A 69,092-nucleotide genomic window follows, 5' to 3' on the forward strand; every position below is an offset into this window, starting at 1 on the left:
GCACCGGGCCTCTAGTTTATTTATAAAATCTCAGAGGTAGAAGAAGTAATCTGTGGAAGGAATGGACTGAGGAAACAAGTTATGGGGCAAAGGAAGGGCCCTTGGAGCTTGGGAGTGAAGAAGATGATGGCAATGCGCCTGAGGGCCGGGGGAGGGGAAGGGGAAAGGGAAAGGTGCATGCGGGCTTGCTCCTGGAGGAGGAGCATGCTGGGCCCAGGGTTCAAAGGATGGAGATTTTTAGGGAGGTCCCAGGGGAAGATCTTAATAGACATCAGCTTTCCAGGTGTGTCCTTTTAGGGTCTAGGTGACCACTGATCGATTGGCCTACGCTAGAGCAGGGGTTCGTTGTCCAATGCAGCTGTGGCTGGCTTTGCTGCTTTTCTGGGCCTGGAGCTGAAATACAACTGAGGCCTAGAAGTTATCTCTAGGGAGGAAAGGTCAGGGGAGCCAAACCCAATGACCGGCGATCGGCTAGGGGAGGAAAGGTCACCCTGGGGGTGAGGTCCCACCCTACAACTGTCCTTTGCTGGACACCCAGGGCTTTCCACTCTGGTGACCTTCTCTATCTGGCCCATCGTTCTTGCTCTGCTCACGTCTGTCTAACTGCCTATCACACTTTGATGTCATCATGAGGAGGCAAAAAGGGCTAATTCCAATGTAGCCCTGATATTTGGGGCTAGTGATCTGAATCCAGGCTAGTAAGCTCAGTGTACATTCCTGATGACCTATAATTAAGTCACTACCTCTCTCCCAGACACTGGTCTTGCAGAACCGGTTACAAAGGCCACTGGAATGTGGACAGTGCACTGGCCAGAGGGAAGGCTCCTAACTCTGACACAGGCCAGACCACCAGATATGGCCTGGAGACCCCCAACACCTGGGGGCCTTCTTGCAAGGCCCGAGAAAAGGACCGGAAGCATGATCCATGCTTGTGGGACAAAGAGCACAGGGAGGGGGATATAAGGGAGGGCCCCATGCGTGTTCCTTCACTCAGATTTGGAAGGCTGTTCCCTGAGTCCGCTGGCGTTATTAAACAGTGTCCCTCCAACTTCCTCAGAAGCATCCTTGGTCTTCTTGGTCTTCTGCAACAATCACCCACTAAGAGAAGCTGGAAATGTTGGTTTTTATGATGTGATCTCCTGGTTTCTAAGTCCTGGCAGCTGAGTTTTTAAATTTAACACTTTGAAGGCCAAATAAAATATGCCCCATGGTTGGACCAGGCCCTGGGGCTGACTGGTTTGTTCCCCATCTTAGAGACTAGGCAAGCTGAGGGTGGAGATACCTCCACTTGGACGCCATTCCGGGACATGGCCCCTTGAAATGAACACCACTGCCACTCCGTCCCAGGCTGTTTCTATTCCTGGGACGCTCCAGGCACGTTTCTGCCTCTGGGCTTTTGCAGCAGGTGCTCCCCCTGTCCGGAGTCCTCTCTCCACATGTCACCAGGGGTTATTCCCTTATCGTCCTCAAGTCCTGACTCAAATGCCACCTTCTCACGTGGCCTCCCCTGATCACTGTGAGGAATGCTCACCTGTCCAAGTTCAGAGACAGAAGTATGGCGAAAACGAGACTTTGGAAACATTCTTACAAAAGCGGGTGTCCGGCTGGTTGAACAGGCACACACAGAGCAGCGATCACAGGCTCTTTATCCCTGGGGTGTGAGTCCCTCCTCCGGTTCCTCATTGGCTGAGTACTGTGGGGATAATAGTTTTCCACACACTTGGTCTAGGTCTGATGGACTCCAACTGGGCCATTAAAAAAAAGGGGGAGTGTGTGTGTGTGTGTGGGGGGGGGGGCTGATAGCCTGTGATCGCTGCTGTGTGTGTGCCTGTTCAACCAGACGGACACCCGCTCTTGCAAGAATGTTTCAAACGTCTCGTTTTCACCATACTTCTGTCTCTGAACTTGGACAGGTGAGCATTTCTCACAGTGATCAGGGGAGGCCACGTGAGAAGGTGGCATTTGAGTCAGGACTTGAAGAATATAAGGGAATAATAACCCCTGGTGACATTTGTCTAGTTGTCTCCACCCTCTAGTTGTCTTTTCTAGTTATCTCCAACCCCCCACATCCCCCACTCCAGCTGAGGCAGGTGTTTCATCCTGGGCGCCAGGTGAGTTCCCACCCAGGTGCTGGCTCCCGAACACAGTTCTTTGTTCCTATATTCCCTCCTCCCTACATCCTGTCTGCCCTGGGGAAATTCAGTTACCCTTTCCATGAAAAGTAGACTGTGTTGGAGATGGATCCCAGAGGCCTGTTTCCTACAATCACCCTATTTAAAACCATACCCACCCTCCGCCTTTTCCATTCCCTTATGACTTATCTATCTTTAAAGCATATTCGAGGAAACTTCTTTGCTTTTTTGATTTTCTGCTTCCCCTGCTGGCAAGTCGGCTCCTCCAGGAACAGCATGAAATGCTTCCTCTCTCTGATGGCCTGCGGGCCGTGCCTGCTGCTGCAGATTCGCTGACTGACGAGGAGAATTCCGCTGGAGGCTTGGGCAGCCCACGTCAGCAAAGGGGTGGGGAAAGATGCACCAAGTAATGACGGTGTTTCGTTCTCTTCTCTCTTCTTTCTTTTTTGTTTGGAAGCACGGCGAAACTAAATTTTAAGAGGCCCTGGATGTCATTAGTGAGGATAGCATCCGTTTATTACAAAAGAGACACGGAAATTATTCACGTGATGCAAGATTTCAGAACTTCAGTGGAATGGCATTCCATCTACATAACTTTCTAGACCAGGCATCCTCACACTACGGCCCGCGGGCCACAGGCGGGTGTTTTTGCCGTTTTGGTTTTTTTACTTCAAAATAAGATATGTGCAGTGTGCATAGGAATGTGTTCATAGTTGTGTTTTTTTAAACTATAGTCCGGCCCTCCAACGGTCTGAGGGACAGTGAACTGGCCCCCCGTTTAAAAAGTGTGAGGACCCCTGTTCTAGGATGTCACCATCTCCAAATAAGAAATCGTCCCTGCCGCCTACAACTACTCGGGTGCCTCGGATTCTGGAAGAAGAACTTGATCTCCAACTTCCACGCGGCCTTGTGGAACCGCTCCACCCTCTCCTCGGGAGCCCGATCCCACAGCGACGACTGACGCTTGCCACACTTGTCCTTGGGATTTTTCTGGAAGCGTCATGCCTCCTTCGGTTACAGTTCCCGCGGCACTCCTTCCCCCGAGTGCCCGGTCAGAGGGGAGGGACCTTCTACAGGCCTGTCCTGCCCCACTCCGCCCGCCGCTGCCTGGGCTCCGCCGACCCCGCGGCCCCAACGGGAGACCTGCAGCCGGGCGCTGCCCACGGGAACCCAGGGCCGCCCGCCGCTCAGGCGCCCGCTCCGCCGCCCCGCCCCGCCCCGCCCCGGTGCAGCCCATTTCCGTGGCGACCTGGAGGGAGGCGGAAGTAATGACTTTTTCAAAGCTTCACAGGAGTCTCCTTAAGCTTAAGAGGACTCTCTCTCTCTCTCTCTCTCTCTCTCTCTCTCTCTCTCTCTCGTGCGGGGGGGGGGGGGGGGGGAAGGGGGGGGGGTAAGAGGGAGATCAAAGGACCAAAGGGATTGAGGAATGTCTCACTATTCCTTGGATTCCTTTTGACACCTCCCTGTCTAACGGTGTAAGGCGAGCACCCACCCCTTGCCCCTGCCCTCCTCCCTTCCCTCAACAATAGAAGATGCCTGGAGTGCAGACTCTGAAGATGCATTGAAGAATCATTTCTCCTGTCCTCCTGAGCTAGGCCTTCTTGATCCATAAACCTTTCCTTGCTCCAAACTCTGACCTATTGAATATTGGCCTTTCTTTTTGAGGAGACTAGTGAGAAGCTAGGAAAATTCCTTGGCAAGTTTCGGAATGAGGAAAACTGAGACAGATGGTTTAAAAATGGCTGAACAGTTTACAGCCCGATAATACGTGGCAACATCTTTCCTAACCAGAGACACTTAGGAACAAATGGTTTACACATTCAAGACCATGTGGGGCAGACCTGCCTTGGTTCGGGTTCCTTTCCAGCGGCATTCTTTTTTTCTTTTTTCTTTTTTTTTAATATATTTTATTGATTTCTTACAGAGAGGAAGGGAGAAGGAGAGGGAGAGGGATAGAGTTAGAAACATCGATGAGAGAGAAACATCGATCAGCTGCCTCCTGCACACTCCCTACTGGGGATGTGCCCGCAACCAAGGTACATGCCCTTGACCAGAATCGAACCTGGGACCCTTCAGTCCACAGGCCGATGCTCTATCCACTAAGCCAAACCGGTTAGGGCTCCAGCGGCATTCTTTGAAGGTGAAAGTGACCAGAGAATGACCCTCATTTTTATTCATCAGTATATCAGAGGACACACCTAGAAAGCTGATGAGTATTCTGTTGAGACCCTTACCTAAAACCTGAAACCTCCCCTAAAATTCCTAAAATTAGAAAACAGAAAAAAAAAATAAAACTCTTAAGACAAAGGATGCCAGTGCTTGCTCCTCCTTGAGCCTCCCTCCCCATCCTTCCTCAGGGTGTATCTTTGTCTTCTTTCTCCTAAGCTCTAAGGGTGCCGATTAGAGTTGCAACAAGGGGAGCAGAGGGGCAGCAGCAGCTTGTCCCTGGCTGACTCTCTGATCCTATCTCCAAGGACCCTCCTGCCTAACCTTTTAGTGAGTCAAAAAGCAGCTCTGCCTGGGCTTACTCCGGTTGCTGTGTTCTTGCTTTCTCCATCCTAAGACCTTCCTTTATTTCACTGTCCCAGCTTTGATAAACATACTCTCAAAATCACCTGGACTCGTATCTTGAAATCTTTCCTGCACAAAGTCAAGAGCCCACACATTCTAGACTGTGCTGGGCAGACCTGTCTCAGTCCCAGTTCCTTTCCAGTGACATTTTGAAGCATTGGTTACACTGAGGAGATCGACAGAAGCTAGGTAGACAGGAACAGGGACCATGATGGGGAGGAAGTAAAACCGGAGAACCCAGCTGGCGGAATGTATGAATGTTGCTAAGACAGGCAGCTTGCAGTAACAGCTTCCAAGAATGTTACTAAGGCAGGATTCTTTGAAAGAACCAATCAGAAGCCAGCAAAAAAGCATGTGCTCCTCTCTCTTCTCTCTGACGTGAAGGGGTGGGGGGGGGGCGGGGTTGTGCTCCCCTGCACCCAGGTGGCTGATGGCCATATGGGGCTCCACACATGGACTAATAGGCTTTCATTCACATGGATGCTGAGCTACCCCCAGCTACAACATGGAACGGTAGCTCTGGACTCCGGCCTGAACCCCAGCTGCACCTTTTCTAGGACTGGCTTCTCTCAAGAAACTTTGGTTCTGCTGTTTTTGTCCACAACTTCGTTCTTCGATTTTGTGAGACAACCAACTCCGACTCCAACCCCACATTTTGCTTTAAACACGAACCTTAGGCCTGTGACACTCACAAGGAATTTCATCTAAATTATAGAACCATGCCTGGCACATAGTAGGTGTTCATGAAGTAGTTGTTGAATAGTGAAAGGGCTCTTATCCCTCCACGAACCACCCTGGAGGCCTTGCGGGAGCTGAGGTGGGGTGGTGAGGACAGGTGGGCATAGAGGACCAGATTTGCTGACAGGCCTGGACTAGTTTTGTCATCACTGAAGGAGGGATGGCGTGGAGTCTTGGGTATGAGTGGGAATTACAGGGAAGGAGGAGGGGGGAGGCTACATATCTGGGATGGGGGTCAAGGGGCAGACCCTGCAGCCGCCTTCCAGCCTGCCTCACTCACTAAGACAAGGATCTCAAACTAGTAGCTCCAGGGCCAAACCCAACTATTTTACATGTTTCCTTTAGTTCACAAAGTATTGGAAGTTAACGGTTGCGAACATTTAAACATTGGGATATTTCAACAAAACAGGCTGCATCCCCAGCTTCTCTTAGAAGACCTGTCCTAACTGGACCCCATTCCCCTTTGGGGGCAATTTTAGGAGGGGTAGGTCTGTCTCCCTGGGGTGACCAAGGCCGCATCTTGCCCTGGTTTGATGGGGCAAGATGGGGCCTTGGTCACCCCAGAGAGGAAGCGAGGAAGAGAGAGACTCACAGTGCCTATGACCTCCGGCCTGGTCGGTCATCTCCCATCTCAGACCCACCTTCCAACCATGTGGCCACCATTACAGCACAGACACTGCAGAGTTGATCAGGGTGGGGTCTGTGTAGGAAAGACTGTCATCAAGTCTGCCCTGGTCATGTTAGGGGAAGGAGGGAGAAATAGAATAGTCAGGACTAGCTATAGTTATAAGAAATATTAATCATGCTGTTAACTGTGATTGTTTTGTTCTGATTAAAGAAAGTGCATTCTGACTTTGCTGGGAGTTAACCTCAAAACGCCGTCCATTCTCCTTGTCTGAGAACTGCCTATCTTCATGGAAAGATTAACAACCTTGTTGCCAAAACAATGGAGTCCCCGAGGTGCCTGCCCTTTGCAACCCCCAGCCCACATCGCCTGTAACCATTTTACCTAAGTAACCTTTGTCCTTCTAACTAATATAAGCAGCTGGTTTATGGGGGTGGGTGGGTAGAGCAAATTTTTGTGGATGACCTGCTGCTCTCCCATGTTGCCTGCAATATCCTACCTAATAAAGAGTGAATATGCTAATTGACCCTCACACCATCACAAAGATGACGGCACCCACAGCCAATAAGGAAGGAATATGCTAATTAACTGCCCTGCCCTCAAAGATGGCAGCACCCACAGCCAATAAGGAGGGAATATGCTAATTGACTGCCACGCCACCAAAGATGGCGGCGCCCACAGCCACAAGATGGTGGCGCACAGTCCCCTCAGCCCCGCTGGGGTGGCAGAAATGTGGCAAGGCCGGGCCCATCCCCAAGTGGGCCCAGCCTTGATGCATGCCTGCCTCCGGAGTCCATCAGTCCCCTCAGCCCCCCAGCCGCCCAGGGCCGGCCCGAGGCACAGGCAAGCCTCGGATGGCGGCTGCCCAGCCACCTAGGGCCGCCCGAGACTCAGGTAACCAGAGCTGGCCGAGGCTTGCACTGCTGGCAGTGGCAGCAGCAGAGGTGTGATTGTGCATAGCCTTCCCCTGATCGCCGGGTGGCCTCCCGTCCCTGAGGGCTCCCAGACTGTGAGAGGGGGCAGGCCGGGCTGAGAGATCCCCCCTCCAGTGCATGAATTTTCATGCACCAGGCCTCTAGTTAGAAAATAAAATGCTCATATATGATTCAACCCTGTCTCTGCTTAATTGGTTCAAGTAGTGACAGGCAGCTCAGACCCATTCATTGTCTGGTTTCAGTCAGGGGAAAAGGCACAGTTAAGAAAAAGATTGGTCATGCTTTGTGACTCCCTCTGGAAAAGACTTTGACAGGCAGACAACAGAGAAGACTGTCTTTGGAAATGCCTGCGCAAAGAGGAGCAGGAGACTTCTGAGATGCAAGATTCAGAAAAGTAATAAACAGATAGAGATAGAGAGACAAAGCAAATGAGGCAAAACACGAAGAGCTGCTGAATCTCTGCACGGGGACTTGGGTTCATTGTGTACTGTTTATGCAACTTCTCTGTTGTTCAAAAAGTTTAAAAGGAAAGTTGGGAAAATCAATAATAAGCCACAAGATAAAAACGACAATAAAAGATTAGAGGAAAAGTAAATTTAGGATCGGGTAACTTAAAAGTTAAATAAAGAGCCCCGGCCAGTGTGGCTCAGTTGATTGGATGTCGTTCTGGGCACTAAAGAGTTGCTGATTTGATTCCTGGTCAGACCCCTGGTGGGGACATGCGGGGGGAGGGGGGGGGGAGTGGAGGAGGGCAGCCAATTGATCAATGTAGAGCTATATTTCACCTCTTTCTCCCTTTCTTTCATTCTAAAAATGAATAAATTATTATTTTAAAAGTTAAACAATTTCATTGAACTTAGGCAATGTGTTTATGCATATAGTATGTATTATATATTTTCTATTATATATATATTTGTCTGTTTGTTTTTCTTTTAGACAAAAGCCTGTGTTCTTGTTTGCCCTCCCAAAATGTCTTCCTTTTCCTCCTCTTGGATCAGTTGCCAGTCCCTGATCCCTCATGCATCTTCCTAGTGGTGGGTGCCTCCCTCTCCTGGCTGCCCAGCCCTGGCCTGAGGGCCCCCGGGCTCTGTGGCTGGCCCTAGAGTTGGCAGGCTCCTGCTTGGCTGCAGAGGCAGCGAGATGAGTCTGCAGTTTTGAGAGCTTGGCTCTGTGGCCATGGGAGGCACTGACCCAGCAGCCTGCTGGCAGCCAGACCCCTGACATCTTAGCATCCCCATCCCCCCTTCCCAGCACCTCCGTGTCCAAGAACGACGTGGTGCTGTGCCCAGTGAGAGCCAGCTCCACAGGCCTGCACATCCCTGAGTCATTTGCCTGCCGCTAACAGTCTCCCTCTCATTTTCAATGAACAATCCTGGTGGATGCAACTGCAGGACACACTGCCTGCCAGGCAGCAATTCTTCTCTCCGTGGAGGTAGCTGTGGCACATACGGATCAGTCACTTAGCCGCAGTCACACAGTTAATTAAGGGTCAAAGTTGAAATTCCAAGCTGCCTTCACATCGGGTATGTGGCGGGGGGGGGGGGGGGTGGCAAAGGACAACAGGGCCCCACATAACTTTGAAGAACAGACAGCAGGGTGGGAAGAGGGAATAAGATCCCAGAGAATATTTTCAGAACCAACCACTGCCACCCGCCTCCACTGCCCCACCCTGGCCCAGCCTCCATCCCCTGCCTCCTGGACATTACAGCCACCTCCTCCCTGGTCCCCTGCTCCTGTCTGCCCTACAATCTGCTCCCCACACACAGCCAGAGGCAGCCTGGGAACCGCTGGGTCAGGTCAGGGCCTTCCTGGGTCAGCTCTCTTCGCTGTGCCTCATTCCTGGTAAAAAGCCAAAGTCCTCACCACGACCCATAAGTCCCCTCCAGCTGGTTGCCTGTCACCTCCCTGGCCTCGTCTTCTCTCCCTCAGCCTCTCACTCACTTGCTCACTCAGCACCAGCCACACTGGCCTCTCTGCTACTCCTCCAACACCCCAGCTACCTTCCAGCCTCCAGAATCTGCTCCTGCCCCTCCTCTAGGGACTTACTCTTCCCACAGATGTACCCATGTCCCATCTCCTCTCCTTTCTTCAGGGCTTTGCTCAAACATCACTTTCCTCATGAAGCTTTCCTTGGTCACTCTATTTAACCATAGTTTCCACCTGTAATATACGCGCCCCCTCCCCCCCCATCCTGTTCTGTCCTTTATTTTTTTCATAGCACTGTCATCGATCACCTCCTGACATACTATACAATTATACACATACCGGTTATGTTTACTGTCTCTCTCTCCCCTTTGGGATGCCAGCTCAGTGAGCGTGGGACCTGGTCTGTTCTATTCCCTCTGTGCCCCCAGCACTGAGCACAGGGTCTGGACCATGGTCTGTGCTCAGGAAATACTTGTTGAGTGAATAAATGAAAACCATTCTTGAGAGCTACTATATCCCAGGCCCCATAACAGATGAACCTGGTACCCAACTCTCCTTAAGTAGATCACACTTTGAGAAAACACATGAGGTCCACAGATGGAGAGGGAAGGAAGTCAGAGCCAGAAAGCCTGGATTCACATCCTAGCTCTACCACTTTCTCACTATGTGATCTTGGGTAAGCAAGTCTCCCTCCCTGGCCTCAGTTTCCCCATCTGTGCCATGGGGATAAAAATAGCACTCACGCCACAGGCTGCCCTTTGTATTCAATAGGGCTGTGTGTGGAAAGCTGACAGCGTGACTAATTCTGAAAGCTGTCCCCTTCCGGGAAGGGGTGAGGTGGGAGGGGCACGGCTTGTGTATTCCAACAGTTAACAATGGAATGCTTGTAGGCAGGGGACCTCAGGCGTGGAAAATACATCCACCCCTGAGGATTCCAGACAGAAGCCTCAGGTCTCAGAGGACAGGTCTTCCTGGGCATTTACATTCTTTGCAAATAAATGTAAATTCGCAGGATTTCTGCAACAAGAAATACTGGTTGGGGAATCCTTGTCCTTGCCGTGAGCAGCCGTGTGGGTTGGGGGGGATCTCTCCCACCCGCAGCTTCCGGAGCTAACACTGGATTCCTCGAAGACAACCTCTGGGCCACAACACCGGCTCAGGGGGGTCCAATCAAAGTGAAGCACGGGGATCTTGTTCAGTAATTGGAAGAAAAGACTTGGGGTTTGCTTTGGACAATGGGGATTGCACATTGGAGACCTGGAAATTTCAGTACTTTGCCACCACGAGAAAGGCAGCCTGAAGACGGAGCTAAAGCTGTAGAGGCCACAGACCAGGAGAAAGCTGAGAAACAGAGTCAGCACCCCGTTCAAACCACGCTCGGTTTCACTGTGGAATTTTTAGTTATGGGATAAAGAAATCTGACCTGTTTGAGTGAGTTTTAATGTGTTTTTTTGTTATTTCTAACCAAGAAAAGCTAAACTGTTATACAAAGAAATTCCATGGGCCCAGAATCACGGCACTGGGATATGTGTCACGTGGTTTTACTTATCTTGAGCCAATGCATTTCCTTTAGCTTCAAACAGACCAAGAGTCTCTAGAGGCCAAAGAGTGCTTACCTCAGTCGGGTCACGGCTCTCTCTGCGGACAGTCTGGGTCCCGCTTGCCTGGATAGACGTCTTTGAAATGGACCTGTTCTCCTTCCCAACTTCCGCCTTGAAAAGGGCCAACGAGCCGAGGGAGTCAAGGACCGGGTAGAGACAGAAGCGTAAGTGACAGGCCAGCAGAGGACTGGGGCTCAGGCGGACTAGGAAGTCCTGAAGGAGAAGGGGGCCCCAGCCTCCTCTCGTGGAACAGCCTGCAGTCACCCTGTCCGGCTCAGCAGGAGGCAGCCGCACCGAGGGCGACACAGCAGGCCCCCGATAACAAGGCCGCCTACCACCCACAGCCCGAATCAGTTGAAGGACAACGAACTCCATCTAATCAGACCAGAGCACCTGCATCCCCCAGCCTCCGCCCCTTGCGGTTTTGACACATAAAGTTCAACCCCAAGGACAGCGGAGGCTGAGTCCTAACCTCCCCGGTGGTGGCGCCATCCCCCCATTCCCTCTAACAAACTCCCCCTCTTACTTGCTCGCTGCGTCTGCCTAATTCCTTGAGCGACTCCGATCTTACAATAAGTGCCTGGGACTTCAACAGTCTTCCCATCAAAGGTGGTGATGTGTGAGTGCCCAGGTGCCAGGGAAAAGTGGGTGGCACTTGAAGATGCCCCTTAGGGTCCTACACTTCTGCCCAGGTCCTCGGGAGGAGGGGATGTAGTGCTCCAGCTACACGGGGGCACCATTCCAACCTCTGGGCCTTTACACTGGCTGTTCCCTCTGCCTGGATACTCTTCCCGCCAGTGTCTACATGACTCCCTTTCTCATCCCCTCAGGTCTCTGCCCCAGTCTTAAAGTGGAACACCCCCACTGCACTCTCTTACCTCCTTCCCTTCTTTATGTTTCTCCAGGGCAAACTGTATTACTAGAAGTTACATCTCATTATAATAATTATACTACCATATATTGGTTTATTGGCTTTCTCGAGGGATTTTTATCTATGTTTCAACGAAATAAACCAAGTCCTTGCCCTGGGGGAACTCCTGTTCTGTCAAGAGGAAGACAGACAGGAAATAAAGATGTGATCAACAGAAAAGATGATATACTTTAAAGGAAAGAAAATGGGGGTTATAATAGAGACTGGGAAGGGTGGCTCCTTTCTTGGGGGTAGTCAGGGGAGGCTTCTCAAAGGAGGTGACATTTGTACCGAGACTTCAAGGATCAGAGTGCATCACCTATGGGAGCATCTCAAGGAACAGCCTTCCAGCCGAAGTGACAGCGCTGCCAAGGTCCTGAATGGGGGTCCTGCCTGCAGTGTTGAAGGAGCAACAGAGAGGTCATCGTGGCTGGAGGAGCATGCATGGGGGCGAGTGGGAGGCGTTATGGGCAGAGGGGTGACAGAGGCTTTTCAGGCTGTTGAATCATACCTGAGCTGGCACCCACCTGCAGTAGCACCAGGCTCTGCTCCCGCCACACACGGGCCTCAGTGCCCAGCTGCACCAGGAGACCTACTACCCGGCCGTCCACCTGGGGGTGGGGGAGATCAGGGTCTGCCTTCTCCTGACATCTCCCACCCCTGCCCAGTGCCATCCTCACACCGCTTCGTGACCCCACAACAGGTATGTGGGGAGTGAGGGAGCACTAAGGGGCGCGTCCAATTCCACATGTCCAAACCTGAGCTCCAATCTTACCCCAACCCCATCCCCCGACCTTCCCATCTCAGGCACAGACAGGATGCAGAGACCAAAACCTAGGTCAATCTGGAACCCACCTCTCTCACCCCGCATCTGATCCCCCGCCCCTTACCACCCTCCCCTGATTCCAACCACACCAACACTTTCCTCCTGTGCCATTGAAACAGTCTACCTGCCCCCTTGGCCCCCAACAGTTTGTTTCCATACAAAGCCAGAGGGAACCTCATCCCATTTAAAATTATAACCCCCACCCCATACACACATGCACTTCCAAGCTTCCTTTCAAGTTTTATTTTCTGGGATTTATTACAATCTAATATATTAAATGTTAATTTTTTACTGTCTCTCTCACACTGTTATGGAAAAGGGTCCAGGGAGGAAGGGACCTGACTGTTTTGTTCTCTGCTATGTCCCCAAAGTCTAGAACAGGGCCTGACACAAAATCTATGTTCAGTAAAGTTTTGTTGAATGTACAGTTGATGGATGGATGATGAATGGATGGATGGATGGATGGATGGATGGATGGATGGATGGTTGATGGGTGGGTGATGGGTGGAAGGATGGAAGAATGAATGGATAGATGGAGGAATGGATGCAAGGATGGAGGGATCAATGGTGTGCTATACTGTTGCAGATGATTTAATGCAAGGGAGTGTCAATGAAGGGGTGGGTTGATGGAGGGGTAGATGAATTGAGGAGTAGAAGAATGGAGGGGTAGAGGAATGGATGGATCAATAAATGGATGGAAAAGTGAATAAATGGATTGAAAAATTAAGGGATAGATGAATAATTAAGTGGCAGGATGTTGTAAGGATTGATGGATAGGTGGATGGATGGATGAGGCATGGACTTAAATGGGTGAGGATAAGATGAGAGACTGACCTGTACAGGGCTGAGAGTTGGGCTTACCCTTCTGCCTTCTCACCTGAACTTATTGCCCTCTTTCCGGAAGCACACGGTCTTTAGTGCTGAGCTCCACCTCCATGTGGTACAAGAACGATGCATGCTGGCTGCAGAAATAACTGTTAGAAGTCCTGAGTGATGGGCACCAGCTCACAGGAATAGGCCAGGGGGTAGGTGCAGGTGCCTTGGACGTGAGCCACAGCCCCATCGAAGGTAAAATAAAGAGTGTCTCCAGTGGCCATGCAGGTGTCTAGGGGGTTCGGGCTGCCCGGCTGGCTACTCCACAGACCACAGACCTCCCCAACAGCCCTCGTCTGTCACAGCTGCAGCATCTGGGCATTGGTTCACCCAGCCAGGCCCCGCCACGGGAGACAGACCTGACCTGGTCACATGCCAGAGGCCTGGGGCAGGCCAAAGTATGGGCCTGGCAGCTGGACTAGAAAGAGCAGAGGCCAATGGGCTGACTCAGCATGAGGATGGGCATGAAGGTGACGCGGAGAGTCAACTACAGGGAGTGCCTGACGCTCTGTGGGGCTCAGAGGACAGCAAACTGTGACACCTGTTTCCCTCAGCAGAAAGCCCGACATGGACACAAAGTAAGTATCCAATACATTTTTTTAAAAATTATTATTAGCAATAGTAGTATTGGACCTGGCAAATGGTCAGGACTTAAATGTTGGACACTAAAATAACACTAACAACAGCAATAACACTAAAGCACAGTCAGGGCACATGCCGGGGTGGCAGGCTCGTTCCCCAGTGTGGGGCGTGCAGGAGGCAGCCAATCAGTGATTCTCTCTCATCATCAATGTTTCTATCTCTCTCTCCCCCTCTGAAATCAATAAAAATATATTTTTTTTAAAAAAGAAAGAAAGCACTTAGCACACAGTGCTGAGCACAGGGAATGAGCTTCGTAAAAATCATCAATACTACAGACATGAATTGTAGCACCTGGTAAATCCCCAGTCTGCCATCTACACCCGTTGAATATGGGTGTCCTGGATTGGGGACCTATTCCTGGCATGTTTGGGGGGTTCCTGATCTTCAAGATGCCTGGTCCCCTCATAGGAGCAAGACCCAGACCGCCACTCACCTAGTAGGAGTAGCTGCTGTGCTCACAGCTGAGGTGCTGGGGGCACACACACCTGTCTGGGAACCACAGGTGCACGTCGCGGCAGGCACAGCTATGAGAGTGGGCAGGGCCCCACGGGGCCGGGGCCGGTGCCACTGCGTGGAGATGCAGAGACCTGGGAAGTGGGGGGCCAGGCAGAGCAGGTGGCGGCTGTGCTTGGGGTAAGTGTGCTGTGCGCTGAGCAGGGTGAAGGAAACAGATAAGGAGGCCTAGGATCTGCACGCCCCATGTCCCTGCTCCCTGTCCCAGTGCTTCACATCCCAGCCTGCCTCTGACCTGTTGCTTCACCTCGCTAGGGCCCAGCACCCCCCTCCCTAACATGGGCTCTTTAGGACTGGCCTCAGACTTGTTTTGAGGAGTGTGCAAGTAAAATAAATTGTCTGTGGCAGTGCCTGGCACATCATGAGCCCCGGGTAAACGTGACCTATTGTTCTTCCAGAAACAGCCTCCAGTCCGGTACCTTTCCGGCTTCATGAGCACTGTCCCACTTCTCCCTTACTCCAAAGCTTTTGAGGGCTCCCTACTGCCTAGGGGTCAGATTCATAGTGACTCTAACATAGGGCAGGGCATGGTTTTAGGGGTGTCCTGACCCCCAGGATGGTCCCCTGGAGGCTTTCAGTGCCTGTGGGTTGGGCAAGGGAGTGGTGGCCCCCAGAGAATGTGTCTTGTTCCTATTGCAGCTCTAATTTTCAAACGTCTGATATCCAAGCTCTAGGGAGTCAGCAAAAGCTGTGCTGCAGGGAAGGAGAGCAGGATGTTTGGGGGACAATCAGAAAGGTCTGAATATGGACTAGGTTTTTCATGATATCAGGGAATAGTTATTTAATTTGTTAGGTGTGAACAAATCATGACCTTTTTTTTAATCCTAATTTATTGAAGGCTCATGCTGAAGTATTTACAGGTTTACACAATGTCTGGGATTTACTTTACAAACATAAATAAATAAGGTGAGGAGTGAGTGGATAAAACAAGATTAGCCACAACTTGGCCGTGGTTGGGCTGCCTGATGGATACAGGCGCATTTGTCATACTATTCTCTCTACTTTTGTTTATGTTGGAAAATTTCTAGACTTAGAATTAAAGTGAATAAAAAAGAAAGAATTGAAGGATGTTGTATAATAAAACTTCTTCCATCCTTGGAAAAAGAAAATCTTGCGTTTGAGTCTCACAATGTCCTTTATTAGCTGTGAACAAATGACTGACTACCTCTTCGAGCCTCAGTTTCCCCAACTGTAAGAGGAGAAAAACATAGTTGTCTCTCACTCACAAGGTGTTTCTGAGGAGGTGACAGCAACAAGCGTATGGAGCCCTCAGCCCCACGCTGGGACAGCGAGGATGCTCAGCAAGTATTAGCAGCTGTTGGATTATTATTTTGGCATCTCCGGGAATTAGAAAGGTGGGCCTCTCAGGTCAGGCTTTCTGAGAGTGGAAAAAAACACCCAATCACTTGACAGAAGGTGGGGAACAGCACAGGGTCACAGAGTAAGCCCAGGGGTTGTATTAAAATTCATAGCAATCGGTAGAGCACAGGCTCTGATGGAGGCTGGGGAGAGTCTGGAAGCTCCTGCCACCCCAGGCTTTGAAACGTGGGGAGTGGCTGAGAGCACGCAGGAGTTACAGAAGTGTTTTTGTCTGTGGAGCATATGGATGAGTGCCCATCCTGCTTAACCGTGACTCGGCGCAGGAGGAAGAATTCCGCCAGCGCCCAATAGTGACGTTTGCAGCCTGACAGACTGTGGCATACGTCTACAGGGCAAGCAGGGAATGCGGTCACCGTGCCCAGCCAGACACAGGTAGATCACTGACACAGCTGGATACATATGGATCTGGGTGGATTTCACTGTGGCAGAGGGCACAGGGCCCTGGGGTCCTGCAGGAGCCAGCATCGCCTCCTGGCTGACGGTCCGTCCCTCCTCACTATAGACCGGACACGCAGCCCCACAGTCATTCTCACAAACCTTGCTTGCCGGGGTCTTATCTGCATCTACTAGGGTTCAGGAATCTGGAGAAAGAGCTGTGACACAAATCAATAAAGAGACTAGACATGAAATACAAATTTGGGAGGCATTTTGGGGAGCCAGAGGAGGCTTAGTTCTGGTAACTAAGTCCTCGAATCTCCGGGCCCAAGGCTTTTTATTCCCACAGTTTGCCCTATAGCAAAGCAGATATACATATCAAAGGTAAAGTTTTGTAAACAGTAAAGTTTTATCAGGTTGGGGGAACTGCCTTCAGCTGTCTGGCAGCAGGCAATAATGCGTAGATCTTCAGCCCTGCTGAAGCCCCAAGGTCCATCAACCTTTTGATGAACTTCTTGCATCTATGACCTGGTGGAATTAGCCTCCAGCACTTGCTCTTCTTCTCCAAGGTAATGTGGGCCTCAGCATCACCCCTGGAGTCACTGTTGCCCTTGAAGGTGCCACAGAGCCCACCTGTGGCAGGCTGAGGATGAGGTTATAGGTGAGGTCTGTGCTGAGCCACAGGCCAAAGCCAGACTGTGGCCTGGAGGAGAGGCCTTCCAGCCCACGACAAGCCTGCAACCCATTCGAGCTTGCAGGAGCAGACAAAGAAAGACTCAAAACAGGACCATGTTGGTTTGTTTTTCCGTGTTGCTTAGCACACAGTAGGTGCTCAAATATATGTGAATTATTATTTTTTAAAAAATATATTTTATTGATTTTTCAAATACTTTAGTTGTAATTCCAGTTTGAGTGAGCTTCCACCTAATCCACTGCCCTCTTGGATCTCCCTCGTTAATTTTTGGCAATTTTAATATAATGTGCCATGGAGAAGGCTTTTTTTTTTTTTTAATATATTTTATTGATTTTTTTACAGAGAGGAAGAGAGAGGGATAGAGAGTTAGAAACATCTATCAGCTGCCTCTTGCACACCCCCTAATGGGGATGTGCCCGCAACCAAGGTACATGCCCTTGACCAGAATCGAACCTGGGACCCTTGAGTCCACAGGCCGACCCTCTAGCCACTGAGCCAAACCGGTTTCGGCGAGAAGGCTTTTTTGATTGAGATAATTAGGTGTTCTGTTTGCTTCCTAGATTTGAGGATCTAGCTTTTCTCTATAGTTTTGGGAAGTTTTGTCAACTATTTGCTTGAATAGGCTCTCTGTGCCAATCTCTCTCTCCTGTCCTTTGGTACACCCATTATTCTTATACTAGAGGCTCAATGCATAAAATTCATGCATGGGTAGGGTCCTTAGACCTGGCCAGCAATCAGGGCTGATCTGTGGGGCGACCAGCAGGGCGATCGGGGGGCCCCCACTGGCACCTGCCTTGGCCAACCTGGCACTGCACACTCGCTGGCCCCACCCCCTGCCACTGCTGCCAGTCACCTCCTTCTGCAGGGCAACTGGCGGGGCCAATGCCCCCTCCCCCCCACCCTCCCCCCACCTCTGCTGGCACCTGTCTTGGCTGGCCTGGGGCCTGCGGGCTGGGGGCAGCTCCTATGTTGAGTATCTGCCCCCTGGTGGTCAGTGCATATCTTAGTGACGGGTCGTTCCATCAGTCATTGCATATTAGTCTTTTATTACATAGGATTGCTCTTTCTGGTGGAGTCAGAGAGTTCTTATTGAATTATTTAATTTTTTTTACTCTCAAGGATTCCTTCTGTATCATTTTTAGATTTCTATCTTCAGTATCACTAATTCTTTCCTCCATCTGATCAGCTCTATTTCATAAGCTTGCTAGTTCATTCTTCATCTCTTCTATTGAGTTCTTCAGCTACAGAATTTCTTCTTTTTTTTTTTTTAAGTCTCAATCTCTTTGGTAAAGTATTCCCTTTGTTGATTTTATTTCTGAGTTCATTAAACTGCCTATCTGTGTTTTCTTATATCTCATTGAATATTTCCAGAACTGCAATCATCTTTTCTCTGTCATTTAAATCCCATCTTTCCATGTGTTTACATTTATTTTCTATAAATTAAAAGAAATAATTTCTTAGCTGCCTTGTTACTTTGGTTATTCATGGTATTTGATGAATTATTTCTCTGACTAAGCATTTATGGAAGGAAATCTGCTCTTTCTTTAATTCCAGAAGGAGGGGCTGAAGTGCAAATTTTTTCTTTTCTTTTCTTTTCTTTTTTTTTTTTTTCCCCACTGCTCTAGCCTCTCAGATCTCTGTAGGTTTGTGGAAAATACCCTGTATTCCATGGGGAGGTGGGCATCTTTGTGATCAGATTGCCTTGTCTCAGGGAACTACCCCTGTGGGGCAATGCAGTTGGTGTTGGAGTTCCAAGCCTGTGAAATCCCAGTGCTATCCCCTGCAACCAGATGATATGGGCAGTGTAACCACAATTGGTAGGGGCAGGATGAGGTGGGAGAGCCCAACTGGTGCATTTGTGGCTTTGTACTCCTACTAATGGTGACTGCCAGACCTCAGCTGCTTCCCCTCTGTATCTCCACCCCATGGCTGGGATGAGTTGCAGCATGCTACTGTCACTCAGGAAAAAATGCTTCTTTTTCTCCAGTTTTCAAGGTTGTAGATAATGTGCTTTGTAGCCTGACACACTTCTGCGGCTTCTTTGGGTGCCCACTGCTAGCTCTGGAAGGATGAGGGGAGGGAAGTGCTGGGAGTGTGAGGGAGGGCAGCCAAACTTGTTGGCTTTGTTTTCCTGCCTGGCAGTGGCAGTCACTGGACCACCACGGCTGCACCTCTGCACTTTGTCTCTCCCTAAGTCACTGGGTTTAGCCACAGCATCGACCAACCACACAGGCAGGAATACTCACTCTATCTCTTTGCTACTCTAGGCGGCAGGGAGTGCAGGCAGCATCTTGATTCCTCCCCTCTCCTGAGACTCACAGTGAGCTTTGGATCTCTGCTCTTTTTCCTTTCCTCCTCCCTTACTTGTTCTGACTCACCCACCTTAAGATGTTTCAATATGTGGATCCTCAGATGTGTCTGTGTGTTGAGCAGGGAATCCTTTGTTGAATTATAGCTGTTGAAATAGTAGTAACTTCAAGGAGAGAGACCAGGGTAACCTTTCACACTGCCATTCCTCTGACATCCTATCCTATATCTTTTGACTGGAGACTTAATCTATTTATATTTAAAGTGATTATTGATATTTACATAGTTATTGCCATTTTATTATTCATATTTATGTTCCTTTTTTTCATTCTTTTACTTTAAAAGGTCCTTTTAACATTTCTTGGTTTGGCAATGATTGAGTCCTTTAGCTTCTTCTTGTCTGGAAAGGTCTTTATCGCTGTCATTCGAATCTAAATTATAGCTTTGCTGGGGAGAGTAGAATTGATTATAGGTCATTTGAATATTTCATGCCAATCCCTTCTGGCCTGCAATGTTTCTGTTGAGAAATCAGCTGACAGTCTTATGAGAGCTCCTTTGTTGGTAACTAATTGCTTTTCTCTTGCTGCTTTTAAAATTCTCCCTCATTTTTTTTTTCTCCTAGCTGGTTTGGCTCAGTGAATAGAGTGTCAGCCAGCAGACTGAAGGATCCTGGGTTTGATTCTGGTCAAAGGTAAATGCCAGGGTTGTGGGCTCGAAACCCAGTAGGGGGCATGCAGGAGGCAGCCAATCAATGATTCTCTCTCATCACTGATGTTTCTATCTCTCTCCCCCTCTCCCTTCCTCTCTGAAGTGAATTAAAAATATATTTAAAAATAAATAAATAAAAATCTCTTTTTTTTCTTTAACCTTTGGCATTTTAATTATGATGTGATTTAGAGTGGGCCTCTTTGGGTTCATCTTGTTTGTGACTCTCTATGCTTCCTGAATTTGTATGTCTATTTTCTTTACCAGGTTAGGAAAGTTTCCAGCCATTATTTCTTTAAATAGGTTCTTAGTCCCTTGCTCTCTCTCTTCTCCTTCTGGTATCCCTATGATGGGCATGTTGATACACTTGGTGTTGTACCAGAGGCCCTTTAAACTATCCTCATTTAAAAATTTGTTTTTCCTTCTACCATTCTGATTAGGTGTTTTCTGTTAACTTGTATTCCAAATTGCTGATTTGTTCCTGTGCTTCATCTAATCTGCTTTTGATTCCATCCAATGTATCTTTCATTTCAGTTATTGTATTTTTTTTTTATTTCTGACTGGTTCTTTTTTATGTATTCTGCCTTCTTTTTTAATATTTCGTATCTCTTTGTTGAAGTTCTCACTGAGATCATCTATTCTTCCCCTAAGTTTATTGAGCATTCTTATAACCAGTGTTTTGAACTCTACATCTGGTAGATTGCTTGCCTCCATTTTGTATAGTTCCTTCCCTGGAGTGTTGTCTTGTTCTTTCATCTGGGACATGTTTCTTTGTCTCCTCATTTTGGCTGTTTCCCTGTGTTTGTTTCTACATATTAGGTAGATCTGCGACATCTCCTAGTTTTGGCAAGCGTCCTTGTGTAGTAGGTGTCCTGTGGGGCCCAGTGGTACCGTCTTCCTGTTTACCTGAGACAGGTGCCCCAGGGGTGTCCCTTGTGTGAGTTGTGTGTGGTCTCCTGTTGTGATGGAGCCTTGATGGCTATTGGCACGTCAGTGGGTGGGATTGGCACATCAGTGGGTGGGCTGACTGGTTGTGACTACAGAGGACAAGCTATTGTGTGGAGGCTGGCCCCTTGCTTTAGCAGGGCTCTGGTGCCTGCTGAGTCCACCCTTTAGGTGTGTTTTTTGTGTGTGTGGCACTAATTGGGTAGTGCTCAAGTGTGATCTGAAGCTGGCCACTGGGTATGGTGGTTCAGGAGCCTCTTGGGAGGGGCTCTGGTGCAGGTCAAGGTCAGCTGCTACCTGTATCTGACCTAGGGCCACCTGATAGGTGAAAGGTTTGCGACGCAGGAAACAAGACACAGAGTCCAGGCCATGGAAAGGGGGGGAGGTTTTAATCTTGCGCTCCCGGGCGAAACTCACCGGTCCGAGAGTGGGCCAGGGGAGTTCGCGCCAAAACAGGGGCTTAGGTACTTCCTTTATACAGCTGTTTGGTGAGGGGAGGGTGGAGAGCATGAGAGGTGTGGAATTCCTGCCTCGGGCAGGGGTCTGGGAAGGCTAGCAAGGGTCTGGGAAGGCGCCAGTTATCTTCGTCACCATCTACCTTGCGGGTGCTTGCATGGCTGTGGTCTTTCCCCCCTGCCTTGACCTAACAATAGGAGTTACAAAGAATCTGCAATTTGGTGGTAGTTGCCTGTGCTGGGCTTAAAGGTGCCTTAGGGCGGTTATGCTGTGAACGGAGATTAGTTGCACTAGTGCTGAGCTTGAGGCCATTTGGCAAGAGGTACAGGGTATCCTGAGGCCAGCTGCTGCTTGTTTGGGATTTGTGGACCTTTGAGAGATTTTAGGAAAGTCTGCAGTATGGGGCCAGGACAGCCATTTGTGTGGATTATCCTCAGAAAGATCTCTGGTGTGCACTTGAATTGGGTGGTATGGGGTCTCAGAGAATCACCAGGCGGGGCAAGAGCAGTGTTAGATTAATGGAGGCTCAGTTGTGGCACCTGTCTGCACCTGCAGGCTGAGTTGGGGAGATCTCCACAATGGAACAATGGTGCCTGATAACACTTCTGTCCCAGAACAGCTGCTCTTGCCCTGATGCCAGATAATTCAGTTTCTCCCCTGACGTCCCTGCAGCTCATCTAGCTGCTGTTACTTCTCTGGAGCTTAGGGTGAATGTTTGTGAGTAAGTGTGCGAATGCCTCACGTTGGGCTGCCAGTTGTGAGTGTACCCCCCACGTCCCGCATGGGGTTCAGGGTTCAGGTTCAGGGTTCGGGCTCTGGAGGAGGCTGCACACAAATGAAAGAGACAAGACAAGAAAATATTAATTTGGGAATCGGGGGCCAAGAGAGGACTACGTTTTGCTCTGGCCTTGCGATCCCTTTTATTAAGGTTTGGGATCCACCCATAGCCCTTAGGCAGGCAATTTCCAGTAACAGCTCGATGATAGCCCATCAGCAAGGATTTACATAAGACTAAAAGGTGGAAGTTGCTTTAGCTACCATTGTCTCAACCAGACAGTGGGTGTATGGCTCTGACCTTTCAGAGCTCAAGGTCTCCAGCCTTCCCGCTTCCTTGTCAACACCTCTGCTAGTGAAGACAATGGGCAGCTTCCAACATAAGTGGGTCTGTGCTTGGGACCTTTAAGATTGATAGTTGCAAATTAGCCATGGGGATGTAAAATGCAGCACAGGGAATGTTGTCAATAATGTTGTAATAACTATATCATGTCAGATGGGTGCAGGACTTACCAAGGGGATCACTTTGTAAGTTATATAAATGTACTATGCTGCACACCTGAAACTAATATAATATTGAATGTCAACTGTAATTAAAAAAATTTTTAAACTTAAAGAGATATGGCCAAAGCTGAATGAATATCACTATCTAAGAATGAATTACTAAGATATATAAACAAATCAGAAAATGTATTAGACATGTATTACTGTCAGAATTTTATTATCCACACTAGAGGCCTGATGCAAGAAATTCGTGCATGGGTAAGGTCCCTAGGCCTGGCAGGCAATCAGGGCCCATCTGCAGGGCGACCCATGGGGTGATTGGGGGGCGGCACCGGCCCACTTGCTAGCCAGACCCCCTCCCCCACCCCCCACCCCCGGTCACCCTGCCACCACTGGTCGCCTCCCTCTGTGGGGAAACTGGCAGGGCGATTGGGGGGCTCCCGCTGGCACCCACCTTGGCTGGCCTGGGGCCTGCGGGCTAGGGACAGCTCCTGTGTTGACGTTTGGCCCCTGGTGGTCAGTGCGTGTCATAGCAGCCGGTTGTTCCACCAGTGGTCCCGCCATTCGGTCGATTTGCATATTAGGCTTTTATTATATAGGACTATAGCAGGTGAATCGTCCAGGCTGAACACGTTAGTGATAATTTAGTGTAATTCCTCTTCTGTCAGCGGCCGACGTGCTTCCATAGTCAGTAGTTCCTGTAGCCAAAATTTTTTCAACAGATAAGAGAGTTGGGGTCTGTCTCTGTTTCCTCTCATTGGGTCTGGGCAGGTGTGTGACTGCTTCAACCCCAGAGTAAAGCAGAAGTGAGACTGGGTGCAAAAGGCAGCATTTGCTGGAATGTTCCCTCCGGAGCCCTGAACCATGCGAGAAATTCAAAAGTCCTGGGACAGCCATGCTGGCGGGATGCGCAAGCCACTTGGACAGACACTGAGTTGGAAGTCCGAACTGAGCCCAGCCTTTGAGCCTTCCAGCCCAGAAACCAGGCTCGTAAGGAAGCTCACAATCCAGTCCCTGCTCACTGAGCCACACTCTGCCCTTTAGGTCTCCTAGATGAGGACCTGGACATCACGAAGCAGAGACAAGCGGTCCCTGCTGCTCTCGGTCTGACTTTCTGAGCCACATAATCTTGAGCATAATAAATGGTTGCTATTTTACACCACTGAGTTTGGGGCGGTTTGTTATACAGCAGTAGAACTGGAACAGCTGCTCACTTAATAACTGCAGGATTTAAGTAGTATTCCTTTTCTGCAGAAACAAAAAATCCATTCCCTCCTTACACCACTATTTGAACATTCACAACAATTATTTCTGAATATAAAACGAATGCCCATCACAATCATCGTTAACCATGGTGCCATTTTACTTTCAGAGTAACTGTTGTGAAAGGATAATTGCACATTTCTCCTTGAATTTGACTGGAGAATGCCAATTTATAAACCGCATACGGAGCTTTCCATTCCAAGTTGCACCCAGGAGGCTTTTCTATATTTGAAAGTGAATATTCAGCTATAAACATAACAATGAGTGCAGAGCCTTGCTGCTGTTCCTGATGTGGTTACAGTAATTAGATGAGACGGGCCAAATACTCTGGCTCAGAGATGCACAGCAATGACATGGAAGTGAGAGTTTTGATAGGCAGTTATTCTGAAGATCAAAATTCCAGCACTACTTCAAAGCAACCCTGTGGTTATTATTATTTTTCTAATCTCTTTGGGACTTCTCGGGGGTGGGTGGCAGGTTGGTGGGAACAGGAGAAAGTGGGGCTCGCTGACCCCTAGCATACAAAGGAAACTGGTGAATGGCTGTTGAGTGAATGATAATCTCCCCACCCCACTTTCCCTCCAAGGCAGCAATGATGCTGGCAGAACCCACAGGGGCCCCGATTGACATTTTCCCAGACTTTTAATGCCCAAATTTCGGACAGATACCCTGGAATAGGGCTACATTCCTCAGCTGCCCCAGGGCAGGGCCGTGGCCCCTTCAGTCCCCACAGAGCAGCAGCCTCTCCTCCTAGACCCCTCCTTCCTGGCCAGGCTGAGCTGTGTCCTCTCAGACGCTCCAGGACGTGATCTGCTCAGAACCCGCAGGTGGGCCATATCCTCTGAGTCCCAGAACTTCATAAAACACATGTACAGTACAACTTCCGGCTGACAATTACAAAGGAAAGTGTATAGTCACAGCCCTGTAACTCAATGCATTTCTAACAAAGCCACGTGACTCAGGTCTTCGATTACACCTCACACTGGATGGCCAGGGCTGCCAGCCACAGGCGGGCGTCTGGGAAAACTGCGGGGAGCTCTGCCAACCAGATGTGAGTTGGCACCTGGGTGCTCTGATGGACTAAGCAGGGTGGGGATCAACCATGCCTAGTTGGGTGTGCAGGGAGTGATGCTTGGAGCATTCTCCAAGATAGTGAGTTATTCAGAGGTGCCTTCCTGTGTCTATTAATGTTATAGAAAATTGTTTGGGGGCTTGTAGTTGATGGGCAAAACACTATAATTGTCGCCGTTGAAAGTGATGGGAAACCTGCACTCGATTAGCATTGTCCTGCAGAGTTTTTCAGCAACAGTGGGCAAGACTAGCCAAAAAGGGCCTTGATTTCTCACAGTTTAGAGGCAGCAGCGCCCCCTGGTGGCCATTGGGCCCCCACAAGGGAGGCAGATGCTCTAGAAAACACAGTGGGTGTCCGAAGCTGGGACCCAACTTCCAGCCTGGATGAAGGAAGAGGTGGGGTCTCGGGCTGTGCTCACAGGGCTGGTGCTCCTGTCTCCGTCCCACGTAGGGCCTCCTCCTGTGTTGGCCAAAGGTGGATGTCTTTTTTTCTACATTCATTTTTTTCTGGAAATAGCAACCCAGTTTCCTTTGGGGGAACACCCCCACACTCATGTAGTTCTTGAGGGTCAAACCTCCCTCCCACCTCATGGGTCAGGTGCACAGTGATTTGATAAGGGATGAGCATGTGGCCCCAATCTGTCCAGTGAGAGCAGGCCTGGGGCTTTTTTGCTATGGCTGTTGGGAAAGAAGCATTCCCCTCCCTCTGGCACTAAGTGGTCCATGGTGTGTAAACCCAGAGGTGGTTTTTGGGTTTTTTTTGGTGGGGTGAGGGGGTGAGGCACCTCTGTCTCTGCTTGTAGGGGAGGCTGCTTGGATGTGAAGCTGACCCAGAGAAAAGCAGATTTGCGAGGAAAACACACAGTTTTATATGTGTGTGTGTGTGTGTGTGTGTGTGTGTGTGTGTGTGTGTGTGTATATATATATATATATATATATATATATATATATATATATATTTGAGCAGCTGGATCCAACAGTACCTGCAGCCAGATGCTTCAAGGCATCTCCAGTTATGAATCAATTCTCTTCTCCTCTAATTCCAGTGGGAATTAGAGGTCACAGTCCCTGCCTGGTTTATTCCAGGCCCAAATTCCTTGTTTCCTTCCCCAAAAAATATCCTCATTGCTTCTTACGTTTGCAAACTCAGAGGCCACATTAATCAAAACCAATTTTATTATTTAAAGAACAGCTTTTCATCAGGGATACCTAGATGGGGATCCCCAGATGGCAGAACAATATTTACATGCGGGTCAGGAAGGTGAGTCCCCGGTAGTCCCGGGGCTGAGTGGGCCCGCCACTGTGGAAGACAGGACCCTGGAGGGAGGGTATCCTCGGACTTGTGGGCTGGGCCCAAGAAGAAAAAAGTTCCATCCCAGGCCCAGGGTGGATCCCACCGTGTGGGGCTGAGGCCACCTAGATCAACGCGGGCCCCGGAGGCGTCTGCAGCCAGGAGGAGCGTCAGGTCAGAGCTGAGTCAGCATGCCGCTGGCTTCGGAGTGAATCTGGGGAGACAATTGGGGCCGTCTGAGGTCTGAGAGGCTTCCCCGAAAGTCCCACAACTAGCCTCCTCTTCCAAGAAGCCCTCTGAAATGCCTCTGTTCCACCGGGTGCCTCTTCCAGGTCTGAGCAAAGGTCTCCAGAAAACCCTGCCTCCCTTCCCCAACGAGAGTCCCAGATAGTCACATCCTCTGGCTCCACCTGGGCCCCACCTTCACCTTGATGGCCTGGAAGATCCACTCCCGGAAGTCACTGACTTTGGTGTAGACGCCTGGCTTCTGGGCCAGGGCACAGCCAGTGCCCCAGCTCACAATGCCACAGAGCCGCCAACGCGGGGTCCGAGAGATGCTGTCCTCACACACGAAGGGGCCACCACTGTCGCCCTGGTGGGGGAAGGGGAGGCAAGGCTGGAGGTGCTCTCGGACGGCCACGGGCTGCGGTCACAGAGTCCTCTGGCCCTGAGGTCGGGAGCCTGACCGCCCACTGCCCTGTGCCTCCATCTCTCGGGTGGCAGGGTCAGGGGCTGTCCCCCGCCATCCCTCACCTGGCAGGCATCGATGCCACCCTCCAGGTAGCCAGCACAGAACATCTTGGGCTTGATCTGGTTCCCGTAGAAGTCAGGACCGTTGCAGACATCGTTGCTGATTATGGGGACTCGGGCCTCCTGGAGTACCCCAGCCTGTTGGCCTGGGGGGGGGGGGGTGCGGGCAAGGCTGGGGAGAGCTGGTGAGCATGCACACCCCCCTCCCCTCCTGGTGCCCACCCCAGGCTCCTCGGTGTCCCTATGGCCCAGGGCCAAGAGGCACCAAACCTGCCAGACAGCTCTTCTCTGGCCCGGGTCAGTCTCCCGCATGGCGGCTTCCCAGGCAGAGGGTGGGACTCACCGTAGTACTGCGTGTTGCCCCAGCCAGTCACTGTACAAATCTTGCCATCCACCAGGGCCTGGCCGGCAGCTGGGAGGCACACGGGCTGGATGTACTCTGTGAGAGAGACCACGCTGGTCCAGCCCTACCTGGAGCCCACGTCTGTCCAGCTGCCTCCAGTGCCCCCGACACGCCCTGCCCTCTGTTCTTTAAAGCAGCGACAGCTGCAGTTGCTGTCTACTGAGCGCTCACTCGGTACCCGGCACCTTCCTGTGTCAGTTCCTTCCATCTCCATCCGCCCAGGGAGGAAGAGGACTATTAACCCCACTTCACAGAAGCGGGGACGAGGCCAAAGTCTCACGGTGAGTCAATGGCAAAGCCAGAATCTGAACCCAGATTGCCCAATTCCCAGGCCGTGTTCTTTTCTTTTTTTAAAAAAATATGTTTTTATTTATTTATTTGTTTTTAGAGAAAGAGGAAGGGAAAGAGATATAGAAACATCCATGATGATAGAGAAACATCGATTGGCTGCCTCTTGCACACCCCCTACTGCGGACCGGGCCTGCAACCCGGGGCATGTGCCCTGACTGGGAATCGAACCCGCAAACTTTGGTGCAAGGGACGCTCAACCAATTGAGCCACACTGGCCAGGACTCATATTCACCTTTTTAATCATGTCAATCACCCCAGGAAGTCCTTTTTACAGATGAGGGCAACTAGAGCACAGAAAGGAAAAGCCACGTGCCCCAGGTCACACAGCTGGCAAGGACCTGCGTCTGACGGTGAAGCTGTTACCCCTCAGCCGTGTTTTTTAAACCCCAGCCCCTCTAACCCCACCTGTCCCCCACCCCCGTGCCTCATGGACACTTCCTCACTTCAGTGCTGTTGACCCCTCACTCTTTTCACTAAAGAGGAGACTTGGTTTTGTTTTAAGGGGAAAAAAGAACATGCATCACCCCCTTAAATGGAAAAACCAGTATCATGAATCATTAAAAAGAAAATAACCATAAAAATAAGTATAATGCAAACCACAAAATGGTCCTGGCTTCCCTGGCACCCAGCCTACGGGTTGCAGGCCGATTCCAGTGCCAGGAGGCCTGGGCTCGAACCTCTGCCATTTGCCAGCCGTGGGAACCTGAGACATTATTTACCTCCTCTCTGTCGGGACCTCTCCCCAGGTGGAAAACAGGATGATAAAAGGGCCCGCCCTCCCAGGCTGCGGTGAGAACTAACTGAGCTTGTGCACGGGACCCTGGGAACAGGGCCTGACACAGAGCAGGCGCCGGGCAAGTGTTGGTGTTCACTCCTCCCATCGCTACATCACTTTATGGTGCTCTTTCACTATATCATCAGACGGGTGCCTGTCGGAGGCCCAGCGCCACCACCACGGTCTTTATTATTATTACACACGACAGCCTGCGGAGGGCTGCAGCCCGAGGCCTGCCCTCAGCCCGCCAGGCGGGCCTGGAGACGTGTCAGAGACACCCTGGCCCCGCGTGAGTCTTCCTCATTGGGAGCCAGGGAATGCCCCGGAGAGCTGCAAGGGGGGATGACTCTTAACTGCCCGATTCGTCCATATACTTAAAACACTGTCTTCATTTCATTTGATTGGGTTTTTGTGGTAAAAAAAAATGTTTTTGATATGTGATTCATATACCACACAATTCCCCCACTTAGGATGCACAAGTCAACGGTGTTCAGTGGGCTCACAGAGGTTGAGTAGCATGCGGAGCACCGGGAAGGTACATCCAGCACCGCAATCCATTTTTAGGACATTTGCATCACCCCCCCAAAGAAACCCTGTGCCCTTACCTGTCACCCCTAATCTCCCCATCCCCATCCCTGGCCACCACGAATCTGCTTTCTTTCTCCATAGACGTGCCTATTCCGACAGTCCCTGTAAACGGAACCACATAGCGACCTTTTGTGTCCGACTTCTTTCTTAGCAGAATGTTTTCAAGGGTTGGCCACTGCGTATCACAGAAATGGTTGTTCCTTTCTATGGCCAAATAGTATTCTATTGTGTGGATTGGCCACGTTTTTATCCGTCTGTCAGAGGACAGACAGGGTCGTTTCTACCTGTTGACCACGGCGAACAGTGCTGCTGTGAATGCTTGTGCACAGGCTCCTGTGTGGACACGTGTGTTCGTTTCTTTGGGGCGTCCCCCAGGAGTGGAATCGCTGGGTCGCATGGCAACTCCATGTTTCACTTTCTGAGGAACTGCCCGACTTTACAGAGCGGCCGCACTCATCATTCCCACTTGGTGGGCACCCACTTGCGTCCCTCAAGAGCATTTCCCTTATCCCCGTGGACTCCTAGGCCCCTGGTCCCTCCTCTGACCTCCCGGCCTCAGCGGTCCCCAGGCCAGGGCTCAGCCCCCAGACTTACCTGTAAGGGGCAGGGGGCTGGAGAGGTGGACCAGAGCGATATCATTACTGTTCTCCTCGCTGTTGGGATCCCGAAAGGGGAGATAGCCCCCGTGGTAGACTACTGCCTGAACCCCCATCTGCAGGCCGTGGGGTGAGGCCTGGGCAACAGCGCCGGCAAACACACGCCATCGTGACAGGACCCGGTTCCGCCTACCAGAGAACAGGAGGGGAGGGTGGCAGCCTGCCTGGAAGCAGCCTCCCCACCTGGCGGCCCCCGCTGCCCTCCTCAGTGCCGTGGGGGTCACTCACTCAGGGAAGCAGTGGGCGGCTGTCAGCACCCAGTCTCCGGAGAGCAGGGACCCGCCACAGAGGTGCGCTCCGTCATAGCGAAGACTGACTTGCCACGGCCACTTGCCCAGGCTGGTGTCCTGGCCTCCCACAATGCGGTCTACGGGCAGCTTCCTGCGGCCACAGTCTGTGGGAGAGGGGAGTCAGGGGGAGCGGGGGGGGGCGGGGGGCTGGGAGCCCTCAGGGCCAGCCCTGCCCCAGGGGGTCTGAGAGAACACGCCCCACTCCGGGAGTGTGAGGGGGGCTCCCCCTTGGGGGGGTCTGAGAGGACACGACCTGGTCCTTGGAGGACCTAAGAGGGTACGGCCTGCTTGGGGTTGTCCGATGGGACAAGGCCCTGCCCTGGGCGATCTGAAGGGGACAGGGACCCATCCTTGGGGGGCATGGCCCTACCCTGGTCTCCGAAAGAGGGCTCTGAGTGTCAGGGTCTCACCTTGGCAGATGGTAGCCAGGAACCGGCCCCTGGGACAGTCACTGCAAGAAAGACAGGGATGGGGCCAGAGAGAAACAGAAAGAGGCCAGTTCACACAGAGAAGGAGAATGAGGAAGAGCAGGTAGGGGCGCCTCGGGAGCTGCGGGGCCGGGGGGTGTGCCCCCACCTGCCCGCCGCCCTCCTCACCACACGGAGATGACCTCGAGCAGCCTCCGGGCGTAGGGCAGCCTCCCCTCGTCCACACAGAAGAAGCCTGACGTGCCGTTGGCACCCGCTGTCCGCACATCCAGCTCCGAGTGGGCCAGTGCCCTGGGCAGGGCAGGGGTCAGGCCTGCTCCTCCCACCCTCCCGCGGCCACCCCTCCAAGGGGCACCCCAGTACCTGAGGAAGCCCATCTCCTCACAGCTGAGCCCCGCCACCCTGGCATTGGAGCGCGAAGAGCACAGCAGCCGCCACGTCCCCTCCGTCTCGTCAAAGACTGTGAGCCGAGTGTCTGCCGGGCTGACCTGCACTGCAGGGGGACAGGACGGCCACACGCTCGCCTCCTGCCCAGCCCTCCTGGCTGTGCTCTGCCGTGTGTTCTGGTCTGAGTCCCCGCAGGGCTGATCAGAGCACCCCAGCACCCCCCCGCCCCGCCCCCGACTCCTGACTGTGTCCAGAAGGGCACGTGACAAATTGGACCAAGGAACAGCCGCCCAGGGACTCTGGCTGGCCCTGCTGGGGACGGGGACGTGCCTCTTTCCACAGGACTCCCTGAGCTGGCTGCTCACGGGCTCAGTCTGGGACTTTGCTGGGACACTTGGAAAGAGGGAAACTGCTTCAACCAGTCCCCCGGGGAACGGTGCGTGAGGGAGGCGGCATGTGCTGAGGCCGTCTTTGCCCACGTGAGGGGACAAATAAGCCAACACGGAGGAAAGCCGAGAGATTTCTGCTAATCGTTTCAAGCTCCTTGATGGAGCCAGGCTTGAAGAACCCCCTAGAAGTGGTTGAGCTAACCATTCCCTTCTTCATTTAGCCAGTTTATTTTTCTTTTCTTCCGTCTTTTGCCATCTGAGGACCCTTGACTAATACATCAGATTGCCAAAAATATTTAAAGAGACATCTTATAGTTTTAAATTTTAAAAAAAGAGGAAAGGATAGGTATCTTTCCCGTAGGACTTGCCAGAGCCTTGAGTATATTAAAGTGCGTGGTAATTCCCCAAGCAGATGATGTAGTCCTCATTCATTCACTCATTCATTCGCCAAACTAACTACGCTTTAACTAGACACAGACTTCAGGCTTAGTCCTATGAGGGGTGATGCTAGGTACACAAAGATGACGAAGACAGCCCTCACCAAGCCGCAGTCTGGGGTGAGGGAAATAACAATACACATCACCCAACAAGGCACACCCTCACACGGAGACGAGGCGGGGCCGGGACACACGGGAGGGCTGAACAGCGCCTGGGAGGGATTGATTCCTCCTGCCCGGCGCTGGTGGCGTTGAAAGCCGACGTCCTCTCAGCTCCTCACAGGCTGCTCCCCACACACGGCCAGAAGGCCCTTGTTCACCCCTGAGCCAGGCCACAGCCCTCAGGCACCGTTATTGGCCTTCCCCACTCAGTACATGGCGGCTCTAGTTTAGGCAGTGAACAAAGCAGGCAAAACCCCTGCTCTGCGGCATTCCAAGGCCAACAGGTGAGATGGATGAGGAAAGGTACAGATAAGGAAACTAGATCATGTGTCACCAAAGAAGGGGCCAGGGAGACAAATCAAGCTTTGACAGAGTCGGGGTGCTGGTGTGAGTGGTGAGGTTGGGGCGAGGCTGCGATTTTCAACAGCTGGGAAGGAAAGCTTCCCTGAGAAGCGGTGAGGGAACGAAGACCGGAAGGAAGTGAGAAGGAGAGTTGTGAAGCAAAGTGAGGGGACAGAAAACTAGGCCAAGGGAAGGAGGGAATGCAATTGCCAAGATCCTCGGGCTGGGGGTGGGGGCTGAGGAAGAGCAAGGAGGCTGGAGCAGAGTGAGCGAGGGGAAGGTGAGGCAGGAGACAGACTGGATCCACGCGAGGACTATGCTTTTAGCAGGAGTGAGGTGCTCCTGGGGAGGATCTGAGCCAGGAGGGCTCTGACCTGCCTAGGGTTCACAGGCTCCCCCTGGCTGTGTGTGGAGAACAGAGTGGGGGGTGGCGGGGGGCGGGTGAGGGAGGAGGGACTGGACGCAGGAGATAGAGGTGGCTGTATGTCCAGGAGGGAGAGGATGGAGGCTGGGCCAGGGTGGAGCACTGGAGGGGGAGAAGAGTTTAGATTTTGGACAGATTTTATAGGTGGAGCCCGCAGGGTTTGGGGACAATTGGATTAGGGAGAAAGAGAGGGGTCAAGGGCAATTCCAAGGTGTTTGGCCTGAGCCACTTGAAGGACTAAGCTGCCACGGACAGGGTTGGGGACAGCGGGAAGGTAGGTTTGGAGGAAGATCGGCTGTGAGCCTCTCCTTTTCTGAGAGCACGTTCTAGGACCCTGATTCTGGTGAAAGTCACTTTCGCATCCTCTCAGGGAAAACCCAGTGAGACCACATCAAGCAGAGCAGTCTTCCCCAAGCCCCACAGATCTGGGCAAGGACTTCCAGGGAGAACCCTGTCCTGCTGAGGACCTACTGTGCACCAGCGCTATGCTACATGCTCTCTGTCACTGTACCCCGAGGCCACAAAGGTCATCCCCATTTTCCAGATGGGTGAGTGGAAGCTTGGGGAGGTGGGGTGACTTGCCCTGCATCGCCAAACAAGGCAGAGAGAATAAGTACTCAGGCCCCAGTGACTCCAAACCCCAAGCTTTTAAAGTTGCCCCACACAGCCTCTTAGGCAACTTCCCCTCGTAAGGGTGAAACAATAACAGTGCAGAAATAATCATACTGACTACGTTTCCTGGGGATGTCCATGGGCTGGCCCCATGCTATGTGTCCTATTCTCTCCCATACCATCCCAGGAGGTAGAGACCATTTCTATGCCCATTTTACAGAGGAAGAAACTGAGCCTCTGAAAGCCTGGGGTGGGGGGCAGGGGCGGGCTAGAAGGGATTAATGGAAGGAAAAGGGGGACATATGTAATACTTTCAACAAAAAAAGATGTAAAAATCCTATATAATAAAGAGATATATATGCAAATTGACCATCACTCTAACACACAAGATGGCTGTCCCCATGTGGTCAAAGATGGCCACCCCCATGTAGACACAAGATGGCTGCCACAAGATGGTCAGCAGGGGAGGGCAGTTGGGAGGGACCAAGCCTGCAAGAGAGGGCAGTTGGGGGAGATCAGGCCTGCAGGGGAGGACAGTTGAGGGGGACCAGGCCTGCAAGGGAGGGCAGTTGGGGGAGATCAGGCCTGCAGGGGAGGGCAGTTGAGGGGAACCAGGCCTGCAGGGGAGGGCAGTTGGGGGGAACCAGGCCTGCAAGGGAGGGCCGTTGGGGAGGACCAGGCCTATAGGGGAGGGCAGTAAGGGGCAATCAGGTCGGCAGGGGAGCAGTTAGACATTGATCAGGCTGGCAGGGGAGTGGTTAGGGGTGATCAGGCTGGCAGGCAAGCAGTTAGGGGCAATCAGGCAGGCAGGCAGGTGAGCGATTGGGAGCCAGCAGTCCTGGATTGTGAGAGAGATGTCCGACTGCCCATTTAGGCCTGATTCCACTGGGATTGGGCCTAAATGAGCAGTCGGACATCCCTCGAGGGGTCCCAGATTGGAGAGGGTGCAGGCTGGGCTGAGGGACACCTGCCCCCCCCCCCGTGCACAAATTTCATGCACCGGGCCTCTAGTAATAAAAGTAAATAAATAATTTTTTTTAAAAAAAAGGAAAAGAAACAGCCTCAGAAAGGATGTATTTTTCCAGGGGCCTAAAAACTGGCAAAGCCAAGATGTGAAACCAGGCCTGCTGACCTGCATACCCCCTGCTCCTTCTGTGGGTCTAACAGAGACCCTTACTTGTCCCCATCCCAAATACACTCACCCACAGCCCAGCTAAGAGCTTCCTGGCTAATAAGAAAAGATGAAATACTGCCATTTGCAACAACATGAATGGATCTTGAGAATATCATGCTGACTGAAATAAGTCAGACAGAAAGAGTCAAGAACCATATGATTTCACTCATATGTGGGATATAAAACTGAAAGCAACAAATGAACAGACAAGATAAACAAACAAACAAAAACAGACACAGACAATACGGTGGTTACCAGAGGAAGGGGGTTTGGGGGTAAGTAAAGGGTAAAGGGGGTCAAATATATGGTGACAGGAGATGATTTGACTTTGGGTGATGAACACATGATGCAATATACAGATCATTTTTCATAGAAATGCACACTTGAAGTCTATAACCAATGTCATCCCCATATATTTAGTTTTAAAAAGGCGTTTCCTGGCTTGCTTTAATCATGGCCCCTTGCTCTGGGGTTGGGCAGGGGCTTCCTGGCACCTCTGCTGGGTGGTACCCACCACCCCCTGAGTTCCAAGACCAAGACTTGGATTTGAAATACCAAGTGGGGTGGAGCAAATTCTTATTTTGAAATAAGTGCTCCAGAAATGTGATTTCCAAAAAGCATGAGGTTTTAGGAAACCATGATCACTTTATGATTGCATTTTAGGGAAGGTGGAGGGGGAAGGAATATAAAATGCCTCCTTCAACTATTTTTAAAGCCTTGTTTTGTGCCACTGTTTCTCACTTTTAAACGCTTTATTCTCATTTGTATTATTTTAATCAATGCAAAGTGTGCTCTGGGTCACCTGGCTTGCTTACCAAATTGTCTGATATATTTAGAGGTGTGACAACCCCAGAAAAACGTGGCAAGGGTATATATAGTTTTATTTTTCTGTGTGGGGATTTTTTGTTTGTTTTTTGTTTTGTAATTTCCAAACGCTTTTTGAAGACCCCAAGTAGAGCTGAAGGGCAAGGGTGCTGGCACTGGCCTGAGCTGGTCAAAACTGTGGCCTGTCACCTTCCGTCCCGTGAAGTCCAGGACAAGTTAGTTCATCTCAGCGGTTTGTATTTGTGCTCATTCCTTAAGCAAAGAGTTCCTGCCCTAGCCAGTTTGGCTCAGTGGATAGAGTGCCGGACTGCAGACCAAAGGGTCCTGGGTTCGATTCTGGTCAAGGGCACGTGTCTAGGTTGCAGGTTTCTCCCTAGGTTGCAGGCTCCTCCCCAGCCCAGGCCCTGGTCGGGGCACGTGCAGGAGGCAAACTCTCCCTCTCTCTTCTACTCTCTCTAAAAATCAATGGAAAAATATCCTCAAGTAAGGATTAAAAATAAATAAATTCCTGAGCATCCACCAAGTTCAGGACACTGTCTGGGGCAGTAAAGGAAGAAAAAAAAAAATGCCCCCGCCCTCCTAAAATTCTTCAGGAGTAAATAATCCACGGTGAGTGCGAGGAGAGTTTTATCCGCGCAGCCGGATGGCCATGGGGTTGGGGGCCATGCCATCTGGGAGTGCCGGAAGGCCTGGCTCGGGGAAGTTAAAACCAATGTTTACCAAATTGGCTGACAGCCAAGCCCTGCCTGGATCATTATGTCCTCTAATTCTCACCCCGAGCTTACCGATGAGAACATGGAGACTCTGCCAGGGCCCCCACTTGGCAGTGACACCGCAGAACCCCGAAACCTGCCTCCAGGTACGAGCTGGGAAGAAGTGGGTGAACAAAGGCTATGGTGCCAGGAGGGTCCCTCAAGGGTGTGAGGGCGCCGGGAGCAAGTGTGAAGTGAGGGCGGAGACGGCCCTCGCGGGGAGCCCAAGGGCGGTGGGAGCCACGGAGGGACTTGGCAGGGGCATGATCCCTCTGCCCTGCCCCTGATGTGACATGTAGTCTCGGGCAAGTAAGTGCACTTCAATGGCCTCAGTTTCCCCATCTGGGGTGATGATAATAGCTCCAGCGTCACCAGGCTATTGTGCAAGGACCACAGCCAGGGCCTGGCACGTGGGAGCCCTCACTACGGCAGCTCCCGTTTCTTGAGGGGCCACAGCACGTGCAGGTTCTGCACAAGAGCTGAGCCCAGCTGCCGGTTCCAGACCCCCAAGCTTCCCAGCTCTGTGACCTGCAGCATATCACCTGGCCTTTGTGTGCCTTGGTTTCCCCAAACTAAAATGGGCCGCGGTGAGGGTTTAATGAATTGACACCTGTAGAGCCACGGCCTGTGCCTGGCACACGGAAGTGCTGGCTTGACCACCAGCATGGATGCTGGCTTCCCTTGTCTGGATTTTCATTTCTTCTCTTAACGTGAGCTGAGTCCTTTATGGAAGCAGATGAGGCGCATGGGAGTGAAAAAGGTACCCCATCACCCAGCTTCCCCTTCCTTCCTGCTGTCTGGACCACGGAAAGGCAGCGTGGAGTGGGCATTTTGGGCGACTCGTTCATTCATTCCACAATGAGCTTCTGTGCCTGTTTATCAGCGCGGCCATTCTCCCCTGCCTGCTGCAGACACGGCTCCATTGGGCACGTCTAAGGGCCGTGCCTGTCCCCTCATCGGCCAGTTGTGTGTTCTCCCTGGTCCTCACTTTCCACATCTGTGAATGGGGATGATAGCAGCTACCTTCTTAGGGGAGCTAGAGAGTTCACTGGTTTCATACAGTGCCTCCCAGACATGTTTTGTCTACGCTCTGCAGTAAAAATAAAACCAAAAAACAGTGTCCCGTCGTGATGAGGACTTGAACTTAGGTTTTCTGAGGCAAACCATCCCATGGCTCTGGGCCTCAGTTTCCCCGTCTTTAAAATGGAGAGGATAACTGTCCCACCCTCATAAAACCAAAATAAAAGATTAACCAGAGTTTCTCTTACTGAGAGAGACTCATTAGAATATTTTCTAGTCTAATCTATTTCATACTTTTTAAAAAAATATATTTTATTGATTTTTTACAGAGAGGAAGGGAGAGAGAGAGAGTCAGAAACATCGATGTGAGAGAAACATCGATCAGCTGCCTCCTGCACAGATGTGCCCGCAACCAAGGTACATGCCCCTGACCAGAATCGAACCTGGGACCCTTCAGTCCGCAGGCCGACGCTCTATCCACTGAGCCAAACCGGTTTCGGCTATTTCATACTTTTTAACATCCGATTTTCAACTCACTAATTTAATTGTATGATACATTAATGGGGAACACATTTAGAGTCTGAAAAACACTGGGTTAGACAAGTGGATTCCTTACAGCAGCACCTGGTCCAGACAAGCCCTCGGCACCGAGTGCATTCATTCAAAAATCCTTCCACTGAGCTCCCACCAGGCACAGGTTTCCTCCAGGGCGCCCCAGAGGGTCCCAGCCTGCTTTACTCACCTGGATACAGTGGCTTCTGATCACTCCTGAGTAGAACGGTCACTGCAGAGAAGGCAGAGGTGAGGCCAGGTAGGCTGGGGCCGCAGGGGCAGGGGAGGGTAGAGGTGCAGGGGGCCACTCTCACCAATGGCCCAGGATGCTGCCCCGATGCCTGTCAGGAGCAGCAGCGTCCCTGCCGTGAGAGCTGCTACCTTGGATCCAGAACAACATGGCACAGGCCGGCCACCTGCAACAGAGACCATGCTGGGGCCACTGCCAGGCCCGTCCTCGTCAGGGTGGGGTCTGGGCACAGGGTCAGCTCTGTCTGCCCCCACATGTCTGAGCCTCCCAGGCCCAGTTGGCAGGGCTGCCTCTCCGCTGCAGCGAGGACAGCCAGGTGTCCAGCTCCTCAAGGGTTTCAGCTGGGAAGGGGAGTGGCTGGGTCAGCTGCCACCCTCGCTGCCCGCACTCCTGGCATTTCTCCTCCCCAGTGACGCTGCTTTGTAGCTCCGCCATCACGTTGGGACATCTCTTCCTGGACCTCTCACTTCTGCTAACTTTCCCAGACGTTCTTGGAGCCTCTTGGGGGCTGTGACTCCTGACCTTTTGCCCTCTTGGCAGCTCTCTTCCCTGCTGTTTGGCATTCCCTCACTGCCTCATTTCTCTCTAATGTTCCAGACCCTCTGTCCCTGGGTACCAGACTTTTCCCACAGGACCCAGCCCCAAGGTCTTCAAGTTTGCCCCTGGAGGTTAAGAACTTAAAGTTTGAAAACTTGCCAGCCTTACTTCTAAATACTGACCTTCCCCACTCTTAGCTGAGACCTTCCTTGGGACAGGTGACATCACCTCTTTGAGCCTCAGTTTCCTCACCTATTTAATGGGCATCCACCTAGTACTCACCTCTAAAAATAATACTTTTAAATAATCAAGTTCTTTTAAATAATAGCCAAACTCTTATCAGATGCTTATTATGCTCCAAGTACTGCTCTAAATGCATTAATGTATTCAGTCCTTATCTCAGTTATGAGTCCCGTTTTTCATATAGGGGAAACTGAGGCCCGGAGAAGAATCACATGACTGAAGTGACTCAGCTAGCAAGAGGCAGTGTTGGGTCCTGAACCCTGGGAAGAATTGGAGCTGGGGCTCAAATGTATAACCACTAAGCCATGCTACCTCTCCCTGTACATAGTCCCTGGCATATAGCAAGTTCTCAAAAAGTGCCTTTCGATCATTAAAGCAGTGTGGTCCTGGCAACTCCCTTCACCTCTCTGGGCCTCCGTCTTCTCATTGGTAAAATGGAGCCTTATTCATCCATTGTCCCGTTGAGCATCTGCTGTGTACTGGGTACCATTCTAGGCTCTAGGGCAGTGATGGCGAACCTATGACACGCGTGTCAGCACTGACACGCGTAGCCATTTCTGATGACACGCGGCCGCTGAGGTGGCCACATGCCGAGGATGAAACATTTGCTGCTCCTGGGGATGAAACATTTGCGAAATAATGTTTTTTCCTCAAAGTGACACACTACCCGAGTTATGCTCAGTTTTTTGGCGAAGTTTGACACACCAAGCTCAAAAGGTTGCCCATCACTGCTCTAGGGACACGTCCCAAAACAAGATGGATGAGATGCTGGCCATAGGGCTCACATTCTCATGTGCGTAAGGTGAGGGGAAAGTGAACAAGTAGACAATAAATGAACTTGATAATTTCCAGTTGTGGCAAAGACTATAAAGAAAATAATGCATGTCGGGGGCAGCAGGTAGCTTCTGTAGGGTGCTCAGGGAGGGCCTCCCTAATAAGTGAATTTTTTTTTAACAAATACGGTGTTTTTTCTCATTGATTTGTAAGAGAGAGGGATAGAGAGAGAGAGAAACATCAATGACAGAGAAAGCTCATTGATTGGCTGCCTCATGCACGCCCCCTACTGAGAATGGAGCCTGCAGCCCAGGCATGTGCCCTGACCAGGAATCAAAACAGTAATCTCTTGGTTCATGGGTAGATGCTCAACCACTGAGCCACACAAGCCCTAATAAGTGACCCAGCCATGCAAAGACCTTAAGGAAGAACACTGTGGGCAGAGGGAACAGCACAGTCAAAGGCCTTGAGGCAGGAATAAGCATGATCTGTTAGAGGGCAAGAGAGGCCACTGATATGGCCAGAATGGCATGCACTTGGGGAAGACAGTGGAACCAAAGCTGGGGCCAGCCAGGGAGGCCTGGGACCTGGGGAGAAGATGGATTTTATTCCCTGTACAATAGGGCCCCTGGGGATTAAAAGCTAACCCCTTGGCTAGGCCTTTCGGAAGGAACAAAGAGAAAAGGCTGCTGAAAGCCTTCAGCTGGGCCTGGCATGTGCCTGACTGCCCTTGGCATCTGCAAGGCCCTCCCAGGGCTACAGGAGATCCCATTCTCTCGTCTGTGGCATGGTCATCTGGCCGACAGGCACAGGGCCAGCCAAGCACCCGGAACAGAGCGGGGAGTGGTTCAGGACCTTCCTGGGATGGCCGCTCTCCAGGTGTCTTAAGAATCTGAGAGCCCAGCGGTTCTCGTCAGGCACGAGAGAACACTCCCTCCCTCCAAAGAGGCCCAGCTGGCAGACCTCGCCATGTCTCAGGAGGGCCTCCCGGGCCCACTCCCAACTCTGTACCCAAGCCCTTTCCTGGTTCTAGTGGGAGGTCCTGGTCCCTTTGTTTTCAGCTGTGCCTGCTGTGCCTGCTAAGGCAGAAAGCTCTGCCACCCATGTCTCCTAGGGCGAGAGGGAGAGCCTCCTTCCATGCCCTCTGGTTCGGGGGACTTCGAGCAACCCCCCAACAGGTGCCTCTGGTGGACAGGAAGCACTCTCACTCTGAGAGAAGACCATCCTTGTCGTGATTCTATGGGAGCCACCGGGCCTTTTAGATCAGTGAGCCAGCTCCCCGCGCCCCGCCCCACCCCCCCCCCCCCCGACTTCACCCAGAGGCTCTGCTCTGCACTCCTGCAGGGGCGCCTCCTTCTGCCCCCACCATTTGTCTGTAAAACCCTCACAAGTGACAGCTCTGGCTCCTTGTCTCTGAGACTCTACTCAGCTGACGGCTTCATGTCTCAGTCCCCCTCAGACCCAACTTCAACTCCCTGAATGGAAGTCCCCTCACTTAAATTCTGAGACGCCTGGAGGTCTTTCCTTCTACTTCTCCGACAGTGCCTTCTCCATCTCCTGACCTATTTATCTCTGAAATCTGGAGTTCACAGAGCGGGCCACGGTCTCCCCGGTCTCCACAGCCTCAGTTTCCCTTTTCTGCCCCGGGCCAGGACTTTCCTGCAGATTAAAGTCCTGCAGCCCCTTAGATGTTCCCTCCTGGAATCTTCTAGGCCTTTCACACCTCAGGTCGCACACTGGCCTCCATGTCTCCCCAAATCCCCAGGTCGCACCTGAGGCCCTCATCCTCAGGCCTGCCCCTCCTCTGCAGGACACCTCCCTCCCTTCAGAGCGTGCAGGTCCCCAGCTTGCAGGCCTCCTGAATGTCTCCTGTCCACCTTCTTCTTCCCTGACCCTCACTCCATCCCGCTCCGGGCTCAGGCTCCCCCTCTGGTCCAGCCTCTACATGGAAGCTTGGGGGGATCTTGCTAAATATCAAACCCAACCGGTCCCTACTTTCCCTAGAACTCTCCGTGACTCCCCAACGTTCCACAGGACATAGTCCAAGGCCTCAGCTCTGCGGCGCCAGCAACCCTAGCACATAAGCACGGCTGGTAGAGATCTGAGAGTTGAACATCTATTTCCCCTAACCTGAGAGCCCTCCCAAAAAAACAACGGAAACCACAGAACCTACAAATAGAAGTTAGAAAAGAGCAACAACGCATACCAGACAGCGCCACCTTGTGGAGAGACCCAGCACACCCAGGCATCTGCCTGCCCCTCCTCAAAAATAGTGGGGACAGACCTCGGTCCCACTGACACACCTCATCACCCTCTCAGCTCCATTTCAACTTTACCCCCAGGAATACCCAAATTAGCCACGTGCCACCGCGCCCCCAGCAGTCCGCTACCTGCCAGACATTTAGCTAGGCTGTTCCCTCTGCCTGGCACACCCTCCTACTCCCTCCCCGTCATGGGTGTCAACTCAGATATCACCTCCTCCAAGGCTGAGTCCCCAGGAGCACCAAGACCCTCCAGTTGGGCCTAACACAAGGCCGAGCAACCACTGCAGCAGCAATGGCTCTCAACCCGCACGCCAACTCACAGTCCTGTCCCGCAGATCCTCAAGTCTTTGCAGCTGTTGGTGAGGAAGGTATTGCTATCCCCTCCCTGGCTTATGGGTGAGGAAAAGAGGCCCAGAGAGGTGCAGCCACTTACCCCAGGTCACCCAGCACATAAGCACGGCACCACAACCTTTCAGCATCTGGGTCCTGGTTGGACCGCACCCTCCAGCCAGACTCCCCTCCAAGACCGGGCCTGAGCTGCCTGAGGACGCACTGGAGCCCACTGTGCCTCAGTCCCCTCTGTACCCAGACCTGTCTCTGTCCATCCTTCCCATCGTTTGCAAAATGGAGACGGTACCCAGGCACACCTCACAGGGTGGTGTGCGTATTTAAATGCAGGGAGCGCCTTCTCCTGAGCCCCTGGAAGTTGGCCGCACTCTGGCCATCGCTGAATGGTTGGGGGTCTGAGTGGCTACCTGTACTGAGACCCAAGGAGCCAGTGAACCACGCTGATCATTGTAGACAGCACACTCGGCACTTCCTGCATTCAATACTCGCACCACCCTGTGAGGTGTGCATGAACTGAAGTCCAGAAAAATGATGTCACTTGCACAAGATCATACAACAACGTAAGTGGCAGAAGCAGATGCAAACTCAGGCCAAAAGGTTCAACTCCAGAGTCTGTGTCCTTAACTGTAACAGCCAGTCTCCCCACCACGGCCCCAAATGAAGGAGAGGCCCAGGGTCAGCTGAGGAATTGCTGGGAGGTGAGGGGAAATGGAGGCATCCATTTTGCAGATGAAGAAACTGAGGCCCAGAGAGTTAGGCATACTGCTTGCTCAGGGCCTTAAAGCTAGAAAGCACTACTCCCTAGGACCGAACACAGCTAGCCTGGTTCCAGGAGGAAGAGAGGGAGTCCGCCCGGCTGGAGGGCAGGGAGGAAGAGTCGCCTCCCCCCAGACCCCCAGCTGGCTCCCATGGGTGGGGAAGGCCCAGATACCCAGGCTGTGGGGAGCCCTGGCTGGGGGCTGCCAAGAGCCCTTGAGGGCCAGCCCCTCGGCAGTGGCTTCTTCCCATGGCCCTGGAGTCGTTTCTCTGCTCTCTCCCCTCTCCTTCCATCCTGCCAGGTCCAAAGTCCTCCCTCTGCTCTTTTGCCCACAAGGCCAGGTGGCAGGAGGAATGTCTGAATTGGTGGGGGTCTCAGATCCCCGGGATTCCAAGTCTGCTGACCTCTGTCATGAGCTTTGGTTCACAGCATACAGCTCACATGCTAAGCCCCCGCCGGCATCCTGCTCCCAACCTCACACCCTGCCCGGCTGCCGTCCCTGCTCCCAACAGCCTCATGTGGCATTGGGATCCATGCTGGACCCAGGGGGGGGGACTGAAGTCCAGAAAAAAGATGTCACTTGCACAAGACCATACACCAAAAAAGTGGCAGAAGCAGATTCAAACTCAGGCCAAAAGGGTTCAGCTCCAGAGTCTGTGTCCTTAACCGTAACAGCCCGTCTCCCCACCACAGCCCCAAATGAAGGAGAGGCCCAGGGTCAGCTGAGGAATTGCTGGGAGGTGAGGGGAAACTGAGGCAAGGAGCCTGGAAGGTCATGCGGGGTAGCAGGTGGGCAGGTGGTGGCAACAGACGCACAGGACACGTGGTTAATAGTTAATCGGGTGGAGAAGGCTTCCGAGGGGGCGGGGGTGGGCCCGGGAGGAGTGCCAGCGAGAGGGGGCTCCCGGGGGGCGGAGGGTTGGGAAGAAAGCACAGAGGGAGGGGGCCGGCAGGCAGAGCCAAAGCGGGGGCTCACGGAAAGGGGGACTCACCCTCCTTCTCCGCCATGTCACAGCCTCTTGTTAATGATTCCCCGGCTGACCTCCTGGGCCGGGGCAGGACCTGTGGGGAGATGAAGGGAAAGGCAGGGCCTGGGGAGCCCAGCCCAGCTCCCGTGCCCCCGGTCCCAGGCGCCCATCCAGGGAGGCCGGAGGACCTGGGCCCTGGCCAGAGCACGCCGTGATCACGGACGCAGATTAGGCTGGGTTCAAGGCTGGGGTCAGTGTCTGACCGGTGGCCCGGGAGACACCTTGATGTGCAGGCTGGGGGGCTCCCGTGTCTCAGCCCGGAGGACAGAGGACTGAGGGTCTGAACTCCCAGGCAGAGTGGGGGCCTGGAGTCCTGGGCCCCGGGGAAAGATGGTTTTGGGGGCCAGGACTCCATGGTATGCGGTTGGAGGGGTGGAGGGCAAGGCACCTCGTTCTGAGGGAGAAGGAGAAGGGGGGCCCAATCTCTGAATCTGAAGAAAGCGGGGGGAGGGCTGCTCCAAGGTCCTTGGAGAGAAGCTAGAGAGCCCACTCTTGGGGTCCCTGGGAGCCCCTCAATTGGGAGGGGAGCATTGGGCTGGGTGGGAGCGAGGGGACCCCTAGCCGGGGGACTGGAACGGAGGGCCCTGGTCCTTACCCTGGGGTCCGGCCGGTGGGGGCGAAGCTGAGAGATGGTGCCAGGTGAGGGTCAGTCTCCAGGCCTGGGCAGGAGCATGGTGGCCCCGCGGCGGCGGCCAGGAGGCAGAGGCAGCGGCGTGGGGCCTGCTAGGCCTGGCTGCCTCACCTGAGGAGGAGGGGGCTGGGCAGGAGGCGGGGAAAGGGGTGTGGAGGGGCGGGCAAAGGGATTGGCAGCGCCGGAGGCCACCTGGCTGGTGGGGCAGGGTTTGCAGGGGCTGGACCCGGGGAGCCCAGCCACCTGCCTCCCTCCAGCCGGAGGGGTGGGTCCAGGTGTGCCCGTCAGGGGAGGTGGGAGTAGGGGCCGGTTTGGTCTGGGGACATGGGTTTGGGGAGACAGAGCAGGCTGGGGGTGCTTACGAAGACTAAAGAATGGGGATATGAATTAGAGGGAGTCAGACAGAGTGCCCCGATGGCCCTGTTCCTTCTCCTACCTCCGGCCCAGCCCCCGCCCGACCCCGGCTCAGGCCTAACTCTGTCCCTGCCCACCCCCTGTCCAGCTCCTGAACAAGGTAGTCTCTGTCCCTGCCCCAGTTCCAGGCCCTGCCCCGGACCCCTCCCCACACTCCTCCCCCGCCCCAACTCTGGCTCCAGCCTCTGACCCTTCCCAAGTCCCCGGCCCAGTCCGTCTGTTTTGCCCTGCTCATACATACACAAACCCCTGCCCCCCCCCCCCCAGCCTCCTCCCCCAGCTGCTTTCCTACAAGTCACGGGGGCTGGTTTGCTTTGGCAGCCTCTCTGCTGCCTGCAGCAATGACCTCTGGAGCCTGTAGAGTCCTAGGTAGGGGGGAAGGGGGCTTGGCCCGGAAAAGGCAGCACTGAGTGCTGAGGCCCAAGCCAAGTGGCCGGAAGTGACCAATGGCAAATATACACTGTCACAGTAGTGGTCAAGAGTGATCCACGTCACACCCCAGGTCCAGATAAACAGCCAGACACCATCAGACGCCTGACTGTGGACAGCCCCATAAACAGACCACAGCTCTCACCCAGCGAGGCTGTCCTCGCACAGTCAGACCCACCTGCTCACCCCACTCAGCCGCAGCCTCCCACAGGGGACACCCTGGTGTAGACTTGGTGCTGCTCAGCCCCTCGTCTCTCTCCCCTCTCTCTCCTTCCCCCTCTCCAACTCCCACCACTCCAGAGAGACCCACGCTGCTGAGGAATGAGGGAAGAAATGAAATGGAGTCACCACAGTGGGCTGTTACATTTCTAAAGTCAGTTAGGATACGGTATGAGGAAACAATCCTATTTTTGCTTTGGCTGCACTTGGAACTAGAACTTTTGGGCCTTCCAGCCATGCGTCAATGGCTGGGGATATAAACCCTACAGATCGCCCTCTGAAGAGCTTAGGGAAGAGTGTTCGTGTATCCAGACCCCTGACGTCTGATCACAACTTCACACCCGTTCAGAAGCCGAGAACGCAGAACGGACTTTTCCCTCAGCCATGTGCTTTTTACTGTAGGAACTCTCCATTTTTATCTCTTCCTGGGAACACTCTGGGTACCACACGATCGTGTTTATTTGCAAGCCCCAAGACCCTTGAATACTTGGCCATTTTTGATTTTAAAAAGCCTCCTGATCCGTTTGTGCTGAGTGGTTTGGGGCACACAAAAACCCACGCCACAGCTGCCGTGCCTCTTCTCGCCGCGGCAGCACGCCCTCCCGCGCTGCCTCCTTGGCTCCCTCCCAGCCTCCCTCCCACTCACGGTCACTGCTGAGCTAATGACACCCCCAATCCCACATTAATCAAGTACTAAGTGGCTGCAATTGCCGGGCTTTCAGCAGGCACTGAGCCTGAGACTCTGCACCCACCTGTTCCTTCCCCATCCTTATCCCTGAATGTGTGCAGGGAGGGCAGGTCCCAGGGAAAACTGAGGCTCTTGGATTTGGGGGTGGGGTGTAGAGGGCGACTGGGTTCACGAGAGAGACTAGAAATCAAGTCCAAGAATCTTTATTTCACGAACAAAACTACTTGTGTAAAGAGAGACGAGGCTGTCTGGACCACTTTCTAAGTGGCCCCAATCCAAGGCTGGTGAGAGAGGGTGGGCTGGGCAAGAGTGCATCACAGGAGAGGGGACCCCCAGGTCCAGCCAGAGGAAGCAGGAGGGGACATGTCGGTGAGGGCTGAAGTGGGCTCCAGAACCCCCTGCGCAAAACCGTTCTGGCCTTCGCGACCCCGCCGGGCAGGGAGGGGCTGGGCCCCACAGCGCGTGTCTGAGCGGCCAATGTGTGCAAATCAGCAAGAAGGAGGGGTGCGGAGCCGCTGCCCCCACCTCACCGCCCCCACCCCAAAAAAAACAGGCAGCAGAAGCAGGGGTGGCAGCAGCGGCAGTATTGCTTTAGCCATCATGCATGGCGAGAGTGGGCACGTGGGCAGGAGGAGGAAGGCTGGATTAAGGGCGTGAGCTAAGCCACCTGTCCCTCCCCCGCTAGCAGCTCCGCTGGCAGGACTCTGAGGCTGTGGAGGCCCAGGAATGGCCAACCCCCATTGGGGGCAGGCTTTGCCCGGCAGTTCCCCATTAGGCTGGCTCTTCCTTGAGGAGCCCAGGGCCTAAAGGTGAGGGAGAAACAGGGTCAGGGACCTAGTGCACGGACCCCCTCCCAGACTTACCAGCCCCTGCCCACGCAGCCACCTTACCAGGGCTATTCGGCCACCTGGACACCCGTGCAGTTCTCTTTGCTTTCTGAGGTGATGGCCAGGTATTCCGAACTGTGGGAGCAAAGGCCAGGTGGACAAGTGACCCCCTCATCAGGCTGGCCCGCTGCCAGGAGACTGAGGAGGGTTTGGTCTCTGCCCCAGGAGCACAGGGCTCCGGAGCTAGAGAAAGGAGGGGCGACAGGCCGGACTCCTAGTGACCCACAAGAAGTCCAGGCTGGAGCCTGGAGTCCTGAGTCTGAGGCAGGAGAGGACTGGGGGCTCAAACTCCTGGGTCCCGGGGAAGAAAGAGGCTGGGACCTGGACGCCTATATCTTTGGGGCACAGTATGCTGGGCCTGAACCCTAGGTCCTAAAAGAAGTGGGGCTGAGAGGATGAAAGAGGAGGGGGCTGGGACCTTCTCCCATCTCTGACAACAAATGTCCCCCGTCTAGGGACAACTGGCAGATGGTGCCCGGGCTTGCTCCGCCCCCCCCCCCCCCACTTAACTCACGCTCCCCTCTGGGGAGCCCTGGGTTGCCTCCCCCCTCCTCACTGACCCCACTTACGCATTTTCTTGCGCAGCAGCCTCTGTGGCAGCAGCGATCTTCTTGTAACAATAAACCATCTCTGCCACAAGCCATATGGTTAACACCACGATGAGCACGTACATCATGATCTCAGACACAATGGACGCCATGTCTCTGTTGGCTGCAGGGGCCAGGCAGGGTTAAGTGGCCGCGAAGGCCAGGCTCAGGAGGCAGGGCCGCCCGCGTTCCTCAAGCCTGTGGAGCCAGCGGGGACGAGTGGCTCGCCCGCCCTGGGCCTGGCCTGCACATGGCCGTGTGCGGCTTCCCTAGGGTCATCACTGCTACTGTGGTCTTGGTCCCCAGCTGGGATGGGCTGCAGGGTCACCTCCTCCTGCCTCCCTGTGTACCTCGAGGGTGCCTCTGTGTCAGTCAGGTGGCCGGAGGTGCCCAAGAGCTATAGCTCTGCAACCAGAAGGCTCAGGCTCAGGCTCTGCCACTTGCCAGCTGTGTGACCTTGGGCAAGTGACTCAACCTCTCTGGGTCTCAGTTTCCCCATCTGTAAAAAGTTGATCATCATATCTCCTTCATGAGAGTGATGTAGAATTAGAAAGGCTTTTAAAAAGCATTAGACGAGTGCTTGACATATAGATGTCAATAAATATTTTCTTATTATTAATATTATTACTGTTATTATTAGGGCAGTCCAGCATAGGACTTAAGAGCAGGGGATCTAGGGCCAGACTGTCAGGGCTTTGCCTCTTAGGAGCTGTGTGACCGGAGGCAAGTGACTCTCCCCCTCTGGGCCTTGATTCCCTCTCTGTAAAATGAGGATGATAACACTCATGCCTCCTCACAGGGTGGCTGGGAAGAGAAAATGGCAGCTAACATCCCTCAGGTGCCTGGATGCACTCACAGACAGCACTGTCTAAGCACTGGCTGCTGATGCTGTTCTCCGGAAACCCCCCATCCTTCCACAGCACTGGCTCCTTTCATGGAGCCTCAGTGTACACGGAACAGGAGTGCACTTAGCCAGGGGACCAGAGCTGAAGGCCACTGTGGCACCCGGGCCAGATTCCGCAGGTGTCTGCATCCCCAGCCCCGCCTTCCGGCTGGCCAGGCTCTCTTCCTCCCCCGCTGTGCCCGTGCGGTCTTCCTCCGTCAGTGCGCCCTTTCTGCTGCTCACCCGCAGATGGCACTGATGCTTTCTGGGCCAGCGCGAGGGAGGGTACAGGGCTGGATGTTTCCCCACTACGGCCCCACAGGAGGAGGTGGGGACAGGGTTTCACACTTCATTCATTCATTCATTCATTCACTCACTCAAAAGATCTCACGAATGCACCTCATGCGGTGAGTATGTGCTCTCAGCCAGGCTCTGTGCTTTGGTCTTTCTCTGAGCATCCCTCTGACGCTTCAAAACAACCCTGAAGGCAGAGACAGTCCTGGTTTCCCATGCCAACCGACCTCAGGAAGCACACTGAGTTGACTGATAAATGTTCACTACAGCTCACATCACCAGAATTCGCAACCCTGCTCCTAGAACTCAGTGCCCAAATGATTTAAGTAATTCCGGACCTCCTGCTCTTCCAATCGGATCCGGACAGTGACAGGCACGGCTCTATAGCTCATTTTCCAGACAAGGATACTGAGGCCCAGAGAGGGGGAGGGTGCTGAGCAAAAATGCACAGCCAGGACTGGACTCGGAGCCAGGATTCACCCCGACTCTAACTGCCTGCAGGGTCTGAGCTCCTATCTGCTCTGTAAAGCTTCCACAGCCAAAGAAAGACTTGGTAATAGCTGCTGTACAGAGAGTGCGGTCCCCGTCGACCCACGCAGACATCTCAGATGGAGGACCATCGTTCTCCCTCAGTATAGATGAGGAAGTGAGGCACAGGGGCCACAGAGAGGCTCAGAGGCTCCCCTTCTCTGGGGAGATCTTTGATTTCCTGAAAAACCCCAAATCTTACAAGAGCTTCCCCTGCATGCCCACACAGGCCGGACTTCTCACCAGCCTCAAACACTGCTTCACCTCAAGACATCCTTCACTCACACTGGGCACATCCGAGGAAAGAGTGCAGAAATCAAATGAAATCACTATGTTCAAGCTGCTAAATGACTGAAGCCAAACAGGTAGAGGCAGAGGAAATGACTCTACTCCCGATTCAACGACCCTGGAAACGTAGACTTCTGAACTAACGCTCACGTGTCCAGACCTACCGACATCCGTTATCCAGATTACTAGACACCTGGGAAATCACAGCTCGGGTTAATCCGGAGGCTCAGAAGGTAAGACTGGTTTTTCTCACGAATGCACTTCTTACTGTGAGAGAGGGCTCTTAGCTTTTCTTTCTTCTTCGGAACACCCTGGGTATTGTCTCGTTGTGTTTTCAGTTTGCAAACCCTAAGACTTTTAAAGAAACGTGGTCATTTATTTCTAGCCAAAGACGCCTGATTCACTTACACCCGGCTGACATATCCAAAGCAGAATTAGCCCTCTTCCCCGCGTCTGCCAGCCCCACTCCCAGTGGGGGCCGCGGATGTCTCCTACCATCTTCTGGCCCTCTGCCAAGCCAGTGAAGGCCTCACCACCAACACCCACTGCCCCCCCTTTAGAAATGACTCAGCTCATTCCTTAGCAGTTACTACCAGGAAGCAACACGGGCTGACAGGTAATGTTGAAACTCAGTAAGAGAGTGAACTTAAAATAAAAAAAGAATATGGCCCAGCCAGTGTGACTCAGTGGTTGAGCATCGACCTCTGAATCAGAAGGCCACGGTTTGATTCCCGGTCAGGGCACGTGCCCAGGTTGTGGGCATGATCCCCAACAGGGGGTGTGCAGGAGACAGCTGAGCAATGATTCTCTCTCATCATTGATGTTTCTCTCTCTCTCTCTCCCCCTTCCTCTCTAAAACCAATAAAAATATATATTTTTTTAAAAAGACCAAACGGCCGAAACCAGTTTGGCTCAGTGGATAGAGCGTCAGCCTGCGGACTGGGGGGGTCCCAGGTTCGATTCCGGTCAGGGGCACGTACCTTGGTGGCGGGCACATCCCCAGTGGGGGGCGTGCAGGAGGCAGCTGATCGATGTTTCTCTCATCGATGTTTCTGACTCTCTATCTCTCTCCCTTCCTCTCTGTAAAAAAAAAAAGACCAAACTAACATGAAACTTTCAACAGTTTCTACACACAGACACCAAAAAAAAAGAAAAAAAGAATATGGCATGGCCAACAATGCTAATAATACAATAATATTATGGGTAGTAAAATACTATCATGTGATGAGTAAGGTTAAAAGTATTACAGTATGCCCTAGCTGGTTTGGCTCAGTGGATAGAGTGTTGGCCTGTGGACTGAAGGGTCCTGGGTTTGATTCTGATCAAGGGCACATACCTCAGTTGCAAGCTCAATCCCTGGCCCTGGTCAGGATGCAGGAGGCAACCAATCAATGTGTCTCACATTGATGTTTCTCTCTCTGTCTCTCCCTCTCCCTTCCACTCTCTCTCTAAGAAAAAAAAAAAAAAATCAATGGAAAATATCCTCTGCTGAGGATTAACAAAAAAATAAAAAATACTACAATATGGTGGGTGATGAATATATTATAGTGCAACAAGTAAAATTTTTAAATACTACAATATGATTGATATTTTAAAATACTACAGCATGGTAGGTAATGATAAAAATATGATAGTATGGTAGATAACGTTAAAAATACTTTAGTGAGCCGAAACCGGTTTGGCTCAGTGGATAGAGCATCAGCCTTTGGACTGAAAGGTCCCAGGTTCGATTCCGGTCAAGGGCATGTACCTTGGTTGTGGGCACATCCCCAGTGGGGGGGTGTGCAGGAGGCAGCTGATCGATGTTTCTAACTATCTCTCTCCCTTCCTCTCTGTAAAAAAATCAATAAAATATATTTTAAAAAAATACTTTAGTGTGATGGATTATAATAAAAAATACTGTTGTATGCTAGGTAATATTAAAACAGTATAATATAAAACACTGTAGTAGAGTGGGTGATGCTAAAAGGCAATACTATAATATAGTAGATAAAAAAACACCAGAGAATGGAGGGTAATGCTGAAACCGCAGGCTCTGCGAACACAACACAAAGAGCTCTACAGATGACAGATGTTAAGAACACAGACTCTGAGAGGAGAGCACTATGGTAGATAATGTTAAAACAGAGAGACCTCACTGACCCACGGTGTGCTTGAGCCCCAGCCTCCACCACGAAGATGAGGACGGCAGCCTGAGCCAGGCAGGACCACAGATGGAAAGAACCGTGGTGCCTGACAGGATCACGGCACCTGCCTGTCCCCCAGACCCCCCATCTCAGCACTGATTCGAGAGACAGGATTGACACAGATTATAAGCCGCAGTACTTGGGGGCACCCGCCAGCCACTCCACTTTCTCCACACTCGTGCAGGCGGGGCCCATCTGCTGTGTGAGTGGCTGCCCACCCAGCATGGTGTCCTACACCAAAGAGTTGCTCAGACACATCTCCTGCATTGAATTCCGCTAGATCACTTTGGTGGTGTTGTTTTTTAAATATATTTTATTGATTTTAGCGAGGAAGGGAGATGGATAGAGATAGAAACATCGATGAGAGAGAAACATCGACTGGCTGCTTCCTGCACGCCCCCTACTGGGGATTGAGCCCGAAACCCAGGCATGTGCCCTGACCAGAAATCAAACCGTGACCTCCTGGTTCATGGGCCGACGCTCAGCTACTGAACCACACCAGCCGGGCTGCTAGATCACTCTGAAGACAGTGAGTCATGCCAAAGCAGAAACGGCAGTCACACAAGCTTGGTTGGCTTTCAGTTCAGGTCCCAGCCCCAGGACCTTGGCCACGTAATCTTGCCTCCCTGAGCCTGGGCTTCCCCGACCTGTGAGAGCCCCAGCCCAGAGGGTCGCCATCTACATGAGGCGCTGAGGCCTGTCTCGGGGAAAGGAAGGACGATCACATTGCCCACGATGGTGTGCGTGTGCTACGGGCCCCAAGCGCTATCCTTGCCACAGCGTTTTGGTGGTCCGAGGTCTGGGATATCTCCCCAACTCTCTAAGCCGATATGGTCGTAGGGCCCTGGAAAGTTCCAATTTACATCCTTCAGAATATGGTTCAGAGAAGGGGTCCAAGGCAACTGAAGCCAAAATGATGAAACGGTTCAAAAACATCTTAGATCCTACTCCTCGGGGTGGCCCCAGACCTGCAGCACCGGTCTCGCCTGAGCACTTTCCAGAAATGGACCCTGGGCCCACCAGGTCTGCTGGGTCCAGACCCACACACATTGGCAAGACTCCGGGAGGGCTGTGTGCAGCCCTGGAGGGGCACTCCTCTAGGCGATGCCCTTACATCTCCTCCCCCACGGTGACACGGGAAGGCGGAGCCCAGGCTACCTGACAAGCCGAACTGCCACCCTCGCCCCACTTACAGGCAGGCCAGCAGCGGACACCCAGCCTATCGCTCGGTCCTCACAGCCTCCCTGGGAACATAGGAATGTTTCAAACAACATCCTGAAAGGCAGATACCATTCCTGTCCCGTTTCCTACAGGACAAACCCTTCAGCTCAGAGACAGAAAGACACCCGCCAGAGGTCACACAGCACAGGCAGCAAAGGCTTCACACCCAGAACTGGCATGGGAGAGGCCTTCCGGGACATCTCCACGAATGGAAGGGAAACGGAGGCCCAAGCCGGGGCTGGGGAAAAAGGTGCTGTTCCCCCTGCTGCCATAGGCAGGTGGCTGGCCCGGAATGCAGCCAGCCTGCCCCCCACCTGCCATCTGTCCCTCCATCTGCCAGAGGAGGGGGACAGGCGGGGCCTCACTCACCTTTGTCCACCACCTCCAAGTGGATCTTTTTGACGACGGTGGTGTTGTGCTCATAGTTCTCAAAGAAGAGCAGGCGGTAGACGTGGCACTCGTAGTCGCCCGAGTGGTTGTAGGTGACGTTGGTGATGAAGATGGACAGGTCCTGCAGGTCCTTGGTGCCCCGACTGCCGTTCCACACCACCCGGCCCTCGAAGCGCTCGTCCTCCTCCAGCTGCAGCACCTCGTTCTCATAGCGCAGGATCTGCGGGCAGCGGTGGGGGGGGGGGTCGCAGCCTGGGCTCGTGCCCCCCCGCCTAGACCTCTACGCTGTCCCTTGCCTTGACACACAGACAGACCTACGGATACACCCAGGGGCTCAGGCAGGGAGGGCACAGCGGGGCTAGGGTCATGCCTGGGTCTGCCTCAGACCCCGACTGGGCCCCTAGGCCGGAGACACGCACGCACACGCCTTCCCCATCACTCCCCCGGCCCCCGTTCGTTCTCTACAAATTCTGCCCCGGTCTCCAGACATCCGCCTCCCTCTCGGACAGAGGCGGCCTGATCCCGCTGCTATGGACCCTAACTCTCCAGCGGGCCCTAAACGTGCGTGGCGCCTCCTCGGCTGTAATTCCAAGCACACATCGTGTACAGGAGGCCAAAACGCTCTGCTTCCCCTCTGGGTCGGCCACCCAAAACATTGCGCTGGTACAGAATAATTCCATTGTGCCAACCGGGGGCCAGGGACATCCACTCGGTCAGTCCTCACACAGACTACGGGCGGGACACCATGGCCACCCTGTCTCTCCAGAGGAGGACACTGAGGCTCAGACAGGCTCAGCGATGTCCCCAAGGTCACCAGCGGGTCAGCGGTGGAGCTGAAACTTGGATTCAGGTCATCAAGAATAGCACCTTACTGAGAGCAAACCATCAGCCCCCTCCATCCTGCCCCCACGCAGACCCCTCCGCTCGCCCTCCCACACCCGGGGTCGGGCTCCCACACACCTTGACAAACTCCTCAGTGCCCTTCTGGCGGAAGGTCCACTCCGTGAAGGTCTCAGCGGTGGTTTCGCTGCGGCGCTTGCAGGAGATGCACAGAATTTTGAAGGTGTCCCCGTACACCGCCTCCGTCTCCGAGTCTACCTCCACACAGCCCGCCCAGGCGGAGGACACTGTGGGGACAGCAGGGACACCTGTCACCCTGGGCCATGCTCAGCACGCGGGCTGTTGGCCCGCAGGCCCCTCGGAAGCCATGCTTCCCCTCAATAACGATGACGCGTGGACGGAGCCGGACACAGTCTGGCTCGGCCCCTTTCTGTGTGTGCTCTTGGCAAGTCACCCATCTCCTCTGAGCCTGCCTTCCTCTGTGAATGGGGAGGGAAGCAAGCATCTTTGCTTTGGGAGTCTGCTGAGCAGATTCCGTAAGTTAGGTAACTCCCCAAAGTGGGGGGGCTGGCACACAGCAGGGGGCGGGCACACAGAAGGCCCCCAATCAATAGGGCTGCTACTGTGCTCAGTAACTCTCAGTGTGTGCTACCCAAGTACCCCTTCTTCAGAAGGCCACTTGTCTGAGGCACTGCAGCATCTAAGTGGTGGGTCTGAAATTCCAGCTGTGTGAGAAGTTCAAGGTGGCAGTCATTTCCACCATCATTGCTCTGCAAAACCAGCCAGCTCCAGAGAAGGTTGGGAAAAGGCAAGGCCTCAAAGGGAGAGGTGGGCCCTAGAAGTAGGGAAGACCCACACTCCATTCCTACTCCCCAGTCCCACAAGTCCCCGTGTCATCTCGCCCCCCCCCCCCACACCCACACACACACACTCCCGCTCCCCAACTTCTCCTGCCTCTGCCCTCAGGTCCTCAGGCTCCCACCTCCTATCGGCTTCTCCAAACTCACCAAGCTCTTTCCTGCAAGGGGAAGAGCCTTTGCACTTCCATCGGATTCCAGCTCCTTCGGGTCCCTCCTCCACATTCTTACCTGCTACCTCCTTCCTGCGCCCCCCGCCCCCGCCCTCCCCAGGTCACTAACTAATGCTGTGCCTCCAGCTCCAGCTCTGGGTCTCTTCCTCTACTATTCTTGTCCCCTTACTCTGCCGTCCCTTTCCACCTTCCTGAATAACTCTGTCTCTGACTCCCCGCTCTTTCTCTCTCCTAGGGGCTTTTCTGAAGGTCCCACCACTTTCCAGGCTCACACACGCTCTCCCGCGCGCGCTCTCTCCACCTTTCCCTGTCCCTTTGTAAGCTCCATTCCTCCCCGTGTCTACCCGTGTCTCCATCTCTTTCTGCCTCTTTTAACTTGTTCCCTCTGCAGCTCAGATGAACTCTCCTCAATCTCTTTCTCTGGCAAACTCAGCATCTCTCTCGTCTCTGTCTGCCCCTTTACTTCCATCTCCCCAGTCTCCCAATGGAGCACTCCAGAGTACTCCGGGTCCTTCTGCGTCTTTCGCCCCTTCCCTCTCCTGTCACCATCTCTTTGAGCCTCTCCATCTCTCTAGTCTCCGTCTCCGGGCGCCGCCTCCTCCCCCACCCCCAGCCACCCCTGCGGCGTGGGTGTCACATTGCAGCTTGCGGGGCTCCGGGAGCAGCTGACTCCGCGTTTCCTCGCCCCCAGCTGGGCACCCGAAGCCGCGAAGCCGTGCCAGCGGGACCCCGCCGTCTCTGGCCCACCCGCAACTTCACCCCTCCCCCGCCAAGCCCCGCGCCCAGTGCGCACAACTTCTGAAGGGACTCAGCCAGGCCGGGGGATGGGCGGAAGCGGCCCTCGCCCCGCTCTCCGGGGTCCTGAGCCTGAACCCGCCGCCTGACCGTGCCCCGCTGCGCCCCTCGCCGCGCGCCCCCCGCTCACTTACTCAGCGCCGTGCCGACCACGAAAGCCAGCAGCGTCCCCATGACTGCGCTGCGCCCCTCTCCCGGGCCGCCGGTATTAATAGCGGGGCGAGAGGCGGCGGGGCCCGGCGGCCGTTAGAATGTCCCCGGGAGCGCGCGGGCGCAGCAGCTGCGGCTCTGGAACCAGCGAGGTGGGGGAAGGAGGGGGGGCGCGGCCCCCCCGCTCCGGTTACCGCCGGGGGCCCAGCCCCCGGGCCCGGCGTCCGGGCATCCCCGCCGCGCGGGTGGCTGCTGCTGGTCAGGCTGCTGCGCTAGCGCGCACAGCCCGGCGCGTCCGCCAGATGCCCGGACCCAGGCCCCTTTAGGCTTGGGCGCTTGGGTGCGGGCCCCGCTTTCCTGCGCACTGCAGCCGCGGCGGCGGCCTGCGAGGGAGGAGGGAGAGGGAGGGGGCGGGATGAATCACCGCGGGGGGGGGGTGGCAGAGGGGGGGCAGGGCGCGGCAGCCAAGCCTTTGCCGCAGCGGCCCGGGAGGCGCCCGCTCCACCGGCCTCTCCGGATGGCTCAGGGACCACGGCTTCTGGGCAAGGGCGCATGGCCTGGGTGTCCGGCCCCTCCAGAGGCTGGGAACCCCCAGCGTCGGAGTCTGGGAAAGGTCACCCCCAGAATCACAAGGGGACTGAGAGGGCAGTTTGGGGGCAGGGCTTAAGAATTCACATTATAGAGATCACCCTCATGGGATCAAGAGGGTCTTGCTGGACCACCAAGTGATCCCTGGCATCAGGCCAGGGCATGGCAGACCCCTCCCAAACAGGAGGGTCACTCTGGACCCAAACCAGAGGACATCCTGGGGGGGTTGGGGTGCTATCTTTCAGGAGGATGCCCCCTCCTTTGTCTCTGACATCATCTTCTATTCCTCTCTCCCCCACTGCTGAGCTGTGCCCAGGTCCCTGCTGTGTCCAGCACACCAAGCTCATTTCCACCTCAGGGCCCTTGCCCTTGGCCTCCCGTCGGCCAGGACCACTCTTCGCCCAAGTATCCAAAAGGCTCACGCCAGCTCCTCCTACAGCTCTTGGCTTCAATGTCACCTTCGTCAGGTTCTGTCCATTCCAGAGAACCTGCCTCCCCCGTCTTTACTTGACCTCCTTTACTTGTTACATTTTTCCCCCACAGCAGTTGTCACCCGACATTGTCCTCTTCCTGTATATAGTTTCTCTGTTCAGTTTGTCCCTCCAGTCCTGGAATATATACCCCCGGGGTGAGGACATTGTCCTGTGCACCTGTCTCCAGACCTGAACTGTGCCAGGCACATTGTAGGTGCTTGATAAATATTTGTCGTGAATAAATAAATGCCAATGCCAGAGTCCTTGTGATATGCTGAATCAACTTCTATCTCCTAACATGGGCAGCAAGTTCTATTATTAGCCCCATTTCACCAAGAGGAAACTGAGGCTGACCACTCCCTCACCTAGGGTCATGCCCCTGGCCTCGGGTAGATCTGGAATCCTGCCCAGTGGTGGCAAGTGGCCTGTCTTGTCAGTAGGTTCGGCCAAATGGAGAAGATAGGCTGACAGACGCTGGTGGGGGTGAGACTTCTGATGGGGGAGGGGGGTCACTGGCCACCAGTTCAGGTCCTGGCCACCAGTTCGGGGCAGGGGGGGGGGGAGAAAGGGTCCCAGAAACCCCCTGGCCTAGCCCTGATGGACAAGAGGAACCAGGGTGTGGGGCAGGCCTGTGGCAGAGGGACAGGAAGTCAGGGATATCGGACACTTCTGTGGTCTGGGCCTCCGTGCCAGCACTTACTTCCTGGGTTGTGCAATTCCCCTACAGAAAATAACCTTGCTGTTCTGAGCTTTCCCTCTGGCAGGGGCGGTAGGCAGAGGCACAATGAGGACAGGTCTCAGGCCTGGGACATGGGCACCTACTGACAGCTGTTCCCTGAGCACCTGCTATGGGCTTGGTGCTGCTCTAGGCACTTGACTAACATTAACTCACATAATCTTTCCTACAAGGTGGGCATTATCATTGTGCCCACTTTACAGGTATGGGAAACGGAGGCTCAGAGTGGGTCACTTGCCATGACCACATAGCTAGCGGATAGGAGAGGCTGGCTCTGCTCTTCCCTACCTGTGGTCCATCCTGCCCCTGTCCCATCCCTCCAGTCCTCTGCCCCAGGCCATCAATTACCAAAATTCTTACAGCCTCACTGGGACATACTGAAGGTCTCTCTGTATCCCTTAGTCTGGGGCGATAGTCACTGACAGTGCCCCGCTGTGTCTCTCCACCCCCCCCCCGGCCCCCCCTCCCCCCGCACTGAGCGCCATGCTGAGTAAGCCCATTTCCTCATCAGTAAGACGGGGGCTCAGATAGCCTCATCTGGATGGGCCGTAGTGGGGTCCTGAAGGAGTCAGGACCTTGCATCTAAATGTGGGGCCACCAGGGGCCAGGCCTACAGTCCCTGCCTTCCTACTGAAGGGCCTCAGGCATGTCACTATTTGTCTCCATCTCACAGAGCCAGTGCAAGAATTCAGTGAACACCAGACCATGGCACTTAGCCTGGTATGTACGTGGTACTCACTTCTTCCCCCTTCAGCTTTTCTGCAGTGAGTAACATTAGTGAGCACCCTATCATAAGTGGCCACATTTATTAACTCCTCACAGAGCAGTTCTCCAAGTGGGATCCCTAGACAAACATCCGCAGCATCACCTGGGAACTTGCTGACAGCACAGGCTGTTGGCCCACCCCGGACCGGCTGAATCACACTTTGCCGGTGGGTCTGGCAATCTGCCCTCCAGGGGGTTCTGATGTAGCTTAAGTTTGAGAACAACTCACTTGGAACAACCCTGGGAGACTGGGGCTATTCTAATGCCCAGTGAACAGAAGACAGAACTAAGCCTGAAAGAGACTGACCGGCGCCAGGTTAATACATGCCTGCTTAAGTATCAGAGGTGGGATCTGAACCCAGGCCACCAGGCATTAGAGTCTGTCCTAGGAGCCCCCACACTGGACCCTGATGAGGCAAAGCTTGTGTGCGACGCTAGGGAATTCCAGGTCATGTCAGTGACTATCGCCCCAGGAAATGGACAGATCCCCTTCCCTGGCGCATGGGATGAGTGCAACAGGAGGCTCCCGCCCATTCCATAGGCACAGCCACAGCCATTTCCAACCCTTTATTGGGACTCTGTCAGCCCAAATAAATATAATACATTAAACCCAGAGCTGAGGGAATCGTGCACCCCAGGAGGTGCCCCCACAACTCCAGCAGGGCAAAATAAGTTAGCAGGGGGCCTGCCAAAGGCCAGGCCAGCTCCCTGGCTGGGCAGGCAATGGCAGCTGGACTCGCACACGCTGGTCTAAAGTGCATCTCGGTTCTGTGGTCCCCATGTCTGCATGGCCCCTAGCTGGGCCACTGGGATGGGTGGGCAGGAGGTTCCTGGTGCTCACACCGTGCCAGCAGTGGTCACCGAGGTTCTGTGTCCATCTGTCCGTTTGGGGGAATGGCTGCGTGACCTGGCGTCCTCAGGAGAAGCTGTCGTCGGGCTGTGGCTGGGAGTCGAAGGGAGGGTCTGACACAGTGATGCCTTGATGCAGCTTCTCCAGCGAGAACTTCATCTGGGGGAAGAGGTGAATGCTGGGAGGGGGGATATCACTTCCCACTCTGCAGCTGAGGAACTGAAGGTCCAGAGAGGTCATGTCCCCTTGCCGGGGTCACGGTGTTACACAAGCGGAGCCATCTGTACCCAGTTTAACTTCTTACAGGCAGCAGACGAAAGGGGCCCAGATGGCCTGGGTTCAAGTCCAGCCTCTGCTACTTCCTGAATAACCTTGGGCAAGCCCCTTCCCCGTCCCAGGTGCCTCAGCTGAAGGATGGGTCAGTAACATACCTGCTGTACCAGGTTATTTCAGGTTCCTGATGGGTGACCACCTAGGACCTGGCACACATGTTATTCTTATTCCCGGCTACGCAACCTTGGCCAAGTTTAATCGCTCCACACCTCAGCATCCCTATCTATGACATGGGGGGATGAGAGCACCTCCCTCAGAGGCTGGCCATGAGAAGCAAAGCAGCTGGTCATTTTGACGCTTAGAGCAGCCCAGCTTGACCAGTGTCTGCTGTTAGCATACATTTGAAAAGTCAACTCTGTGCCCATAGCAATGTGCGAGGAAAATAACAAGCATTTAGCTGAGGATGGAGAGGCTCTGCCCCCCGTCTCTGAGCTTCAAACCCTTCTACCCTGTCCTATGGCCTTTCCCAGAGTGAGCGTACCTGTTCGAGCACAATTTCAGGGTGCAATGAGGCCCCTAGATAAGCCTCAGCATTATGGCCCATAGTGACCAGACACGATGTTCACTGTTACCCACCAACTTACACTCAGATACCCTTGGGTGCCCAGCCACTGCCAGCTGCTCCCCAACTTCCCACACCCACTCCCCCCACATTGGGCACTTACCCCAGGAGCCTGGAATTTGTGCTGAGCCACCACTTTATTGAGCACCTACTGTGTGCCTAGCGCTGGGATTGCACTACTAACAGCAAACACAAAGTGTTCGCTATGAACTTGGCACTATTCTAATTTGAACTCATTTAACCCTCATAACCGTCTTTGAGGTAACGTCAATTACTCTCCCATTTACAGAGGAGGAAGCCAAGGCCCCAAGTCACACACCGGAATTTAAACCTGGCCTTCGGAATAGATGCTGCCCTGAACTATAGGGGGTATACGAGGCAACCCCTTCTAGAGGTGAGACCCCAGTATCCTTTGGAGAACTTTTCTCCCACCCTTATGTGATCCCTTAGTCACCCCAAGTGGGGGAGGGACTCAGGGACCGAGCCTGGCCTACCCCTGGCCGCTGTGCTGGTTCGGGGTGGGCACACGAGCCCAGCAGCCAGTGAGAGCGAGCACTTTCCTTTGTCAGCTTAGAGCTGCAGGCACCACCTGCTCATGCTGGGGGAGAGGATGCCCCAAACCAAGCCGAACCTGGGGGGCGAGGCAGTCAAAATATGGTAGCAGAGATCAATTCTTACTGCCATTTAGTGGCTGGACCCAGGATGAGAGCCAGTACATTCTATTTTTCCATTCTGCCGATTTTTCGGGCAACCCTAGAAGCTGGGGGACTATGAATGGCCTCCCATTTTATGGAGGAGGAAACTGAGGCCCAGAGGCATCTGCCGCATCTTGGATGTGAGTGCGGGGTCCCACAGCCCCGGGGCCGCACCTCGTCCAGGAGCTCTACCGAGGCCCGCAGGATCTGCCTCCACTTGTGCACCTCGACGCTGTGGAACTGCTTCTGCAGAGCCAGGACCTCCGCCCACTCGGCGGCCGTCTGGGGGAACTTGCTGTTGGGGGGTACAGGACCTGAGTGGAGTCTTGGCCTCCCCACACCCGCCCCAGCTCCCAACCCCCTCAGGGTACCCACTCACTCCTTGGCCAGGGCCAGACTGTGCCAGGACTCGAAGGTGTGGGCTGTCCTCTCCAGGGACCAGAGGCGGTAAAAGAGGAGGATGTTGAGGGCGATGAGGACGATGAGGCTGGGGGCAGGGGACAGAGGTCAGGAGTCGGGCACACACACAGCTTGAAAGGACACCACCACGCCCCCCTTTCAGAGGAGGAAGTTAAGACTCAGAGTCGGGGAGACATGTCCAGGGTCACACAGTACAGAGGCAGCCAAGTCAGGGTTCTCATCCTGTCTGACGCCCACACCCTTAACCGTCCACCAAATCACCGCCCTGGGAGAGCCAAGGGCGGAGAACAGAGAAGCTACAGCCAGGGGTGAGAGGGGAGGGGAGGGGAGGGGAGGGGAGGGGAGGGGAGGGCAGGGGAGGGGAGGGGAGGGGAGGGCAGGGGAGGGGAGGGGAGGGGAGGGGAGGGCAGGGGAGGGGAGGGGAGGGCAGGGGCAGACCCTACCTCACACAGATCCTGAGGAGGCAGTGAGGGGAAACAAAGAGATGAGAACTGCCCAGCTCATCCTACCCACCCCCACCCTCCTCACCCGTCCCAGCAGAGCATGCCACACAGCCTCTCACTAGATTGCTTCCACTGCTGGGAAACTGAGGCTGGCCCAGACAGGCCGAGTGCGTGGCCGATCTGACGCTCACCCCTAGAGTCCATGTCCATGGGATCCAACCTCCATTTCCTCAGTGTCCTGCCCCCCCACGCCTCCCGACGTTTGCATGTGGGTCTCCCTGCCTAACCCTCTGGGGCCTCAGCTCAGGCGGCTTCTGTCCCAGAGAGCCTTCTCTAACCGCCCCCCCCCTCCCCCTGATCCCGCCTGGAGGAAGCCTCCATGGGCCTCCCGGGCTCTCCCATCCCAGCCCTGTCCCTTCTGCCTGTGTTTCCGCCATCACTGTGGTCTGGTGCCAGGACCGTCTCCCCCCAGAGCTGTTGGTAACTACCGAGTCCCCAGCATCACCAGCTCAGGGTTAGGCACAGAGAACATGGGTACAATGTGCAGTATGACTGCTTCTTTTGCCTTTCTCCTGGTTCACCTAATTTCACCTCCTTTGGGTGCCTGCTCCTCCAGAAAGCCCTCCCTGCCCCCTGGGTGAGGTCAGGTCCCTCTAACCTCCCAGAGTCCCGGGCGGCCCTCTCCCAGCAGGAAGACTTCTCCGCGATGAACAGAGCAGCACACCGTGCATGGAGCTGTGCTGGGCACGTCCCAGACAGCAGCTCCTTCAATCCTTGCTGCGGTGAGCACACACTCCCACTCAGGCGGAGGCCCAGTGAGGCCCTGGCCACACAGACAAGATGCCGACCCAGGCCTGTGCGAGCCCAAAGCCCAGCCTCCTTACTCACACAACACTGATGAGCACCAGGGCACTGGGGATGCCTGTCCCGGGGCCCTGGTCCACGGACGGCTCCGAGAAGCGGGAGCTGAGGGAGCCTGTGGGAGAGCAACTCGGAGTCAGACTCATCTAAGCCCACCCCAAGGGCCCCACTCCTCCGCCTGCCCTGCCCAGGCCTGAGGGACACACCCGGGGTGTGCATGCCAGCCCGGGTGCAGGGGTCTGGGTCTGGGTGCTGGGGCCCATCACCATGACCCCTCCAGCTCAGGGGCCGCTTCCGCCTCCGCAGGCCTGACAGCAACCCCCGGGCGTCCTTCCCGCCTTCCTCCAGGGATAGCTTCTCGGCCTTGGCAAGCTCTCGCTCTGCGGACACAAAGAGCACTCTGCAGGTCTGAGCCTGACCAGCGCCCCCCCGCCCCCCCGCCCCCGCCCCACCTCCGTCCTGCCCAGCTCTGCCCCCTACCCAGGTGGTGGAAATAATCCTCAATGCCACTCCACGAGTTCTTCTCAATGAGAGACTTCACGAGGCTCCAGGGCTGCTTCCGGTAGCGGATCTCAGAGGACACTCTGGGGGTGGAGGAATGAGGTCAGGGGTCAGGGTCTGACTCCAGCCTTGATGCCCCATTTCGGGGGGTGTTTTCCCCCTCATTCAGAGAGGCCCTGTACACCCATAGACAAATCAAACACCCTGCCCCCACCCACCCATGGCTTCCCTGTGATCCCTGCTCACCAGAAATGCTGGCCAGTCAGCCCGTAAACCCTTCTCTGTCCATACCCACTGCCTTGGCAAGTCTCCCTTCCGTAAGCACTGCCCACCCAAACTGAGGCTTAATACCCTCTTCAGCCCTGAACCCCTTCCATCTTGCTGCTGCATGCGCCTCTACATGGGGGGGGGGGGGGGGTGTCTAAGATAGCTTAACACGTCCCCAACGGAGCTCCTGATCTTCCCCAAACCTACTTCTCCCCATTTCCTCATCCTGGTCAATGGCAGCGCCATCCTTCTAGAAGCTCAGGCCCAACACCTCTGGGTGTCCCTGGCCTCTTAAGGGACCAACACTTCTGCCTGCCAGGGCAGCAACCAACTTCCTGCTGCTGACTTTGGCTGGGAGAGTGGGGCGTAGAGGCTCTGGAACCACCAGGGCATTCGGGGGAGGCAGCTGCTCACCGGAGACGGGCCTTGTTCCGGGCAAGGCCCAGGATGCAGTAGCGGTGGGCAGTGTAAAAGTAGTCCTGGTAAGGGATGCCCTGCGTCAGCACCTCCGAGTCTACCACACACCCGCCCGCCTGCGGGCCGCGCCGGAACAGAGTCTGCAGGGACAAGGGAGGGAGTCAGGGCTGCCCCACCTGCCACCCGACCCAGCTGGCCACCTGGCTGGCTCACCTGTGTCTCTACCACCGAGGCGCTTTTGGGACCCAACGGGTTGCTGATGGGAATGGTGTAGGTCAGCACTCGGCGTTGATGGCACTTGCTGTCCCCACTCCAGGGGCTCAAGGTCACGTCTGGGGCAGGGAAGCGCAGAATGAGGGCACTATTCTCCAGCCCTTTGTCCACAGGCTGCATGTAGGCCTTGCTCCCAAACCTGCTTTTCCTCCACGTCCCCAGCTTAGTGCCTACCCCACCTTCCTTGAGACATTGAAAACCTTGTATGTTGATGATGGCGGGAACCTTCCCTCTTCCTACACTTCTCACCTCTCCTGAGGCCATCTCATCCATTCCTGCAGCCTCAGCTTCCCGCTCTGTCCCAGTCCTGGCTTCTCCCCTAAGCCTCAGACCTAAGATCCTGTGACCTCCTGAACACCTTCCCCTGAAAGTTCCCTGGACCCCTCCCACCCACTGGGCCCCACATCGGCGTCAGCATCTCTTCAAACCTGCCCGTCCTCTGGAGCCCTCTCTCAGGGGCGGTACAACTGTCCTCCAGGCTCTCCCCAGAGCCCTGGGCCTGGACACTCCCGCCCCCATCTGACTCCTCTGCTGGTTCATGGTCAACCCTGCACTTTACCTGCTGCTGTGGCTCCCCTCGCCACATCAGGCCACAGGGGCCCAGCCTCAAGGCGTTTCTCACAGTGCCTGCCTCTAGCCTCAGGGCCTCTGCAGGCCACACTGCCGGCCTCCTGGGTCCCTCTCCCCCACCTCCTCCTCTTTCCCTGGAAAAGCTCCTCCTTCAGGCCTTAGTTTCAGTTTCACATCCTTCCAGCAGCCTTTCCTCATACTTCTCAGATCTCAGCTACCCCTCTGACACTCACCCTTATTTGTCTGAGAATCTATTTCCTCTCATGACTAGATTCTGGGTACATCTGTCCTGGTCTCTGCATAGAACGGGCACTAAATGTATGATCATTACATCGTATTTATGAAATCTGTACTATCGGTTACTGTTCTAGGCACTTTTTTAGTATTAACTCACTTAACTCTCCTGAGACCCTGATAAGACAGGAACTATTATCATACCTCTATCATGCAGAAGAAGAAACTGAGGCACAGACAGGCTGGAACCCTGCCAGTAAGAGGCAGCCCACTCTGGTCTCATGGATGCTGTTTTTAACCCCCGCGCCCTGCCACACCCAACCTGCACAGCAGTGCCTGTCTGTCTCCGGGCTTGTCCTGCCCAGCCCTCCCTGTGCCGGGGACCTCAGCTCCTGACCTGTGAACTTGCACTGCTCCAGGAAGCCCTGCAGGAAGGGCGAGTCTGAGAAGAGCATCTGCTGGAGCCGCTCTGCACCCACGTGGAAGACGGAATTGATGAGGAGACGGCCAGAGAGGTCAGGAAGCAGGGCAGCCAGGTCTGCTGGGCCACACACAAGGGCAGCGAATGAGGCCACCCGCGCTCCTCCTTCCTCAGTGGTTCCTCGGATTCCCTGTGGTGACCACTCCCCCACTCCTGGCCTTGTGGAGTGGGTGGGCAGGCCTATCCTCCTAGACCGCAGTGGACCCTGTGACACAGCACACTACTCGGCCCCCTCTGCCCCAGGGGTGGCGTGTTCCCCAGGCCCAGACAATCAGAGCCACCAGGATTGGTTCAAGGTGGAGCAATCACGTAGGCCCAGCCAACGGCATTTCCAGCAATCACAGGCTCACTGGCCTGTGGCGCTTGGCCCCAGGGATCTGTTCAGGGATGTGTGATCCCAGGCAACCAGTGATTGGTTCAGAGGGGTGTGTGCAACCAGACCAAACAGCCACAGTGATTGCTTCAGAGGGGAGTGTGTGACCCCAGGCAGCCACAGTGCTTAGCTCAGGAGCTGGCTCGCTCTCCACTCAGAGCCAACCCTAAGCTGTTAGTAGAGCCACTGGGAAAGCATCTTTTCCTTCTGCTAGGCTTCTCTGGAGCAGGGCAGGGGCTCCCTCTGCTCCCACAAGAGGAGAAGCTGCCTGAAAATGAAGTTGGTACAGAGAAATGGAGATGATGATGATGATGATGATGGGAATAATAGCTAATACTAACTGGCCCAAGAACTTTACTCGTATTAACTCATTTAATTCTTTTAATAACAACCCTATGAAGTGAATATTATTAGTGCTTATCCAATTTTTCAGATGGGGGAAATGAGGCTCCCCGAGGTTAAATAATTTTCCCAGGTTACATAGCTAGGAACCACGGTGGCCAGAATTTGAACCCTAGCCATCTGGCTTCAGCGTCTGTGCTGCTATCCACCCTGCCCTGCTACCTTTAAAGCAGAGCTAACGGTACCAGGTGTCTAACAACACCATGTGAATGCCTTACCTGCCCCCTCCCTGGATTTCTTAGTCCAGTGAGCTAGCAAATCCTGTTTATACCAGTCTGAGTAAGGTTGTCACATGCAACTGAAAAAAATGATTCAGACCACCTGCCTCACCTTCCTCCCCCGTGGACGAGGAGGAGTTACTCGTGTCCGTCAACAGCTCCTCACTGGGCAGCAGTTTCAAGGGGCCCAAGGAAGTGGGCCCATCAGGTGGGGTGGGCTCTGCGTTCGGGGGTTCAGCCACTGGAATCACTGTCTGGCTGGAAGAGGCGTCTGGCTGTCTGTCTGTCTGCTCCTCTTTGTCCTCCTCTGCCTGCAGAGAATGGCTTAATCCAGCCTTGTCCCACCTCCATCCCAGCCTGAGGGCCTCCTGAGTGCCCACATCGACCATTAGAATTCAAGACTGTAAGAAAACCAATGCCTGGAGGTCACATGTATACGGAGGGCTTGCAGCAGAGCTACAAGAGGCGAGGGCTGAGAGCCCCTTCCAGGCTTATCTTGGATGCCTGGGCCATAAGCTTTCTTACCTGTCCTATCCGTCTGTCCTGTCCATGCCTTGCCTACATCCTAACTCATCCATCCATTCCTCTCTTGCTTCTGCTGTCTCTCACTCTTTCCATCTGTCTCTCTCCTTTGCCTGCCCCTAGTTTCCTTGCCCACTCCCAAGCTCCATCCTATCCTTCCATCTGCCCCCTCTTACCCCTCCCTCCATCCACTTCTCTGTCCCTCTAACCATGCCCTCCTTTTCCCCTAACCTGTCCCTCTCCCCAACACCACCTCTAGCCTTCGCCTGTGCCTTCCCCTCAGCACCCTCCTCTCTCTCCCACCCTCCTGCTCACCCCATGGTCTGCATCACTGCTGGCTCGGGAAAGGCTGGGGGTGATGTGGCCACGGCGCAAACCCACGGGGCTTGGCTCCTGGCTGCGGTCGGCTGCCCCTGAGGGGGTGATGTCACTCAGGGCAATCACATCTCCTACTTCCTTGGGGCTCCTGCAATGAAAGGGAGGGGGTGAGGTCACGGTATCCTTGAGCCCCATGCACCCACCTCGTTCCACCCAGGAGTCCAGGAGCTCTGCACGCAGCCCCCCGTGTCTCCCCCAAAACCCGGAACCAGCTGTCAACCTCGGACTCACCCCAGACCATTCAGCTGCAGGGGGCAGACATAGTCGTCATCCTCGCTGGTGAGGCCCAGCTCTGAGCCGTAGCACTGATGCACCAGGTGCCAGAGCTCGCGGGGACTCAGCGTCTGGGCAGGCAGGACGTAAGGGGGCTGGCCTCCACCTCACCCAGGCCAGAGCCCTTCCCACCCGTCCCCACCAGCCTCATCAGTTCCCCCGGTGCCCACACGGGGCAGCATGGTCTCCCATCCTAAATCTCAGCCCCAAGGCAGCCCTGGGGAGGAGGAGTCAGTATGCCCAGGACTTTCCCCTCAGGTTTTCACAACACTCACACAGCTACAGGTCAACGGTCCCAGTTTACAGAGGAGAATACAAGGCCCAGGGAGGAGAAGTCATGTGCACGAGGTCAGAGATTCAAACCCAGCCAGCCTCCGGAACCTCTGCCCCAACCCCCCGATGCTGTCCTGCCCCCACCCATTTCTCCGGTGTCCTCAGGAGCCCTGGCCTTTCAGCTACCCATGGCCAGAAGGGGTAAATGACAATGACAAAACAGTAATAGCAGTAATAATGACAGCGGCAGCAGAGGGGTGTGTGCAACCTCTCCGCGCAGAGCCAACGCTCACTGAGCTGTTACCATATGCCAGGCATTCCAATTCCTTCACAGGAGTCAACTTACTGAGTCTTTAAAACCATTCTGTGAAGTTGGTGCATTTATCGGCGTTTTAAGACAATGACACTGAAGCACAGAGGTGCCCAAGTGGCAGTGCTGAGATGTGATCCCCGGGGCTGGTCTAGCACCCTGAGCTAACCACTTGACACCCCTGCCCCATAAGAGCCGACACTGCCGAGCACTTATTCTGCGCCCAACTCTGGCTGCTGTGAAGTAGGGACAGCATTCCTTTCACCGATGGGGCTCAGTGGCTTATCCAGGTCCCTCGGCTCCTCAGTGATAGGGCTGGAACTCCGACCCTGGCAACCTGGCTTCGGGGCCCGAGCTTGGAACCCTCCTCTGTCCTCCCCTTCTCACAGACTCTGACACTGTGCTGTCCTGTTTGAGCCCCCGCCCCAGCACACTTGCTCCTAGTGGCTGGGGCTGCCCCCCGAGAGGACAGGTGTGAGCGCAGCACCGCTGGAGGAGCGGGTCTGGGCCTTCGAGGGGCTACAGGCCAGCAGCAGCAGACCATGAGCCATGCCAACCTGACATCTAGCCACCCTCCCTCCCTGCCAGCAGAACTCTGATTTGTTTGGGGTGGAAATCTTCTCCAGCCAATTCATCTTTCCTTTGCCACAAACCCAACTTCCTTTGCAACCGAAGGCAGTCACGTGCCCCAGTTCGAGCTAAAGAAATACAAAGAGAAATCTGCTAAAGGAGGCCTTTCCTCCCTGATAAAGGAAATTCCACTTTCGATTCACCCCTTTTCTCCTTCATGTTTGGGACACTTATATGAGGGCATGACGCCTGCAGCGGCAGCAGCCACC

The 69,092-nt window shown here is 54.0% G+C and overlaps 3 protein-coding genes and 1 pseudogene across 11 annotated transcripts in view; all 4 read right to left on the reverse strand.

Moving 5' to 3' along the window:
• Positions 1-1,527: 1,527 nt before the first annotated feature.
• Positions 1,528-3,369, reverse strand: LOC129147770 (10 kDa heat shock protein, mitochondrial-like; annotated as a pseudogene).
• Positions 3,370-25,930: 22,561 nt separating this feature from the next.
• Positions 25,931-44,304, reverse strand: HPN (hepsin). The gene is made up of 13 exons (XM_008139797.2): positions 44,171-44,304; positions 43,540-43,609; positions 37,689-37,790; positions 37,565-37,606; positions 30,662-30,791; positions 30,467-30,589; positions 30,281-30,321; positions 29,809-29,974; positions 29,519-29,709; positions 27,151-27,246; positions 26,811-26,953; positions 26,485-26,649; positions 25,931-26,271 (listed from the first exon to the last, which is right to left on the reverse strand). The coding sequence occupies exons 2-13, from the start codon at positions 43,553-43,555 to the stop codon at positions 26,233-26,235; spliced, it is 1,254 nt and encodes a 417-aa protein (XP_008138019.2). The 5' UTR covers positions 43,556-43,609; positions 44,171-44,304; the 3' UTR covers positions 25,931-26,232.
• Positions 44,305-46,143: 1,839 nt separating this feature from the next.
• Positions 46,144-56,415, reverse strand: SCN1B (sodium voltage-gated channel beta subunit 1). The gene is made up of 6 exons (XM_028142616.2): positions 56,020-56,415; positions 54,181-54,347; positions 53,200-53,440; positions 47,413-47,554; positions 46,847-46,918; positions 46,144-46,759 (listed from the first exon to the last, which is right to left on the reverse strand). Exons 1-5 carry the CDS (start codon positions 56,057-56,059, stop codon positions 46,852-46,854), a joined length of 657 nt encoding a protein of 218 aa, XP_027998417.2. The 5' UTR covers positions 56,060-56,415; the 3' UTR covers positions 46,144-46,759; positions 46,847-46,851.
• Positions 56,416-59,149: 2,734 nt separating this feature from the next.
• Positions 59,150-69,092, reverse strand: part of GRAMD1A (GRAM domain containing 1A) — a 19,228-nt gene continuing 9,285 nt past the window's right edge. For 3 of the 9 annotated variants that reach the window (XM_054711230.1, XM_054711229.1, XM_054711223.1), the window contains 12 exons: positions 67,629-67,741; positions 67,335-67,485; positions 66,610-66,808; positions 65,421-65,564; positions 64,160-64,278; positions 63,944-64,086; positions 63,242-63,345; positions 62,968-63,141; positions 62,789-62,876; positions 61,417-61,524; positions 61,212-61,332; positions 59,150-59,625 (listed from right to left, as the gene is read on the reverse strand). In XM_054711230.1, coding sequence (XP_054567205.1) covers positions 59,455-59,625; positions 61,212-61,332; positions 61,417-61,524; positions 62,789-62,876; positions 62,968-63,141; positions 63,242-63,345; positions 63,944-64,086; positions 64,160-64,278; positions 65,421-65,564; positions 66,610-66,808; positions 67,335-67,485; positions 67,629-67,741 — 1,635 coding nt within the window. In that variant the 3' untranslated portion in view covers positions 59,150-59,454. Of the gene's footprint in view, positions 59,626-61,211; positions 61,352-61,416; positions 61,525-62,788; positions 62,877-62,967; positions 63,142-63,241; positions 63,346-63,943; positions 64,087-64,159; positions 64,279-65,420; positions 65,565-66,609; positions 66,809-67,334; positions 67,486-67,628; positions 67,742-69,092 lie in introns of all 9 variants that reach the window. The other 6 variants (XM_054711224.1, XM_054711227.1, XM_054711225.1 and 3 more) reach the window with 6 other exon arrangements.

This window comes from Eptesicus fuscus, chromosome 21 (genome assembly GCF_027574615.1).
Source record: "Eptesicus fuscus isolate TK198812 chromosome 21, DD_ASM_mEF_20220401, whole genome shotgun sequence".
NCBI classification, from domain to species: domain Eukaryota; kingdom Metazoa; phylum Chordata; class Mammalia; order Chiroptera; family Vespertilionidae; genus Eptesicus; species Eptesicus fuscus.

What these genes read in the sequence shown, in the direction of transcription:
- SCN1B (XM_028142616.2), bottom strand. Translation starts at nt 56,059, where the DNA reads ATGGGGACGCTGCTGGCTTTCGTGGTCGGCACGGCGCTGA. An exon ending in CGTGGTCGGCACGGCGCTGA is followed by an intron (nt 54,348 to 56,019) that starts GTAAGTGAGCGG and finishes CTGTCCCCACAG; the next exon opens with TGTCCTCCGCCTGGGCGGGC. An exon ending in CTTGGAGGTGGTGGACAAAG is followed by an intron (nt 47,555 to 53,199) that starts GTGAGTGAGGCC and finishes TGGCCCCTGCAG; the next exon opens with CCAACAGAGACATGGCGTCC.
- HPN (XM_008139797.2), bottom strand. An exon ending in TCAGAAGCCACTGTATCCAG is followed by an intron (nt 30,792 to 37,564) that starts GTGAGTAAAGCA and finishes GTCCCCCTGCAG; the next exon opens with TGCAGGTCAGCCCGGCAGAC. An exon ending in GAGGAGATGGGCTTCCTCAG is followed by an intron (nt 30,590 to 30,661) that starts GTACTGGGGTGC and finishes TGCCCTGCCCAG; the next exon opens with GGCACTGGCCCACTCGGAGC.